Consider the following 70,656-nt stretch of genomic DNA (forward strand, 5'->3'; position numbering starts at 1 on the left):
CAGCATACCGCGGTCCCCGGCCACCATGCTTGCCTGTTCTCGATGCACGTGTCTGTCCCAGTGTCTCACCGCCCTCGGTTGGCCGCCCCCACGTGGCCTCACCGATCTCCCCGCCCGCGCGAGTGAGTTCGCGAGGATTAGCTGGAGGAGCATGGCGGGCTCGCGGGAAGTGCGGAAGGGAGGGTGGCGGCGGCGTTGGTGAGGCTGATGGGCCTTCGAGAAGGAGAGCAGTGCGACCCGAGACAGAGGGATGGAGTGGTTGATTTCGGTAAAGTTCAAGGGCTTTTCTGAAAAAAACCCTGAGAGGAGGCCTGGACTACGGGTTGATTCGACTAAAGCTCGAGGTTTTTTTTTTACAAAAAGACCGGGGCTCGCTCGATCTGGGCCGTCCACGCGCCCGATCCGATGGCCGGGAGCGGGCGACGTGGCCATGCTCCCTGGCCCTCTTTTGGGTGCAGGATTCATATAAGAAGATTAGGGCTTGGGAGAGCTCGGTCAAATTGTGGTGCCTCGCTCATCTCAAAATAAAATACTTCATTTATTTTAAATTATAAGTTGTTTTGGCTTTTTAGTTCTTAGCTTTTACTATATATCTAGATATACCCTATGTCTACATACATAGCAAAAGCTATGAATCTAAAAAAAAGCCGAAACTACTTGTAATTTGAAATGTAGGGAGTATCATCCTAGGTTAGACTAAGTTAAGCTTTTTAAGCTTATAAACTAGGTTTATAAAGAACATTATCAACATTTGTATCTCTGAACATGGTTACTATTTCATCGTATACTTATTATGCATCATAAATATTAGTATGTTGTTGTATATATATTGTCAAACTTAATATGTATTGACTCCTAAAAAACGAGAATGATATTTTTTTTTGGATGGATGAAGTAGGGTTCTATGAACTACATGTTGTTGCTCCAACTTAGAATTTCATTTTTAAAGTACTCCCTCGATTCAAATTATAAGATGTTTTCATTTTTTAGATACGTAATTTTTCTAGAGAATTGCTCCGGTAATTCTCTTTCTAAAAAGTGCACACATCTCAGCGGCCAATTTAATAAATTAATACTTTTTATTATTTGCAACTGGGTTCCGCATGGGCCCAGCCCATCCAAGCCCAATCCTGATCCTGAGGTGAAGTCACGTTTGTCGAGGTCTCCATCTTCGGACGCCGTTTCCCTCGCGCCAGAACTCAAACGCGTCTGCTCCCTCCTCCGATCCCTGCAGAAGAAGCCTAGGAGCTCGCTCCTCCGGTCCCTTGCGGCGGCGGGCGGACCGAGCCAAGTGCGGCACCTCCTTCCCCCTCCTCCCCCGATCCCATTTGCTGGCAGCCGGCAAGGAGGTTTGGTGGCGACGTCGTCGCCGGGGAGGAAAAAGAAGTCCCCGCGAGCCGCCGGGCCACCGGCCGGGAGGCGCCTCCGCACCTGTCCGCGCCCCCCTGGCGCCAACGAGCCGCCGGCGCCCCTGTGAGCCGGGAGCCGCCAGATCCAGCACCGAGCAGTGAATATTTGGGCCTTGGCACTGAAGGAGGGGACATCTTCGCTAGCTCTTGTACCGCAGAGAAGAAGACACTCGTTCTGCAGATTGCTGCTGCTATCTGAAGCCTCGTGCTCTTCGCTTCACTTCTCTGTTGAGCCGTTGTCAGAATGTCCACTGCCAAATTGATGTCTGCCTTCTTGTTGGAAACATGTGTCTGCTTGTTCCTGCGTCCGTAGGTAAAGTATTGCAGGCATAGGAAATTCTCCAGCCTTGAGAGCAATGCCTTCTCAAGCCTGTACGACATCTTCTCTGACTCGGTATGGCTGCGAATGTCTCGTTTTTTGAGATTCAGATGAGAGACATTGGCATTAACATTCTCATTAGAAACTAATATTCCTTGGCTTCTTGCCTGAATGGTTTCAGCAACCTGTGTTCTGACTGAGTGCAAAGCGTCGTTGGTCTTATCTGCACGGCCCACCTCCAGTGATTTATTCCAAAGTGCTCTATGTTTAGGAGATGCAGCTCTAGTCCCTGTATGGACTTCTTGAAAAATATAGTTTATCATGATATAACAAAGAGTGGGTCACAGAGTCTGTTTTGCTTAAGATCTGTCGAAAGAATTGGTTTAAGGCTATTGACATCTGGCAGCTATTCTTTAGTAATTATTCAGAGAAAGGTATAACTAGCTGAGTGCATGCAGCTTAACGATACGAGACTTTTCTGATATATCAGCCAATCTCAGTGTATAGCAATTTAACAATAATATTGTACCAAGAGCTGATCACCAAGTTGTCATAAATTGATTACTTACTGTAATTTTTGAATCTTGCATTGCACATTTGGACCTGAAGATTTAACTAGCAATACTCTTCTACGTTGCAGCAGCATCCTGGTGTAAGTACCTCAGTTGGGGACGCCTTGCATCCATGTATTTTGCAATGACCGGTATAATATTCAGAACATCGCAAACATTAATATGGTTGCCTTTGTATACAGCTGCTAGACGCTATCTTAAAGACATGCAAGCTTGTATATCTTAGTACCAAGTGAACCAACAGCTGCCTTGCTGATCTTATGCAATGCAAGTGGTAGTTGTTTCTATCTGCAATGATGGCCAGAAATCTGAAACCAGGTGCAGGACAAAAGATATTATGTACAGATGGCATTGCGCTCACGTGCTTGTTGGTTAGAGAATAGGAAGCAGCCTAGGCCATAGAATAGAATGGCCAGAAATCTGCTTGTAAAATATTTTTTTTTTATTTTTTCCACTTTATATTCATGATCCTGATCCACAAATTTGGAGGTGGTGTTCTAAGCAATTGTTGAGTATGTGAGTAATGAATTCCATCACAGTTAAGTGCTGAATCGCACCCTTGTTTTTTCAAGCATTGTGGACTTATGTCAAAATAGTGCATTGGTTCTCGTGGACTCTACGTCTCTGCCACATTTGTGTAGGAAGCAAATTATAGACTTCTGAAACTAATTCCTTCCGGACGACAGCAAATACTTATAAACAAGTTGCAAGTTGTAAACTTTTGTGCAGCCGTTATTTAGTATGTTCATCTTGACCTGCTGACTGTTGGTTGATTTCCATTTAGATTTGTTCATGTTTATCTCTATAATTTCACTGGGGTGGTGTGCTGTCTTCAGTATCCTTGTGTGAGCGGCCAGCGGCGAGCACTTCACTCTTCTTATAAATTTGACACCGAATCGGACGCAGCCGCCGAACCTGCCGGCTCCCGGCTCACAGCGGCACGGGCGGGCGCCTCCCCCGGCAGGTGTGCCCTGCGCCGCGGGAATCTGCTGGCTGCCAGCAGATGGGATCGGAGGAGGAGGGTGACGGAGGTGCCACACTTGGCTTGGTCCGCCGCTGCTCGGGAATGGCCGCCGCAAGGGACCGGAGGAGGGAGCAGACGCGAGGGAAACGGCGGCGTGAATTCGGAGAGCCGGACAAACGTGACTTCACCTTTGGATCAGGCCTGGCCTCGGGCTGGGCTTGACGGGCTGGGCCCATGCGGGACCCAGTTGCAAAATAATAAAAATATTAATTCATTAAATTTATTGCTTTGAGATGTGTGCAGTCTTGAGGAGGAGTACCGGAGTAGTTTCTATTTTTCAATACACTTAAATATATACTATATCTAAGACGTACCCAGTGCAGAAAGCTCCCGCTCTGTGGATCTGGGAAAGAGTGTCAGTGGCAAGCCTTACCTTCGCCTGTGCAATACGAGGAGACCACGACTCAAACCCGAGACCTTCCAACGATAAGGCTCTACCGCTTGCACCAAGCCCGTTCTTCATACTATGTCTAACTATATAATAAAATTTAGAAAATCTATATTTTCTTATAATTTGAAAGAAAGGAGTAGAAAAGAGGAAAAAATTACTTGCAGGTCACTAGCAGCACACAATCTCTTTACTATGCAGCACATAAACGATATAGGCGCAAAACTTCCAGAAAATACCTCTCCTCTTGTAAATTTCCCATTGGACCCCTGTGGCTATAAATAAATAGGGGCTATATCTTCTGACCCATCAAGAAGTAGCGCGTCAACATTCCGTAGAAACCCAGGGGAGAAACTGCAAAAACAAACTTGCCCAAATGGCAGAAAAGGTAGTCCTACCTCCAAAAAAGAGAGTGCGGTTCAGGTTCACGTCCAACCCCAGCGCGGGAAGCAGCGCAGGTGGCGGAGGCGGAGGCGGCGACGGCGACAGCGCAGCAGCACCGGCCCCCGCACTGCGACGTGAGCCCTCTTCTTCGCCGCCACGTTCACCGTCGCAACCCAAACAGCTCACGTACAACCCCGGCGAGGGAAGCAGCGGAGGTGGCGGGGGCGGTGGCGCGGCGGGACAGGAACTCTCTTATTCGCCGCCGCCGCTTTCACCGTCGTCCCCCGGTGACGAAGTCCCCGGCGAGGCGGGACGGGAACTCTCTTATTCGCCGCCGTCGCTTTCATCGTCGTCCTCCGATGACGAGGTTAGGCTTTGTTCCAGCTTCATGCGGGTGTCTTGGGGAGTTGGGGTTCGGTGCGTTGGCATGCTCTTGAGTTGCTGCGCTTGGTTTCTTGGGGATTCTTTGTTCTGATAGGGGGAGAGGGATTCCTCAATTGGGCTGGTTGTAGGCTAATTTTGGTTTGAACATGTTCCCAATTTGATTGGCGGGTTCTTGATTTTTGGGGAACACAGAAAAGAATGAAGTGACGGATAAAAAAAAGCAATGCCGGTTCTTGAATTATCGCGGAATCGTGTGCTACGGCAACATTGAATGGGGGTTTCTTGCGAAATGCTTATCCCGTTTAGATGACTGTGTCGTAATTTGGGGTTCCTTCAGGGATTTGATCCAATTGCAGGCTGGCTTGCTTTTCTTTTTCCCTTGGCATTTCCTGAAAAGAAAACTCGCTCTATGTTGAGCACATTACTTAGATTTTTTTTCGTGCGTTCTTGGGTGTAAATGGACATCTCGTGATGCCAGAGAGTATGACGTGATGTGCATATCTTGTGGAAAGTATTTTTTTTTAGATTATGTGGCCGTCAGTTGACCAGAACAAAATAGGTGGATTTATTGGGATTGTCATTGGGTTCTCCCTGCTTCCATTTGGAAAATATGAATTACCTGATGATTGTAACTCACTAGGATTCTAAGGACTCGGATGATGAAAAGCCGAACGAATTTCAAACAAAAAATGGATGGGGTTCTCTGTTCATGAGTGATCCTCAAGTTCTTTTTATGTACTCGAGTGATCCACAAAACCCCCCTCATTATATTGGCCGGCAAAATTGTGAGCCGCTCACCAGACAGAAGTTTCTTTCACTGCACCACAATTGGCAACAGCTGCTAGATGGCAAGAAGACATACCTCCGTCCTCCAAAGAACAGCCGTGTTGCCAAGGACAATTATGACGACAGCGTCTTTGTAACCCCAGAACCTCCTGAGTTGGCACTACATCGTCAGGTATAAATATTTTAGCCTCATAAGCTACTTAACTGCATTTACTTGTTTATTCCTTAGTCATGAATTGTTTCTCCTTCATAGGGAAGTTGCTTTTTTTTGGTGCTCAATGAAATGGTCTGACATCTGTAATTTCGTACCATTATCAATTATCACTAAGTATTTATACCATTGTAAAATTTTCTCCATTCAACACCTGTGATGCTCTGATCATACCCTGTCCATTGTGTTTCTAGATAAGCTTTGCTCTTTAATGGCAATAAAATATGTGATGATGATATACACTAAACTTTCTTTGAATTGTTTGAAGATTGATGTATTTTGAAACTGATAGATAATGTCTGGGCTTTGTTAGCTTATATCATAGAGAATCAACATGGATAGTTACCCATTCCTTGAGTGTGTCCTAAGTCTTTTGGCTTAAATAGTCCAGTTATGATTTCTTAAATACATGAAGGATATGGCCGAAGCGTCTCTCGCTGTCCTGGATGTTTCTGTTCCATGATCTAAAAAAACTGTTACCCCAAAAACAGATTTAGTCTTTCCTCCTAAAACAATTCTTATTTTCATGTCCTGGAAAAATGTAACTTAAATATTGCCATCAACAGATACAATGCGCCATGCAGTAAACAGAAGTGTTTGTACAGTAAAAGTATCACGAATGTCAACCGTAAGTTCAGTGTGTTTTAAACGATGTTGAAAGGTTGGCTAGTTGGCTACCAGAGATCTTACAGATTCATGATTTTGCTGCAAGCAATAGCTAGCTAGCCTTTACGTGCAAAGGCATTTTGTCATATGGTTCTCAAGCATTTCCTGTAAAAAGAAGTGAACTCTTGTGCTCCAAGCATTGCCTCAGCATGACTTATCTGGATAATTCTAAGTTTTATAATCTTATGAATTAACTATTATGCCTAGTGTGATGCTAACTTTTACAATCATAGGGGCCACTATCGTATTTGGTTGGTGCAGCTGCTGAAATACCTACCGCCCAGCAGCAGTACAAGGTTTGTTTGTACACTGTAAATTTGACTCTAGAAGCACTGCCATTATTAAGAGCTTTGTGCATACCTGAAAATCATTCTTTGTGCAGATACTTAGTGAACATTATGTGTGCTTCAGACCAATGCGAAGCGATGGGTCACAGTTTTACAGAGCTTTCCTTTTCTCTTACTTGGTAACGATCTCAGTTATCTTGTTCATGATGATGTTGTTGCTTTCTTCTTCTGCACAAAATCTTAACATGCTAGTGTTGTAATCAGGAAAACCTTGGGAAAATGCAATGTAGTCAAGCTGAGGTCACTCGCTTAATGGAATGCGTGGCAAGGTCCAGAGAGAATTTCTGTCGTTTACAATGGAATAATGCGTACTTCTCAAATCCGGAAGCATTTTTCTCAAGTGTTGTTTCTGTAAGTATTATTCCAGCTTGCAAAAGCATGAATTTGTATTGCCTGATCGTTTTATCCTAATTTTTTCCTAGTAATTTGTTCAGTCGGCTATGCACAAAACAATCATGCAGGACTTCTTGTTCCTTGCGAAGAATAATGCGGAACATCTATTAGTTGCCAAAATACTTATTGTGCCCCATGGCCTGAATCATAGAGATTACGTAATGTGTATTTGTTCAAGGAATCTTAAGTACTTCTGGGGATAAGACTCTCTCTTTTATGGCCGGGGCTAGGGGTTTTCTGCTGCTTGCTTTGGCTTCATCGTAGTTTTCTGGTATTCGATTTTTATTGTTCTTTTGTTCCAGTGGGGTGTGTGTAACTTCATAGGTTGTGTGTTTTAATACAAATTTCTCTTCTTAATGCAATGGTACACTGACTCTCCTGCATATTAAAAATGTAATGTGTACAGAATTTACAGTTCTATAGAGACAGTAAAAACAGTAGTACAGCATAATTTACAGTAGTACGGTATAATTTACATTTTGCAGTTATAGAAACATGTGCTCTCATTCCCTATACATGGGAAACGAGGTAACTTTGTTTTAAAACAATAACAAGATGGAGTGCACAGACACATATATGATATGGAGTACATGAACAAAACAACTTAAGAGCTCATGAGTAATCACATATATCACATTCATACTTCTGCACTAAAAACTCCACTGTACTATCTGGTATGCATTTTTTTTCCATCTTTCTTGCATCTTCACATCTAAGAGATAAATGGTTTATGAAATGGTACTTCTTTTTTATATAAAAAAGAATGGCACTGAATACCTCATTATGCATCACTTAGGAGTGTCTTTTCCTGAGATTATACTTCAAAGTAATTATATTAATCACTACAAATGTCTTTATGTTCTTTCAGGAGTTTGAGCACTTGGTCAATTCAGTTGCAAATGGGTATGTTTAGTTCCTTACTTCAGTGATCCAATTCTTTCAGTAATCAATTCTTTCCATTACACTTATGTTTATGGAAAATTCTATTTTATTTTTTTCCTTTCTAGGCTAAATTCTGATGAGCTTTACGCGATAAGCCTACAGGAGATTTCGTCATCTAGGAGTGAGGATACGATGCTTTTTGGGATGTGTTGTTTGTTTATTTGTTCTCTATTTAACATTTTTCTTTGGTTAGTTCTTTCTTTGCTCAGATTGCTGACAGAGGTTCATATCCGTACACATGAAGCGGACTACAACAGATTATTGAGTATACCATCATTTCAAGTAATTGATTGTTTTCCTTTTATGCTTCTGTAACAATTATATATCATTAACGATGTGCTTGCTTTCCAAGTTAGCCTTCTCTCAATGGAAATATGCAAACCGTAGAAATGAAATGCGAGCAACTTTTTTTGGTTAATAAGGAAGAACCAAGCTAACCAATACTATGCCATTTACAAATTGCTCTTACCATTCTGCATTTGTGGCTTTGTAACAGTTTTGCATACAATATGTGCGTCCATTTGGCGCTGGCATCGAAATTCTACAAACAAGGGCTCTATCACAGGCTCTTGGCATCCCAGTGCACGTAGCATTTGTGGACGGTGCTATGAAAGATGGAACTGTGCAAGTGCAGTGCCTTGACTTCGTTCCTCAATCAGAATCAGGAGTAAGCAGAACATCAGGATCTCTCAGTTCAATCAGACAGTACTATCTATCCAGTGCAACTGATAAACAGCCAGTCTTGCCAGCTGGAAACTTATTTTCGTCTGATCGCATGCCTCTAGTGACCATATTCATGACGGCTGCCCACACTATTGCCATTCTTTATCGCAAGTGAACAGATTCGGAGTATGCGGCAGCCTCTGGTTGATGGTTCTAACAGGAACTGTTTGGGTGATAACATGGATCTCTATTGATAGTCTACTCTAGTATTGGTGTTTGATTGTGCATCTGCTTCCAAATTGTATCTGGTTACACTTTGTTGCCCAAGACAAAAAAATACTCCATTTGCTGGGATGTGCTCATGCACACAGTTTATGAAATAAATTTGGACTTGGCATAACATGCGAGGCACTGTTTCTCTTGTTGCTGGATACTTAAGCGCACTGGAACCAGTGGGAAGAACACCTTACACTAGGAGCAGTGGAATAGATCAGTTAGCTTTTTTGGTTTACTCTTGTTATGGATGTTGTTCCCAGTTGCTTAAGCAGTTGGATGGATGATTCACATTTGGTAAGAGCATATGAAGGACTAGTTGTTTTCTGATACAGCAATATGTGGATTGGATCGTACATCTTCAAGGAACAATAATACTGTAATTTTCAGCATGAAGGAATTGTTTTGTGAGTCCCTGTTGCTGCAGGCTTTCCTTTGGTCATTGATTGGTAATGCTTGCTAAAAGTTGGATGTGTTCTAGAAGTAACTTTAAATCGATAATGATGTGGAGTTTGTAAAATTCTTTGAAGAGACTTCTTGTAGAGAACTAGGATTAACATTGACAGCAGACTTAATCAAATGAAAATGTAGTACACGAGCAGTCATTCTTTTGGAATAAGAATACCCATGTGACTGAATGGCGTACTCAATCAGTCTTGTGTATTGCTGCAGCTTGCATAGTACAAATAGGGTTGTTGAGTAGAAGTTTTAAAGCCTGGTTGTTGAGTAGAAATTTTACAGCCATCTGGGAGATTAAACTGGAAATACAGATTTGCTTCAAGTGGAAGGCTATGGACATACATCGCCGCCTTTACTTGACATGATGAGTGGTTCATGACATTCCAACACAGATATAAAAAATGGAAACCTCTGCAATTCAATTTGGCTATTTTTGGCTCATTGCTGAACAGCGGCAGTTAATCCCAACAGCACAAGTTAATTTGTCCATTATGTTCACTGTAATGTTTGGTGCTGGCTTCCCGGTCATTGGAGTTGTGATCTGCAGAGAACAGATACAGCAGAGAGGGAGGGATAGACAAATAGGAAGGTAGCTTAGAGAACAAGATCAGATAGGTAGGAGAATAATTCTCATTCTCCACTTGTCTTAGGTTCTAATCAGTTATCCTCTCCCTCACACTGACCAACACGTAGTGTATGCTGACTTTGTTTCCCAGCCTCAAGTTGTATGCCAGATATGCTACAGAGGTGCCTGATGACTGTGCACGTGCCTGTTGTAGCTTGTGTGGTAGGGCACTGCTTAACGACATTTGTAGTCCTTCCATATCTATCTCTGGCTGAAATGGAGTCCATTTGACAAGCATTTGAGCAGCAGCAGAAGCACTGCCTTTTTACCAGTCCTGTGTCCTAACCAAAATGGACTCTGGCAACAACGGCATATTGTCCAGAACTCTAGATCAGGCAGCTCAGGGTCAGCGAACACTGGTGTGTATAAATGGGTATAATGTAAGGTCATTATTTGTGACTTGTGAGGCATTAAACACAAGGTGAATCTTGCATTGTTCTGGTAGAGCTAAGCAATATGTTGTTGAATCCTTGCACTTTAGTACTCCTAAACTTGGGGTTAGGTAGGAGGAGAAAGCTTCCAAAGCCATGTTCTGAGAAAGCTTCCTTCCAACCCATGTACCGTGACGCCGGCGAGAGGACGTCCACTGCCCTGCACAGCCCCAAAGAAGAAGAGCAGAATCCCTAGGTCTTCTAAAATTGGGGGAAAATGCGAGATCAATGGAGGGGTGTCGAGCAGAGGAGGAACTGAGGTACCTCCGTACCTGTAGTACCAGCGAAGGAAGCTTGGGTTGGAAGGAAGCTTTCTCAGATGAGAAATCGATTCCAATGGAGGTGGCAGCACATTTTCTGTCTAGTTCAGGGTTCCTATAGGAAAAGGTACTAAGGCAGTGCGGGGAGGTAAATGCAAAACGTGTCAAAAGACTGTCCTGTTCGCTTCGTTGAATGAGTGATTTGTTATGAGAGAAAAATATTATACTATGGCTGATAAGTTCAAGTGAATAGGGCCTCTGTACGCCGCATGTCAAGGACGTCAGGTCCGAGACTAGCAGGACTCCGGCTACGGAGTTTGTAGCCGCGACCCGTGGTAGCTGGGTGAGGTTTTGCCCCTCAGCTCCAGTCGGTTTAGAGGAGGAAGAAGAGAGATTAGGTAATGATTCTTTCTTGATTATTATTCATCATGATTATTCTCATATATAGGTCATTCAGCACTATAAATTGGAGCTGATTGCTCCTAAATCTAAGGTCTTGATCGGCTATTATTTTCATCTAGCCACTTACCATTTCTTCCTGATCTGCATGCCTGGAGATCACGCCCATATCTTCAGCTAGCGTGCCTGCCTGCATGGCGACCGCGCCTAGATCCTCAGTGGCTCTGCGACCATCTCGGGCGCGCCGTTTCCTTGTATAGGCGTGGCCCCACATGACATCTCTCCCCCCCTCGACTAGCAGCTCGTCCTCGAGCTGGAACGCAGGGTACTTGTGGAGGAAGGAGTCCACATCTTCCCAGGTTGCAGAGGCCGCGGTTTCTCCCTTCCATTGGATGAGCACCTGTCGAACGCCGTGAGGCAGGCGGATGCGCACTGCCCGTTCGGGCTCTGGAACAGCGGCGCCATTGTGGGTGACCGGGAGAGGTGGCGGTGTAGCCGGCGGATCACCGATGAACTTCTTGAGGAGGCCGATATGGAAGACGTCATGCAGCCTAGTGTGCGGAGGCAAGGCGAGGCGCACGGCAACCTCATTGATGAGCTTGGTGACACGGTACGGCCCGAAGAAGCGAGGCTTCAGCTTTCCTGTGGTCGCCTGGGGCAGTGAGGCGGTCGGGCGATGGCGTAGATGGAGTAGAACCCAATCGCCCACCGCGTAGGAGACTTGCTAGTGCAGCTTGTCGTAGTGCAGCTTCTGGACCGCCTGGGCTTGTTCAAGCCGGTAGTGGATGTCCTCCAAAAACTCGTCACGGTCTGCCATGCTCTTGGCGACGGCAGCGACACGAGTCTCGCCCGGCTCATAGGACCGAATGGTAGGCGGGTTCCGGCCGTAGACCACCCAGAACGGCGTGTCGCGGAGCGAAGTTTGATAGGCCGTGTTGTAGATATATTCCGCCCACGGCAGCCAACGAAGCCACTGATGGGGTCGGTCGCCGGTGAAGTAGCGTAGGTACATGACAATGACGTGGTTGGCTGCCTCCGTCTGGCCATCCGATTGCGGATGAAAAGCCGTTGTCATGTGCAGCTTGGTGCCCATGAGGCGCATCAGCTCCCTCCAGAACTTGGAAGTGAACACCGGATCACGGTCGGACACCATCGACTGAGGCATGCCGTGGAGTCGAACAATGTCGGTGAAGAAAGCCTGGGCCACGGACTCTACAGAATACGGATGAGCCAGGGGAATGAAATGTCAATACTTGCTGAAACGATCCACCACTGTCAGTATGACAGATTTTCCCCCGACGCGTGGCAACGCCTCCACGAAGTCCAGACCGATGTCGGTCCAGACCACCTGCGGGACCAGCAGCGGCATGAGTAGGCCAGCCGGATGAAGATGTTTCGATTTGTATCGCTAGCAGGTGGAGCAAGCTCGGACGTAGTCCTAGACCAAGCGGCGCATGTTGGGGAAGTGGAAGTCGCGGTAGAGGCGGTGCACGGTGCGCTGCACACCCTCGTGGCCGTCCTCGTGCACGGCGGTCATGATTTTCGGCAGTAGTGGTGACGCCGGCGGAACGTAGAGGCGAGAATCATAGGCCACCATGCCGTTCATGAGGGACCATGGCGTCGCCCGGGTGCCTGCAGTGATCTCGTCCCTAATGGCGATGAGGGCTGGATCGGTGTCCTGAGCCTGGCGGAGGCGCTCGATGTAGTTGAACCTTGGCGTGGAGATGGCAAGGACATCACCCTCTTCAGTGTCACGGCGCAAGAGGGCGTCGGCCACCGTGTTCGTAGCGCCGGGCTTGTACTCAACGGTGAAGTCGAACCCGAGGAGCTTGCCGACCCAATGATGTTGTGGGATCATCGCGAGGCACTGGTCGAGGAGAAATTTGAGGCTGTAGTGGTCCGTGCGCACCATGAAGCGACGTCCCCAAAGATATGGACGCCAATGACGGATGGCGTGGACGAGGCCGATCAGTTCCTGTTCATAGGCGGCGAGGGAACGGTGTCGTGGTGCGACGGGTCGACTGAAGTAGGCGATCGGGTGTTTCTCCTGGATGAGCACTGCCTTGAACCCATGGGTCGATGCATCGCACTCGACGACGAACGGCTTGTCGAAGTCCAGCAAGGATAGAACTGGAGCCGAGGTGACCGCGACTCTGAGGGCCTAGAATGTCGCGGTGGCGTCAGGGGTCAAGCAGAACCCTTCCTTCTTTAACAGCGCCGTGAGGGGAGCCGCAATGGTGCCGTAGTTGTGGATGAACTTGCGGTAGTACCCCGCCATGCCAAGGAAGCCACGTACTGCACGCGCTGAGTGAGGCTGGGGACAGTCATGGACCGCCTGCACCTTGGCGGGATCCATGGCGACACCAGCCTTGGTGATGACGTGCCTCAGGTAGGAGATGGAGGCGACCCCAAAAGCGCACTTAGAACGCTTGACGAAGAGCCGGTGCTGCTGCAGCACGGTGAGGACAGCACGGAAGTGTCGAAGATGATCCGCCCAAGATGAGCTGTAGATGAGGATGTCATAAAAAACACGAGCACAAACCAACGAAGGAAAGGGCATAGGACATCGTTCATCAGTGCTTGGAATGTGGCCGGAGCGTTGCACAGCCCGAACGGCATCACCAGAAACTCGTATAGCCCGTCGTGTGTGCGGAACGCCATCTTGGCGATGTCGGCGGGGCACATGCGGACCTGGTGGTAGCCCGAGTGAAGGTCCAGCTTGGTGAAGAACATGGCACCGTGGAGTTCGTCCAGCAACTCATCAACCACCGGGATGGGAAAAGCATCCTTGACGGTGATCGCGTTCAAGGCGTGGTAATCGACGTAGGAACGCCACGACCCGTCGGCCTTCTTGACGAGGAGGACCGGGGAAGAGAAGGCCGAAGAGCTCCGGCGTATGAGCCCCTGGTCTAGCATGGTGGCGTATTGCCGCTCAAGCTCGTCCTTGTGCGTCGCCGGGTACCGGTAGGGGCGGACGGCCACGGGCTGCGATCCTAGCAGGAGGATGATGCTGTGGTCTCGGCTGCGAGGAGGAGGCAGCCCGTGGGGCTCGACGAAGACATCGGAGAAGGAGTCGAGGAGCTCATCCAGCAAGGTGGCGCTGGCAGTAGTTGCACGGAGGCTGGGTGCGGCAGGGCCTGCCATCCCGTGCCAGCAGACGTCACGCGCGTTCCGCTTGAATGTCATCGTCCGGGCGTGGAAATCCCAAAGGATCGGCCCCAGCGACACGAGCCATTGCGTGCCGAGGACCACGTTGTAGCCGCGCGAGAGGCATGACGAATAGGTCTGCGGCGAAGGTGTCGCCGCTAATGGTGAGCGTGGCCTGGCAGATGACGCCCAGGTAGGAGACGCGCTCGCCGTTGGCCACCGTGGCCGTCAGGTGAGGACGGTGCTGCAGAGGAAGTCCTGTGCGCTGTGCGGCTGCCTCGGAGATGAAATTGTGGGTCGATCCGGAGTCGAGGAGCGCGATGAGGGACGTGTCACCCAGCGCGACTTGGATTTGCATCGTGTCGCTGAAGTGGACGCCGACGATGGCGTGGAGCAAGAAGTGGGGACTCGTCTCGGTGTCGCCTTCTTCAACGTCCTCGTCGTCCTCCACAACGCCCTCCAGCAAGAAAAGGCGCTTGCAGACTCGGTTGTGGCCCCAGCCAAACTTCTCGTCGCAATTGTAGCAGAGGCCCAAGCGACGACGTTCCTCCTGCTCGGCCTGGGTGAGGCGCTTGACCGGCCGGCCCTCCACGGTGACTGTGGCCGGGGCGGTTGAGTTGGTCACGGGCGGCGCCGACAGAGCAAGACGCGATGCAGGCGCTGGTAAGAGGCCTCGGGGCGCCGCATGAGGTGGAGGCGTCGCGTACTGCTCCCATAGTTCGAGCTTGCGCGCCAGGCTCATAGCTCCGCGCGAGGGACTGCGGATTATGCACCTCGACGTCAAAGTTGAGCGGCGGTTGGAGGCCTGCGGTGAAGAGCTGTACCGTTGTTCCTCGTCTAGGCGGCCCGCGCGAGGGAGGAGCGCTTGGAAGCGATCCTAGTACTCCACGATGGTGCCCGTACGCTTGCACGCCACCAATTCGCCGAGCGGGTTTGAGCGCAGAGGAGGTCCGAAGCGCAGGTGCAGCAGGTCCTTGAAATGGCGTCATGACAGAATTCCCTCGTCCGGCTGTATATGGATGTACCACATCTGGGCACCTTCCTCCAAATTGTAGGAGGCCATCCAAACCTTCTTCTCCTCCATGATGCGCTGCTGGTGGAAGTAGGATTCGCAGCGGTTAATGAAGATGAGCGGATCGGATTTGCCGTCATACCGCGGAAAATCCAATTTTCTAGAACCGTGGCGGCCGGTCCTGGTGGTGCTCCCCTGTGGCGGACTTGTTGCCGGAGGAAGATGACGTCGGCTGGGCAGCGTTCAGGCGTTGGATCTCCTGAGAGTTGGCATCGACTGATGCCTGCAGAGACTTGAGGGTGGCGGCCAGGGCGTCCAGAGTAGCCTGTAGAGCGGCCTCCCGGTCTCCCATGACAGTAGTTTGGTGAGGGGTGGGCGGGGCAGATGTAGCTCAGAGCGGCGGCGGAGGCGAGGATGATCGGCGAGGCGAGGAAAGCCTGGATCGTGATACCAGGTTGTCAAGGACGTCAGGTCCGAGACTAGCAGGACCCCGGCTACGGAGTTCGTAGCCGCGACCCGTGGTAGCTGGGCGAGGTTTTGCCCCTCAGCTCCAGTCAGTTTAGAGGAAGAAGAGAGATTAGGTAATGATTCTTTCTTGATTATTATTCATCCTGATTATTCTCATATATAGGCCATTCGGCACTACAAATTGGAGCTAATTGCTCCTAAATCTAAGGTCTTGATCGGCTATTATTTTCATCTAGCCACTTGCCATTTCTTCCTGATCTGCATGCCTGGAGATCACGCCCATATCTTCAGCTGGCGTGCCTGCCTGCATGGCGACCGTGCCCAGATCCTCAGTGGGCTCTGCGACCATCCGGGCGCGCCGTTTCCTTGTATAGGCATGGCCCCACATGACACCGCACATCTGGTATCGAACGATACACTATCTAAGTTTGCATGCCACCTGTTACTGAGTTTGCACCAGATATTTTCCCCTCGAAATGAGCCAAAGTACTTTAAAGGGTGTTTCGGGCATGGTTGATGATTGAGCATAACCAACCTGAAATTTGTTGGAGAATGACGCTTATAATTTGCATCTTCATTTTGGTCTGAACCCAACTCAGTTCTTTCTTGAGATGAAGAATTAGCCGCCCTTCCTAGAGCAGAATGTTAGCATCAGAACTATTGGACTAATGCAGTTGAGGCATAGTCCTAACGTTAGAATCAGTGCCATATAACACGTTAAATGGTGTGCGGCCTGATGAAGTTTGATATGTGATAAACTCAGCTAGGTTCCACTTGAGCCAAACAAGCATGCAAAATTCAAGAAGAAACTTCTCCAGACAGTGATTCAGCCGAGGATTAATAAGCTGGATTTAGATGCAATCTAATATCCAACAATCTGAATAATTCTTGCACGAAAGAGCGTGTGAAAAATATTGTGATGTGAGTCACACAATGTGGCTTGACTAGCAGTCAGTGGTGCAGTGAAGGGATGCTGTAGAGCTAAGAGAAGGGCGCACTTTGTGAATCCGTTCAACAGTCTCTAGAAATAGAGCGGTGCCGTAGCAAACCTGCTTTCTTCCTCGAGCGGCACCCAGCAGATCCAGCCGGCCCCCCTCCCTGCCACCTCCGGCGAGCTCGCCGGAGCGGGCTGGGAGTGGGGCCCCCCTCTAGTAGATAGTTCCTAGTATCTAGTAGTTGCCGTATGAGTGTCTCCCTCGTGAGGAAGTCCTGTCTTGGAGCAGCAGCTACCGTCGCCATCGTCGTGCTCTTCCTCGTGCAAAGGCAATCCGAATGTTCTTCCTCGTGCAAAGGCCTGACTGGTAAGTGGTGCAGAAACATCAGATGTTGAGGTAGGTTAGTCTTCAATAAGTTGCCTAGATCCGAATGTTCTTGTATGGGAGAACCATGTAACACTGATAAAACTTTAGCTCCAGGGACTGCTTGTTCAGCAAGAGTACTGTGTAGTTTGAACTTTTGAAGCATTAGTGGAATAAGAATATAATTGAGGACTTATTGAAGCCATTTGGGCTGTCAAAATTGAGACAGCGTGTAGTACACTAGTTACAACTCTTTTTTTTTTTTAGTTCTAGGGACATACACCACAGTCCATTCTATCGTATTACACAGGAACAAAGATTAACATTTACAGTTCCAAGATTTCTCAAGCCGAAAGTAAAACTAATAAGAAAGCCAAAGTCAGACACAGCTACTAGTTCAAAGATGTTCCCTCAGCACAGACAACTAACATACTAAAGGATATGGATAGCCAGACTCGCAAAGCCATATCCTCTGTTCTGGCCTGGGAGCAGCTGAGAGCGCCAGTTTCAGTGGCTTCCGGTCCACAGATCAGGAGTATATGGAGCTTCTCTGTTGCAAGATCAATACACCCTTACTCTAATGTACCTTCCAGACTGCAGTCGAAGTCAGCAAGGTTTGTTCATCATCAATTTTCAGACAACGTGTCAGGCTTGACAGCCACTGTACCCCAAGCTTCATTACCAGTGTACCATTTGTAAGCTACTAATCTGACTTCAGATATATCTTCAATTTGTTGTGGCCACATGCCTTGTAAGTGGTAACCTGGTCAGCTGGTTCTTATAAATAAATTTGATCCGGTTATTCTGCTAATCACAGCTCAGATTATTTACTCATGTTCTTTGGTCTGTACATTCTATCTACTACATGATTATAATCAGAGTTTGAGATATGAGCTGCAAAATTCTGAACACAATTTTCCTTTTATCTGGAAGCCGAAGATGTACATGGTTATAATCAGAGTTTGAGATCAGAGTGAGGATTCACATGCAGCGGAAATGTATAGTTCCTGGGGCCAAAGACGCAGAGCATTCATACAAGTGAACGGGACTAAAATGGTCAAACAAAAAACCAGTACTCTCCTCAAATCTGAAATCTTCTTCAATTCGCTATGCTCGATTCATATACTGCCCAGTTCTTGAATCAACCAGAATATCATCACCTACGTTCACAAAAGAGGGCACGGTGACAACAGCTCCAGTTTCCAGGGTTGCAGGCTTTGTTCCTCCTACAAAATACAGTAACAGTATGATCCCGACTTCCTTTTATTTTTTCAATAAAGACTAGAGCTAAGCAAATACTCCTAAATCGGTGATCGTTGAGAAGACAGGTACATGGACATTGGACTTGATAAATAGTCTCCACAACGTATGCTGGTACAGTACTACAGTGTTGCATATCCTTGAGCAAATTGTAGACAAAGGGATGCAATGCCTTTAGATAAAAGAAGGAAGGGAAATACGAAGGGTGAGGAATGCTTGTCAGTCACCTAGAACTTTCCATGGCGCGCCGTCGACCTCGACGTTGGTGCCGACCCTGATGTCATTGCTGGAGAGCGCATAAACCCCTGCAAGCAAAGAAATGAGCCGGCCACCACCAAAGGCACTGAAGCAAGACATTGGGCTCCCACACTCAACCTGTAGCGGAAGAAATTGGGAGCGGAAGGAAGAAAGGAGGCCGACGAGGAGAGAAGGAGGAGAGGAGTTACTTACTGGTGAAGGAGCGGGAGCGGAGGGGGCGGGAGGGAAGGGGAAGGCGATGGAGGTGGAGGGAGGCGGTGGCTGTCTCGACGCCGTGGTGGTGGTAGGTGGGGCCGGCGGCGAGGTGGCGGAGCGCGGCCATTCCTTCCTTGCTGCGTCCTCTGCAGCCTGGGCGTGAGCTGCTGCTTGCGTTGCGATAAGGAGGTGTGGAAGACGGAACAAGTGTTCGCAGGCAGATGGAGGATTGGGCTAGGCCAGCCTGTGACGAGCCCGGTATACACTTGTAGCCCATCATCGTAGAGGCCCAAAGTTGTGTTGGGGCTCATTTGGATTTATCCTTGTTAAATACCATATCATTTCTACTCAACCATATTTCCCAAGAAAAGTGCGGTAGCTCCTACCAAAATTTGGTTTCTGAGTTTAGGACTTAGTCCATACAACCAAGAACCAAACAAATTGGCAAAGCTAGCCAGTAGGTGGTTGAATTCCAAAAGTGAGGTTTACAGTATTCCAAACAAAATTAAGCTTGCAAAGTGACAGTCAAAGCACACCTGTTGGATAGTTTCAACTAAACTAACGAGGCAACATTTCACTTACCATGAATTTATAGTTCATTTAAGAAGGATAATTCGTAACTTAAATCGATGGACTTGCCGTTTTGGCGGCCGTCGCGACCAGTCCATGCATGGCCCCTGCTGCCCGGTCGCCGATTCCACGTCCACGGACTTCACCGCACGTGGCCACCAGCCCACCACACAACACGATCAGGCTAGGGCTAGGCAAGTCCTCGGCCGAGCCTGCGTCCGCGTATGCAGTATGCACACGCTGCGACTCGGAAGCATTCCCAGTCCCAGTCCATGGTCTCGAAAGCAGCCATTTGATTTTGACGAAAAAAAGAAGAAGAAGATAAAAGGTGGTTACCACTTTCTTCCACGTGGATGGACTCGCGGGAAACCCTGGTTCAGAAATTCCACCACGTGTGCCCGTGCCAATTGACTTGACGACTCCGTGCCAATTGTACTGTATGATATGATCTCTTTCTCCTTTGACAATTCTGTTATCCCGGCGACCTTGAGATCAAGGAGTGCTCCGGTGACGCAATTAGCGACTTTTACTAGTTGGTGGTCTGGCCTGATCTTGCCGGCCAATAAACCATCGATCTTAAGAGCCTGATTAGATCTCTACTAGTGCTAATAGTTAGCGGCTAAAGTTAGTATTAATAGACCCAAGCAGACCTACTAATAGACCAACTAATAATTATTATATTTTCGGAACAACATATTATAGGTGGATTCAAACAATTCCTATAAATAATTAGCTAGCTAATAGCTAGTACTCTCTTCGATCCAAACGGTAAGTCATCCTGGCTTCTCTAGATATATAATTTTATTATTATTATTATTATTATTATTATTATTATTATTATTATTATTATTATTATTATTATTATTATTATTATTATTATTATTATTATTATTATTATATATATATATATATATATATATATATATATATATATATAATGTATATGTGGTAGGTGCGTTAAAAACTACTCACTCCGGTTCTCTAAAACAAATCGTTTTGGATATTGACACGATCTTTAAGAAACGACTTTGACTGCAACTTTTTACTATAAAATATTTATAAAATATAGTTAATATATACTTTTATGAAACTACATTTCGAGACGAATCTACTTACATCACTTTCATATTTTCAAACTCAACCCAAAAGAAGTTATTTGTAGTCAAAGTTTAAAATATTTGACTTAAGACAACCTCAAAACGACTTGCTTTAAAGAACCGGAGGGAGTATATACCTAGAAGCTAGAATAACTTACAGTTTAGAGTAGCCATTGTAGTTAGCTAATTATTATTATCCTCTGTCCTACACTGCCATGATACCAGGCACGATGATATCAAAACCGCACAACATCTATATATATTCCATCCATACAATGATACAAACAAATAAATTAAGTGCAGGCAATGCTATGCAGTTGTTTTGTTCTACACTATTTTATTTATTATTCTAGCTAACTCTAGGATCATATTTTTGGCAGAAATAACAAATACTATTTGTTTGTTTTATTTCCCCGGCCGCCTTTTGAATACAAATAAATGAAAAGAGAGTGCCGGCTTCACCGGCCACTGATATATATTACCACATGTGTTTAGCTTTAGGTAGAGAAGAGGGGACGAGAGGTCGAAGACGACGTTATTTTTTTATAGCAGTCAATCACACACTGGGACTGGGGTGATTAGGACAGGCCGGCGTTTCAGTTTCAGTTCAACAAAGGGATCGGACCTGCTGACGGTACCTGCACCGCATGCTAGCTTTTGTCCCTGCCTGCCTAGTACATATACCACTGTGTAGTAACTAGTATACCAGTATATGTATGTATGTATGTATGCATGCCCTGTAGTGCTGGTGCAGCTACCAGTTACATATATCTACAGAATTGTCTAATGATCTCTCACCTGAATGTGTTGGTCCGTTCCATCATACTACCAACCAAGGGACGGAATCTGTGTATCTGTTGCCCTGTTCCATTCAAGTAACGTCATCATCTGCCCATCACTTGCCATTGGTTCTCTTCTCTCCGCTGCTACCTCCTCCTACTCCGCTACTTCGAAAAGGCTATTAAAAAAAGGCTACAATTTTAGAATATTGCTAAGTCAAACGATTTAAAATCTAATCAAAATTTTAAATAATAATAATATTTATCATGCTAAAAATTAGGCAAATTCACTTGAATACCGTAATTAGTTTAGTAATTAGAGGGGATACATTAAGGAAAATTGCAACCTTAGGGGTGGTGTTTGCCCCCCTTTCCTCTACCACTGATTAGATTCATCGCGAAATCTACTTTTATAGTATATTTATTTAGAGTAATATGAGGTTATGTTGATAATATTTACTATAAACTTAACAAACTTAGATAGTTTGACTTTCATGAGACCTTTTTTGTTTTTGAGACGGAGGTGTGGTAATAATAAAAAAAATAGAGCCCATGCATGCACCTTCCAGTCAAATGAATAGTCGCTCCATATTTCAAGAAAAAAACATTGGGTGGGGACTATCCCGACCAGCATCCATGGGTGTGCACTTACCGTGGATTCACGACACGTGTCGGTGCACAATCAAATCAAATGTATGGGATTATGGATGTCTGGTGGGGATATATAGTCCTCATCCAATTCTTTTTCCTTCAACAAACCTGTACGCATGCGCTTGTGTATATAGACATATAAGAGCTTGACTAATTTTAATTGGTTGTTGGGAAGACGAAATAAAAAAGGTTATGCCCCGTTCGCTTAGATGATAAGCTATGACTGAAAGTACTATTGTCTGATTTGTTGTATGAAAAAAATACTATTCGTCAACTGAAAAAATACGGCTTATAAGGCAAGCGACCAGGTAGTCGTTGTCGCTGCAAGTTGAACAGTTGTTGTTGGCTGGCCGCACCATACACCTACCACTCCCGTAGTCCCGTCCCGTCTGGCCTCTCCCGGTCCTATCCCTAGCGTTAGGGGAGTTCGTTGTCAATGGATGGAATTATTAGGTACCACCTCCCTTGCTCGTTTCCCTGCCTCTCCTCCTACCTAACCTGTCTCATCCTTGCAACTGGCTCAACTTGCAACAACAACGCACATATATACACGAGCACGTACTAGTATGTAGCTCCATCCCACACTCTTTTTATTGCATCCCCTCTCTTCCTTCCTGCAGCGTCACCACAAGAGCTCAACTCTTCTTCTTTGCTGTGTTCTTCTACTTCTATCTATCTACCTCAGTTCCTCACTCGCATCCCTGCTTGCCGTACGTCGTCCTCGCTCCACACCAAGCGAAGAGTAAGTACATCGTCGATCGTCTTTCCATTATTCCCGTTCTTGTTTCATCGTATAGCGAGACATCTCGTGTGACCAAGAGCAACGTTCGTACGTGCCTTACATGCGCAGTGGGCTCGGAGACGCAGACGATCACCTTTGAAGGCATCCCATTCCTGGCGGAGATCACCGCCGGCGGCAAGCCTCTCTCCCTCCTAGCCAACGGCATCACGGACATCGAGATCCACTTCCTGCAGATCAAGTACAACGCGATCGGAGTCTACCTCCACACCACCGACACCACCCTCCTAGGCCACCTCGGCGCGTGGAAGGGCAAGACGGCGGAGGAGCTCCTGGCCGACGCCGCCTTCTGGTCCGCCCTCGTCTCGTCCCCCGTCGAGAAGCTGCTCCGCGTGGTGGTCATCAAGGAGATCAAGGGCTCGCAGTACGGCGTGCAGCTGGAGAGCTCCGTCCGGGACCGCCTCGCCGCCGCCGACCTCTACGAGGACGAGGAAGAGGAGGCGCTCGAGAAGGTGGCCGAGTTCTTCCAGTCCAAGTACCTCAAGCCGGGCTCCGTCATCACGTTCCATTTTCCCGCAACTCCGGGGCCCGCCGAGATCACCTTCGTCACGGAGGGCAAGGGCGACGCCAGGATCACGGTGGAGAACGAGCACGTCGCCGGCATGATCCAGAAGTGGTACCTCGGCGGCGAGAACGCCGTGTCTCCCACCACCGTCCGCAGCCTCGCCGACCGTTTCGCCGCGCTACTCGCCGTCGCTGCGTGATGATATGATGCTCTGCCTTTTCCGATCCGGCCGGCTGATGGAAGTGCAGTGCGTTGAGTTCTTGAATGTCCGTCCTGTAGTACGTGGTGTCCCGTGTGTCGTTTGCAGCAAATTTGCAAGTAATAATTTTAATAACTAAGACTGGTTTTTGAACGATCTCAAATCCTTGGATGCTCTATACATCTGAATAAACGATCTTCATTATATTGCCTCTATATGCAATTTTAGCTCTCTTCTGTAAATATAGTCTTCAGGCATCAAATAAACAAGTTTAGAATTTAATCAATCCGTCCTCTCAAGAGTACGGCAATAGGCTACAGCACAAGACATGAGCAAATCTGGTCCAACCCAGGCCAAGCCCACTCCATGGCTGTAATAGGGCCAGGCTTGGACATTGGTAAGCCAAGCCCAAGTCCTTTTGCAATCATAGAGAAAGAGCGGGCCAACCAAAACTAGGCCTGGCTCGAAAAGGTAGGCCCAAACTTGGCCAATGGGTAATGTCCAGCGAGACTTTTGTCGGCTCGGCCCAGCGTGCAAAATGATTAAATCTATTTACAGTTTCTAGCCCAAAGCATGGTGAAAGCATATCGCTCAAAAGATAACTTTGGATGGTTTGATAAGGGTCATTTTGCAAAAAATTCCAATTGTTTGTAAGAATGCCACTGGAATTTCAGTTCTGATTATGTCTTTGTAATAATTTCCTAAAAGCAAACAGATTATTGCAATGATGGTTATTGAAAGCGGTAGCAAATTTTGCAAGAACTCCCTTTAACAAAGAGTCAAGGATGGGAAATATACATGGCAATTCCTATGAAAGCAACGCAATCAAACATAGGTGATGGATTGTACGGTGTTATTTTTTTTTCATTCCCCGACTGTAAAACCGTCAATGGAGTCGTTATCTACCATGTGTGAAACGCGTAGATATGGTGGCGTAATTAAAAAAAACTTTTCCAACATACCGCACAATGTGGACTGCAAATGCAAGGGATGATGAAGTGTAGTCGAGCTATGTCTTTTTCATGTGGATCTGCCATTGCTATATCATCTCTAGTGGATCAATAATTCAATAGTATTTTTTTTTGTTTTACCATGGACCAAATGTATCTAGTAGTAGGCAGAATTTAGGCTATCCTCCTCTTACTAAATTGAACGGGAAAATTTCTAAAATGATATTCCTATTTCACACGTGCCTCTACTCCCTCCATCCCAAAATAACAGCACATCTCTAGTGACGCCGGCGGACACGGAGAAAGCCGGTTGCTGCGGTCCCTGGCGTATGGGCCGATGCCGAAGATGGAGGCCATGGACGCGGGAGCGGCAGGGACGGGATGCCGCGGGTGACATGGGCACGACGGGGATGGGACCTCGTGGGCACAGCCAAGGGCTGAACGGTAACGGGCACGGTGGATCAGGTGGGATGGGGCATGGGCGCAGGTGCTATGTCTGGACGTGGACGTCCGTTCAGACGTTCGGACGCTAGCTGCTCCGGTGTATTTTAGAGGGAGTAGCTTTCAAGTTACGGTGGCCTGGCCTATATCCCCTGGGGACTTAGCTTATCAGCTGCTTCAGTTTCGTCCTCCTTGTATTTAAACTCTAACAACTTGAAAGCCAAGTAAATGTTAAATATCACCCGGATAGCACTCTTTAAAATTGTTTCTACAGTCCTAGAATAATAAGCGTATTCTGTATATGGAAAATTTATTGATTTTATTCAACAATTATTGAAATTATACACAAGTTTAGGACATAAAAATTGCACCAACACATTTATATTCAAAGTGCCTCTAAGATGATGCTGAGTTTTCAGTGACAACAATTGGCCCCGTTCGACTTGCTGAATCTTAGCTGAAACTGGCTGAAAAACACTGTTCTGGCTGAATTATTGTGAGAGAAAAATACTGTTTCGGCTGAAAAAACAAGCCGAATATAGGGTAAGCCGAACGGGGCCAATGACGAATTATAGGGTAAGTCGAATTATTATGAGAGAAAAATACTATTCCGACTAAAAAAATATTGTCGGAGAAATTAAGAGTCCAAATGTATGATTTCTCCCGTTGAAAATACACTTGTTATCTCAGGAAAGAGAGAGAGAGAGGATATTCTGAGAGCTCTCTTATTACAAAGTTAGGATAACTGTCATGCCTGCATCGCCCTATCTGGACAATCCAAGTGGACGACCTATCATACCACTCGTGTAAACCACATGTCAAAATCCTTATTGTGCTGAGCTAGCTATTTGACGTATGTATATCGTAATATAGCATTTGATTTCCATTTTAGAAAATGTTCAAATATACTAATCCATAATGATTGCAACGTTTAATAAACCTTATGCACAAAAAAATAGCACACTATAGTTTTTCAACTCAATGATCTAGTTTCTATTTCGAGGAGCACTTGGGTAGTGGGTTTCTCATAGGAATTTAAGTAGCTTTTATCGTTAGGTTACATAGAATTAAATTGCTGGGTTCATTTTTATGGCCCTATTTCCACTAGAAAATAAAATTTGGCCGAAACATTGTTTTATTTTTTCCGTGACAAATGTAACAAATGCTTGCACTTTATCCGTTTGTGTGCTCCTAAACAATGTGTATTTTTCCATGGAAGATGTAACCAAAAACTTGAAATATTTCTACATTATGAGAACCCAAACTTAAGATATTAAAAATAAATATTTGAAATATGGAGAAATCTTAATTGGTTCAGCTCCACACAAAGAAAAGAAATCGTGAAACGGTAATATTCTGTCCAGGACATCCGGCTGTCCAAACGGCCTCGTTGGTGGGCCGCGATGTCCACGCGGCTCTCTTATCCGCTCCCCTTAAGGCACCGTAATTTCTTAAAAAAACATTGCCACAACGCCGTGACTGCTCCGCGACCGCGCTCCGCCGTGCCTCCCGCCCGCCTTCGTCTCCGCCACCGCGCCCAGCCACATCTCGCGTTGCTCCGCGACCCGCAGCATGCCTCCATCCACTTCGCCCGTCACAGAAGGAGAGGTAGGGGAGGCCTGCCCCTGTGCCCCCATCCAACGTGCCCGTCAGCAGGAAGGGGAGGCCTACGTGCTGCTCTTAGGGTGTACGCTAGACCGTTGCTCTCGACGTCCCCTAGACCCGAGGCTGGCTACCGGGGAGTTCTCCACCAGGTAGGTTGTGTCCGTCGGCGACGCTGTGTTTCAAGTGTTTTCGACGTTTCAGACTTATGTTTCAAGTGTTTTATTTAAATGTTGCAAATAGATCTGGGATGCTGCATATGTTGCAAGGCTATGTTTCTAGTGTTTTAGGTGTTTAAGACGTATGTTTCAAGTATTTTATCTGGATGTTACGTATGTTACAATAGCTCTATACGCATGTTAAGCGTATGTTTTCAAGTGTTTCACATGTTTTAGACTCATGTTGTAAGAGTTTCATGTTGATGTTGCAAAAGTAGATCTCGATGTTGCATATGTTGCTATGACTATATACGCATGTTTCAAGCTTATGTTTCAAGTGTTTCACATGTTTCTGGCACATGTTGTAACATTTGGATGATGCAAAAGTAGATCTCGATGTTGCATATGTTGCTATGACTATACACGCATGTTTCAAGCGTATGTTTCAAGTGTTTCAGACGTATGTTGCAAATATTTCATCTGCCGCAGCCACCCTGCTGCTGCTGGAGGCGCGGCCGTGGGTCACCACGCCTGAGGCCAGCAGACGTCTTCACAGCATGCATTCGCAAGTGGGGTAGGTGACTGGGACCCACGCGGGGCCTGAGGATGGGTGCGGGGCGCGGGATGGACTGCTAGAGCGCGGGATGGGTGCGGGTGCGGCATCTGAACGTGGAGGCACTAACGCTGGATGGGATGCGGACTTGAGTTGTGGGATGCGGTGCAGGATAACACACGGGAGCTGCATCCTAACTCGCTTTCCGTCCGGAGGTCCGGGCGCTAGCCATTCCGATCATGAAAGGAAAATAAACAACAAATAACCGGACAAAGACACTGGACTTATGCGGTACAGAGCTGTACGTGTCTATTTTAAAATTTGAAACATAATTTATTCTTTGTTTCTAAATATAAAAAAGTTTTTGTAACTTGGACCCTTGATTTAAGAAAAACTATTTTGATTGATCTATATAAATGTTAGTACCATTATATTATCTGATATGTTACAAAAGATATTCTCACCATGATATAGAATTTTAGAAAGTACTTATAAAAAAACATGGGGCTTAAGCGTTTCTACCCTTGTTTTTAAGCGAAATGATAATTTTGCTCTTGTTTTTTTAACTTTGTGATTTTACCTGTAACACCCTAAAAATTTGACTTAGTTTAAAAATCACTAAAAATTTGAAAATTTTAAAACCTTGCATAGAAACCCACATATATATTTGGTTGACCTGAGTAGTAGTATAAATAAATCAACATTGGAAATAAATATTTGGAAACCTTGTGTGCTTGAGTGTTTGATTGCTTGTTGAACATATGGTGGTACCTTTATTTTCAAAAGTTATATTTAAATTTGAATTCAAACCATTTCAAATAGCTTAATAGGAAATAAGGAAAATAGAAAGAGGAAGGGAAATAGAAAAAGTGCCACTGGGCCTCTTCTCCATCACCCTCTCCTTTCGGCCCGTAGCGCAGCCCATCCCCTTCCCCTTCTCCCCTTCCCGCGTGGGCCGGCCTGTGGCCCAGCACCGCAGCGGTAGCAGCTCGCTTCCCCTTCTCCCTCTCCTTCTCGCCAACAAGTGGGACCCGGCCGTCAGCTTCTTCCTCCCGTAGAGCATGCGCCTGCGCCGCTGTACCGGCCCCACCGTGGCCCATCTCGACGCCAGGGAAGACGAGCGCATAGTCGCACGGTTGACGATGCCCCGAGAAGTCCCATCTCCCCCTCTCCCCCTTTCCTTCACTCTTAGCGCTCACAGCGCATCAACGCCGGCAAGGGAAGCCCCACCGACGTGACCAATCATGGCGCCGACCTAGCCGGAATACGAACGGACGCGGAGGCGTCCAACTCACCATTACCAAGCTCAAGCACGAGTGCGAGGTGGAAAATATCCACCGGCGGGTGAGGAAATATCTCGCCGCCGCTGCCGCCGACCTTGCCCGCCTACAAAAGGGCCTGACAGATGAGTCTCCACCTCAACCATCACCGCTCTGAGCTCTGTCGTAAGCCAGAACACACCATCTCTCCCTCTGTTTCCCCCTTCTCCCTCTCAGTAGAGCACTAGGTCCAATTCCCCCGATCTGGTTTCCGCCAACGCAATTGGAGCCCCTCTCTTGTTCTTCCCCACTCGCTGCGTCCCTGGCCAATTAGAGCAGCAAGTAAGTTTCTCTAGAGCCTCCTCCACCTACTGGTGTAGCTATTTTCCCTTCCCCGCCTCTGTATTGCGCTGTCCACGAGCGCCGAGCATCACCAAGCCGCCATGTCCACCGGCTAGCCATCGGCGAGGCTCGGCTGGCCCTCGTATCACCTCCACTGCACTTCCCACACCCCCACGCACACTCACATGTAGCTAGTTAGGTAGTTTAGGATTGATAGGAGCCCCTTCACCACTAGCAGCCACCGCACTGGCTTCGGCGACCCATCACCGCTGCCACGGGCGCTCGCTGTCACTGTTGACCCCACCATCGGCCGTGGCAAGCCACCCCGAGCGCCGTCCACCCCTTAGGCACCTTCCCCAGGGACCGACGCCGCCAGCGTAGCCCACTTCGACGAGCCCGAGCCCCTTTCCCCTGTCCCGGCCTGACACCAGCGGCCTTCGTCCTGCCGCCGTCTTCCTCCTCCCCTCCCTTCTCTCTCTGTTGGGTGGGACCGGGGCAAAATGGCGTCGCCGTTACCACCCGTCCCCATCCATCACCGTCCCCCTTCCCTTCTTCTCTCTGCCACATGGGCCATGGCCCTAATGCCACCAACGCCGTCTCGTGCTGACGTGGTAATGTGGCCCACCTATCATACACACACACACTCACGCACACCACACACAGTGCTGGGTATGCAATGGAAATTGCTAGGTGCACCCGGTTAGTGCACACAAAGTGTTAAAAACCTATTTTCCTAACTTAGAAAAATTCCTAGAAAATTTGTAAATAAACTAAATGCATTAAGAAATTTAATCATGGAACCTGTTGAATAACTATAGGATAAACTTCCATCTAGTTAAATAACTATAGGATAAACTTCTAAAATAGATAACTTTTTAAACCCGAACTCCTTTTTACATGGAACCTGTTGACGGTAGTTAACAACCATTATAAACCGTCAATAAAACATGTATAAGGGCACAATTGTGATCACCAACAAAGGTCTAGGGGTTTAAACTAACAAATTCCACGAGTTTTGGTGAATCTGTATTTTCTGCAGGGTTTATCCAGAAAACCATCAAGGCGGACCTACATGTCAGAATTAATCGTGCATATTAGCCTCCGCGTCGCAATGTCGGTTCTCCACCACCTCCTAGGTTGCATCTACGCCGTCCTTTAAGTCAGTTTGATCCAAGAGCTCACGTTGGATGCTTCGGCTTATATATATCAACCCCTACCCCCCTCCCTCAGCTGACCTCTAAAACCCTAATTCATATCTTTAGGATCAGAGCCAACAATCAAGAGAAGATTAGTCCTCCATAGGATCTAGTCTTATAAATAGAATAGTGAGATAGAGAGTGAGGGAAGAGTTTGGAGGAGGTGCCGGCCTGTTAGTGCTCTCTCTACGGCTTGTACCTTGACAGATCCAAGTTCTACTTGAGCTTGTCTTCGAGATCTCTCTGGTAATCAACTTCTAATTTAAGTAACTAATTGTTTATATTGTTCATCAGGATCACGACTCTCTTTTAAGTGCTTTAATCGATAGACGCTCTAGGTTAAAGTATTAATCGTAAGTGTAAGCGTGACGCTTAGACTTGAGTTAATCATGGAGGCCCCTTCCATTCTGGAAGGTGGTAGATCACGTGTGTGACATAAGTTCTATATAGTCTGTACTATATAGCTTCGTTGATTCTTTGTAGTCCACCTCCCTTCTGTAGGTGCACGTAGGATGTGGTTGCGAAGGAAAGCACCCTCTGCTGGTGTCTTTTTCTAGTAATGTTCCTAGTTAAATAGTAGAAGACATAGCTTACCCAAGTTAGAAGTAGAGAACCTCAGTTATCCTCTCTACGCTCCTATTTATCCTAACTTTGTTGCTATCCCTAGTTAAGTTAGACCGTAGTTAGTCTCACACGTTTCCCTGTTGATACGATACTTGGAATACCTCCGGGTGAAACCTAATTTTCGGATCTGCAATTTGACAATTTTGATACATAATTAGACAATTCAATCGGTGCAAAACTCAATAATTTTTAGAAAAATTCGACAACATTTCAACTAACAATCCATATAAACAAAAATTAATATCACACATAACCACGTCCATATAACATGTCATCATACAGTACCATATTAGATGCCAAATTAAATGTCAAACACCGACGTAATATTACCAGGACCAAGAAATGCAAGTAGCTTGTGCCACGATGCTGGACTCGACACAGTTGAGGAGGAAGAGCCAAAATCGAAGACTTCACTGCTCAAATTGAAAGCTCGTAGATGGAATCAAGGTCCTGTCCAGCCAAAACGAAATCCAATAGATAGAATCGAGGTCCTGGAGCGCGAGCAGCCAAATCGATTTGCTGCCACCATGCTCCAGACCCGTGCGCCCGGGTCCCACTACTACAGAAAACTTAACTGAGACGGGCATCCCATTCGCCTCCATGAAAAGGTCACGGTTAATCTGGCCTTAACGGAGGCGGTTGGTTGCCCGCCTCGGTAAATAAAATAAAAAACAAAAAAAATGAGAACCCATGAACAAGCCCAGCGAGCCCACCCACGGGCCCATCAAGCCCATCAATGGGTCCCCGCCGCCGTCGCTCGTCGGATCCGCCACCAGGAGGAGCGCCGCTGCCGGATCTGGCCTCACAGCCAATGGATCCGGCTTCCCCACCATCGGATCCGCTTGCCGATCCACCGCTTGGGGCGCCTACTTCAGAACCACTGTGCCCCTCCACCGGATCCGACATGAGGTCACACACCGCCGCGCTGGAGGAGGAGGCCACTCCCCACGCGGTGAAGGCCTGGATCTGGTCACCTATGCTCGTCGCTGCCTGGATCCGATCGAAGAAGAGTGTGGCAGACGGGGAGGACGACTAGGAGGTGGGCTCATTAGGGATGACACAGACGAGGATGGAGTCGACGAGGGGCATGAGCTCGTGGAAGCGACGGGAGACGTGGAAGCAGCGGCCGAGCCTACGCCGCCGCCAGAGCGTCGCGCCTCCTGCGCCCATCTCGGCCTAGGGTTTGCTGTGTGCGCCGCCGGAGCCTACCGTCCACCTCTGGGGTACGAGCAGGATGGGGAGGGCGTCGGGAGGGGAGGGGAGGGGTGGGGGTGCTCTGAGGGAGGGGATGGGAGAGCGTCGGGTTGGGGATGGGAGGGACCGAGGGAGTGCCGGGCTCGGGACGGGAGGGGATGGGAGAGAGAGACGGATAAGTGAGGGAGAAGTGAGTGAACCCTAACTCCCCTCCTGTATATATAAACCCAATAGTTGGATTGGATATGGGCTTTTTCTGGGCCTTGGGAGTATTAACCGAGGTGGACCTTATAAGAGGCCCGCCTCTGAGAATGGAGGTATTTTTGGAGGCAGGCCTACGTTAATAGATTTTAAGAGACGGTTATTTTTTAACCGCCTCGGTAAATCGATTTTGCGAGGCGGTTGATTGTGATCGCCTTGGTTAATAAAAAATGACCGCCTCAGTTAATCCGAGGCATTAACAGAGGTGGTTCAAATGCTTGCCCGCCTCCGAGCCCCTTTGTCAAACACCTCGGTTAAGTTTTATTGTAGTAGTGTCTAGGAGCACGTGAAGCCGTGGAAGGCGCTCAACGGCCGGTGTGCTCGCGCTCCGTGGCCTACGCGCCTCGCGGTTTGGCCTGCTCGCGTTGCCCCGCCGCGCCCGTGACACTGCAGCTACCGTGCCTCGCTCCTGGCCAGCTTAGGCCACCGCAGCTGCCGCGCGCCGTGGCCTCCACAGCCTACTCGCGCCGCGCCTAGCACGAGCGTGGTTGGGCCAACCATGTAGGCCCCAGCAGCCACGGGCGCAAGCCAAGGGGGAGGGGGCGGGGGGAGGAGGAGGGCGACGAGGAGGGGAGGGGTGGGGGCGCTCGGAGAGAGGGGACAGGAGAGTGTCGGGTTGGGGATGGGAGGGACCGAGGGAGCGCTAGGCTAGGGACGGGAGCGGGACGGGAGGGAGAGACGGCTAAGTGAGGGAGAAGTGAGTGAACCCTAACTCCCCTCCGGTATATATATAAACCCAATAGTTGGATTGGATATGGGCTTTTTCTGGGCCTTGGGAGTATTAACCGAGGTGGACCTTATAAGAGGCCCGCCTTCAAGAATGGAGGTATTTTTGGAGGCGGGCCTCCGTTAATAGATTTTAGGAATTGATTTTGCGAGGCGGTTGATTGTGATCGCCTTGGTTAATAAAAAATGACCGCCTCGGTTAATCTGAGGCATTAACAGAGGCGGTTCAAATGCTTGCCCGCCTCCGAGCCCCTTTGTCAAACACCTCGGTTAAGTTTTATTGTAGTAGTGTCCGGTAGCACGTGAAGCCGCGGAAGGCGCTCCACGGCCGGTGTGCTCGCGCTCCGCGGCCTACGCGCCTCGTGGTTGGCTGCCTCGCGCTGCTCCGCCCCGTGGCCGCCGCGCCCGCGTCGCCGCACCTGCCATGCCTCGCGGCTGGCCAGCTTACGCCACCGCAGCTGCCGCGCCCCACGGCCTACTCGTGTCGCGCCTAGCGCGAGCACGGCTGGCCCAACCGCGCGGGCCCCAGCAGCCATGGGCGCAAGCCGGGGGGAGGGGCGGGGGAGGAGGAGGGCGACGAGGACGGGAGGGCTGCCGTCGGGAGCCGCGCCGCCCAAACCCTAGCTCGCGCTGGGAAACCCGACGCGAATCTTTCCTCCCTGCGTGCCGCTTTGAGAGATTGAGAAAGAGGCAGGAGACCTTTTTGGGGGCATTGCTGTCTTTTGGTCTACCTGCCTTTTCTTTTCTTTTTTATTTTGCCCATTTAATCCAACCATTACCAATGGTGTTAGAAAGCAGGGGTAGACGGCGCCTTCATTTGAAAATAGTGAGGGTAAAATCGCAAAGCTTAAAAAAGGAGTAAAATCACCTTTGAGGTTTGGAATAGGGGTAGAAACACCGAAATCTCAAAAAACATAGTGGCAAAAGTACAGCAAAGTATCATCATGGTTGATCGCAAGGAGCAGCAGATTACAACCTGCACACGGCACTACGACAGGCAGTAGTAGGCAACTAGCCGACTATACACGTACCTATTTCGCACTCGAACACTTTATTATTAATTTATTATCAATTTATCATGCAAGAATTAACATGGCAGCAGTGCTAAGTGAACGAAGGAGACATCCACGCCGTTGTCTCCTCGCCGGCGGCAGTGGCACTGGCACCCTCGTCGTCGAGGAGCGAGTCCCGGCATATCGGGCAGGACGAGTGCGCGGACAGCCACGTATCGATGCAGCGGACGTGGAAGCCATGGCGGCACCTGGGGAGCAAGCGCACGGCGTCGCCGTCCGCGAACTCGCCGAGGCAGATGGCGCACTCGGCGCCTGCCTGGGCGCCCGCGGCCTCGGCCCCGCCGTACACCGCCACCGGCATCTTCCTGAGCACACTCTTCTTCAGCCCGGCGGGCGGATCGGCCACGGTGTGGGGGCCGCCGCGGCGGCCGCAGTAGTGGAGCGCGCACCGGAGTAGGGGGTGGAGACTGAGGGCGCCGACGAGCGCGCAGAGTACCGCGGCCAGGAAGAGGCTCGTGTGCGCGTCGAAGAAGCCCGTGGTGGTACTGCTGATCCTTCCTTCGGGCGTCAGCTGGCCCAGGCTCGCCGCCACGGTCAACCCCGACAATGTCGAGTCCAGCGGCGGCGGCGCCGTGGCCGGTGCCGCGGATCCTTGGTCGACGCCGCCGCCGGCGAGGCTGCTGTCGCTGAGCATGCGCATGCCGACGAGATCAAGCTCGAAATCGCTCTGCAGTCTGCACTGCACCTGAGGTGGTTGCACGGATGATTGATTGTATATATATTGTGTTTGATCATACGTATATTTTGGCATGGGATCGATCGAAATCGAATCGATTGCGACGAGGGAACGTACGACGTATCAGGGAGGAATCGGGCTTGAGAGTGAAAGCGCCGCAGTCCTTGCTGCTATTAGCTTTACTTGTGCCTTACGTGTAAGAGATGCTAAGGTAGTGTGGTCGGCAGGCACAGCTGACGACAGCAATGGGCTCCGGCCTGTACGTCGTTAGGCGTGTGCTCATTGTTGATGCCTTAATAATATCACCCTCGCTGTCCATTTTAGCTGGCAAATTGACTGAGAATCATGATGCAACCGGTTCATAACAATAACCGTCTCCAAATTTGGTGTCTAGATGTATAATGAATACATTGCGATGTCGAATGTGTTTTCTGCAAGGTTAGGCGCATGAGAGATATGCAAGCTTAATTAACTGGTTAAGCTTAATTAGCTCGGCAAGTATGAGAGGTTGAGGACTGCGAATTTAAGCTGGGGTTGTGTGCTCTTGTGAATAGGCAGTGTGGTACTAAGCAACATATAGTGTCATGCAGCAGCCAGTTGGCAAAACTTGTTGAGCTAGCAGTAGTGGCCGCGAGGAGAGAGTGGGCCTTTTCTGTGTTTTTACCACCTTGGGCCTTTATTGACTTATGTTGATGTTCTGGAGAATTTCCATTTGTTGCGTGAGAAGTGAAAAGTGGCAACATCTGAGAAGAACGGAAAAGCATCAATAGCTGGCAGAGATTTTACTTCATCTCCTTGAGAACAATAATGGAATGCAGCAGCAACCATTCATATATATACTACACTTGTACTCCACATAAAACCACACGGTATATATCAATCTAGGGGTTTTGCCAAACAAATACTTAAAAAGAAAACAAGGTAATTATTAAAATTTCTTTTGCAGACTTGGCTAAATGTCAATGGAGTTGGAGAATCTGAGTTTAAGTTCCACATTTGGTGCCTAGATGTAGAAGGAATAAATATATGATCGAATATGTTTTTCAGCAATGCAAGGTTAAGCATAGTGGGATTGAGAGAAAAAATTGGTGCGACTTGGTTGCACCAGCACAAAACCAGGTAGAAGAAAAAAGCGAAGAAACCAAGGTAATTAACTTTTTTTTGCACACTTGGCATACTGTATCCAAGTCAATGGAGTTGGAGTATCCGAGTTTCCAAATTTTGTTCCTAGATGTAGAAGAAAGTGCGAGACTTGCATTGGCTGCATAGGGACAAAAGTAGATACAAAATACAGCAAAAAGATAGTGAACTTGGAACGATCCAAAGATTGCGGCACTAAACCTAGGCTCACACACCACAATTGACATCCACACTACCTCTTTGCCCCGCTCGGGTTACAAGCAATCGCTACTTGCTCGATCAGTGAGCACTAGTAGAGAAACGGGCTTTACTCCCGGTTGGGAAACCCCTTCAATCCCGATTTTTCAACCGGGAACACGAATCCGGGACTAAAGGGCCCCTCCTTTAGTCCCGGTTTCTCGCCCGGGACTAAAGGTCCACCTTTAGTCCCGGTCGGTAAGACCAACCGGGGCTAAAGAGGCCTCCCGGCCCGGCTACGTGGACCGGACCTTTAGTCCCGGTTTACCAACCGGGACTAAAGATTTTCTTTTTTTTTTATTTCTATTTCTTTTGATGATTCGTTCGCATTCTACGCTGCTACCAGGGCTTTCTATTTTCTTTTTCTTTTTTTTGTTTCTATTTTCAATTGATGATTCATTTTGGCTTTCGAATACGCATTCTACGCTGCTAGAATATACGTAACATTTTGTACAAACTAAAGTATCAAGGATGTAGCGGTACGATCCTATAGAACAGATCCGGTTCAAGTAAAGTCGTGGTGCATGGCTCCAGAGCTGAGCTTTTAAGTTAGCTTTCACTCTTCTGAGCAAGCGAGGTGGTGCTAATAGGTGGGACTGGCCAGCAATTCCAGCATATTGCGTACTGGGCCGCTCCATTCTGGTCGAGCCGGCCCATTGAGACAGCAACCGGGACTAAAGCTAATGCAGCCTTTAGTCCCGGTTCTAACAGCGAACAGGGCGTTTAAAGCTTGTCGCCGAATAAACTCAAAAGTGCATGCATGTAGATGTACTAAAGCTAACAACAACCGGGACTAAAGCTAATGCAACCTTTAGTCCCAGTTCTAACAACGAATAGAGCCTTTAGTCCCGGATGGATGGACGGCAGGCATCACGTACAAGAGCACAACCGGGACTAAAGCTAATGTAGATGTACTGTTAGTTGCATGTAGAGGAAAGTAAAGTTAAGGCATCACGTACAAGAGCACAACCGGGACTAAAGCTAATGTAGATGTACTGTTAGTTGCATGTAGAGGAAAGTGCAGTTGAGGCATCACATACAAGAGCACAACCGGGACTAAAGCTAACATGCATTTCTAAAAGGAAAGTGCAGTTGAGGCCCACGCAACCCATCCACATGATCGGTTGGAGACCTTTAGTCCCGGTCGGAGACAGCAACCGGGACTAAAGGTCCATTTCTAGTCTCGGACGGAGCCTCCAGCCGAGAGTAGACTTTTACTCCCGGTTCGAGGGACCAACCGCGAGTAAAAGTTAACCTTTAGTCCCGGTTGGTAGCTTCAACGGGGACTAAAGGTCCCCTGCAGCAAAAGCCTGCCACAGTAGCCGTTGGGCAGGGACCTTTAGTCCCGGACGCGAAAAATACCGGGACTACAGCTAAATTTTGAAGTGGATCAAATGTCATTTCTCTACTAGTGGAGGGGATCGAGGACTGCCTATTTAAGGTGGGGTTGTACTATATGAGCAGGCAGTGTGGTACTAACCAACAACATATAGTTTCATCCATGCCAGGTGCTAGTTGGCAAAAGCCTGTTGTTGAGCTAGCTGTGGGCTGTGGCTGAAGGACGTGAGGAGAGAGTGGGTCTTTTCTGTTATTTTTGTCGCCTTGGGGCCTTTATTGACTTTTTGTTGATGTTCTGAATTTTTTTTGTGTGTTTCCTCTTACCTAAGAAGTGGAAAGGGGTAGCATCTGAGAAGAAAGGAAGAGCATTAGCAGCTGGCAGAGATTCTACATCATCTCCGTGACAACAATAATCAAATGCAGCAGCAACAATTCATTTTTATACTACACTTGTAAGTTGTAATCCATACAAACCACTTTTGTTCAAAAGAATCCACATAAACCATAGGGTACAGATCCTGGGCCGGTCATCTACACAGAGGGCCTGGAAAAAGCTCCTAAGTTTATAGTATAGAACTAAGAGTGTCTACTCCGACGGTTTCTTCCTGGCATCTACAAAGAGGAAGGACAACTGAGATCACAAGATCTTATAGCGTGTTTGGCAACATCAAGATTATTGATTATAGAGGTAGATTATATAGTATAGGGGTTGTCAAACAAATACTTAAAAAGAAAACAAGGTAATTATAATTTCCTTTTCAGACTTGGCTAACGGTCAATGGAGTTGGAGTATCTGAGTTTCCAAATTTGGTGCCTAGATGTAGAGAAGGAATAAATATACAATGGAATATGTTTTCTGCAATGCAAGGTTTAGCATAAGTGTGACTGAGAAAAAAATTCGGTCGGTGAGGTTTGGTTGCATGGGCACAAAACTAGATAGAAGAACAAAGCAAAGAAACCAAGGTAATTAAAATTTCTTTAGCAAACTTGGCTAGCGGTACACAAATCAATGGAGTTAGAGTATCCAAATTTGTGCCTAGATGTATAGTAGAAGGAATAAATATATGAACAAATATATATATATTTTTTGCAATGCAAGGTTAAACAGTTGGGACTGGGAAAAAAATTTCAGCCTAGATGTAGAAGGAATAAATATATGACCGAATATGTTTTTTTTGCAATGCAAGGTTAAGCAAGTGGGACTAAAAAACAATTTCAGCGAGACTTGGTTGCATGGGTACAAAATTGAAAAAAGGACTGCCAATTTAAGCTGGGGTTGTGCTCTGTGAATAGAAGGTGTGGGACTAAGCAACAACAAATGGTGTCATGCATGCTAGCTGCCAGTTTGGCAAATGTTGTTGTTGAGCTAGCTGTGGGCTGAGGAGAGAGTGGGCTTTTTCTATGATTTTATCGCCTTGGGCCTTTGTTGGCTTGTGTTGATGGGTGTGCTTTCTTAAAAACCTTCAAGTTTTGCGTGAGAAGTGAAAAGTGGCACCATCTGAGAAGGAAGGAAGAGCATCAACTGGAAGAGCCAAGAGGTCAACTTGAGACAGAATTATTTGTTACTTGAGGATGTAGAACTTTATAGTGGTCAGCTTCGTGTAAGTAAAATCTTCCTGCAATCTCTTACATTGCTAAAAGAATTACTCATATACATTCTTAAAAATATCACTGTGTGTGTTACATTATTGAACTCTTGTAGTGACACCACCAGACAAATTTCAGAGGAACAAGTACACTTCCTCCCAGTTCAGTGATCAAACATTAGTGGAGATTGCATAGAAAACGAAATGGAATTTCATAGGTTAGCAACATCAAGTAACACTCAAGATCCCTTTTTAGCACTATATACTTCCGTACTGAGTACTATGCGCTTGTCCATATTATAGGTCATATTTGTTTTGCTCTAAATCAAACTTCTCCACATTTGACCCAATTATAGACAAAATATTGTATTGTCAATGCATATTCTAAGATTGATTTAATGGAACTAATTTGATGAGATACATTTGAATTTGGCTTAAGTCAAAACTAAAACAACCTATAATTAAAAATGGAGCAAGAACATTTATGTTCAAAACTTGGTACTAACATGAATCTTAACATGGAGAAAGATATATTTTTTCTGTTGATACATGAAAAAGATAAGAGATATATGTTTTTTTTTAAATGCAAGGTTAAGTAGGTGGGACTGAGAAAACAATTTCGATGAGGCTTGGTTGCACGGGAACAAAACTAGATAGAATAGAAGAAAAATGAAAAACAATTATGGTTTGCCAAACTTGGGCAACAATATCCAAATCAATGGAGTTGGAGTATCCGAATTTCTAAATTTGGTGCCTAGATGTATATATAGAAGGAATAAATATACGAACAAATATGTTTTTTTTTGCAATGCAAGGTTAAATAGGTGGGACTGAGAAAGCAATTTCAGCCTAGATGTAGAAGGAACAAATATATGACTGAATATGTATTTTTTTTTGCAATGCAAGGTTAAGCTGGTGGGACTGAGAAAACAATTTCGGCGAGGCTTGATTGCACGTGCACAAAACTGGATAGAATAGAAGAAAAATGCAAAAAAATGATTGTTTACCAAAGATGGCACATGAACCTTAAGTGGGCCTAGAGCCAACTAAACCCTAATTAAAGCATAATTTTAACTTAAATTATTAACATATTTTTTAAAGAAGGCTAACAATGGCTAACATTCATTGTAATATGTCTACGTCAATTCGCAAGACAATAATGTGTTAATAATTCATATCTTTCCATGTCATAAAAAGATCATTTCATTTCTATTCATTCGTGTCGATGAAGATGTAGATAAAAAATAATAATCTTGATTCATAGAGAACCAACAACAGGAAGGACAATATTAAATTGTGGCTAAATAATGGTAGGATCTTGTGCCCCACTCAATGGAAGCAAGTTGGTCCAAATATTTGAGCTAGTTTTTTTTAATGGCTAAATAACATGCATGGACATAGATGCAAACCAAACCCTAATAAAGCCATAATCAAGTGCAAACTCCAAAAAGGACAGCTTTGGCATAATCTTACCTTCTAGAGCCAACTCCCCACTGTCTTTGTATTTTTAGGTGCTTCTTGAGATTTTTCACCTTTTCCTTCTTCGGGTAAATGATTTTGCCTGAAGGAGGAAAAATGGGGCTCTATATAGATTCTATATTACTGTCCCAAGACATTTCATATTTTCCAAGGGCCGTGGTAAGGTAGTCCGCCTCTAGAATGGAAGTTATTGCCCAACACGGTTACCCTTAAGAACCGCCCTCAAATTGATTTCCAGGGATGGTCCGTTTACTAGGCGTCCATTCTCCATTTAATTAAATGGGGTGGCAGAACTTCCAAACCCCTATGGAAAAAAATATCTAGACACCTCCATAACATTCATTTCTATATAAAGTAGTGTGCTATCTTTCTGGGTGAAGATCATGTGTTTTGGACAAGTATTGAATGTCATGAAAGAAAAGTATCTTATATTGTGAATTAGTGCCAATGTCCACGACAAAGCCATCTCAAAAAAAAATTGTCCCTAACTAGGACAAGGAGCACTGAGAGCTCATGAACCTCCACTGGAAATCTATTTTTAGGGACAAATCCATTAAGAAAACTGTGTCCCTAGAAATGTAACCAGGCCATTTTCAGAGGTGGTTTTATTTAGAGAAACACCTCTGAAAATGCCATTTTCAAGATCAGTGTTATTAAGAGAACCAGCCTTAGAAATTTGATGTTTCTAAGGGCGGTCCTGTTTAGTATATATTCCTCCTTTGATTTGATGCAGTAGCAAAAAATATACAACTGTACACATTGTTGTCTAAATAATATTATTGTCGTCACTAACTACTTTTTAACAGACAGATTGATCGAGTCATGACGAAAGCTTGTCAGTATCCGCCTCTCAATTTGGTGCCTAGATGTAGAATGGATTAATTACAATTTCTAATATGTTTTTTGTAAGGTTAAGCATGTGAAAGTGAGAAATTCCGATAAGGCTTGGTTGCAAAGGGACAAAAGTAGATAGAAAAAAAGCAAGGAAAGGGACAAAACTATATAGAAAAAGTAACAATAACCCTACAACGCTAAGCAGGTGAAAGTGAGAAATTTCGACAAGGCTTGTTTTCAATGGGATAAAAGTAGATGGAGGTTGCAAATGGATAAAAGTAGATAGAAAAAAACAAAAAGGTGGGGTTACAAGCAATTGCTACTTAGCGAGTGAAGGGTTGAGGACTGACTATTTAAGGTGGGGTTGTGTTATGTAAACAAGCAGTGTGGTATTAAGCAGCAACATATATTCTCATGCATGCTATCTGCTAGTGGCAAAGCTTGTTGTCGAACTCCAAAAAAGGACAGTTTTGGCATAATCTTACCTTCTAGAGCCAACTCCCCACTGTCTTTGTATTTTTAGGTGCTTCTTGAGATTTTTCACCTTTTCCTTCTTCGGTAAATGATTTTGCCTGAAGGAGGAAAAATGGGGCTCTATATAGATTCTATATTACTGACTGTCCCATGACATTTCATATTTCCAAGGGCCGTGGTAAGGTAGTCCGCCTCTAGAATGGAACTTATTGCCCAACACGGTTACCCTTACGAACCGCCCTCAAATTGATTTCCAGGGATGGTCCATTTACTAGGTGTCCATTCTCCATTTAATTAAATGGGGTGGCAGAACTTCCAAACCCCTATGGAAAAAAATATCTAGACACCTCCATAACGTTCATTTCTATATAAAGTAGTGTGCTATCTTTCTGGGTGAAGATCATGTGTTTTGGACAAGTATTGAATGTCATGAAAGAAAAGTATCATCCTTTGTCTTCCTCGCCCAGTGCCAGTGATGTGGTTTCAACGAGATCCACGGAGGGCTGGGGAGCGAGCGTGACGGCGGCAGTTCGGCGCGGAGGCTACTGGAGGTGTTGCGCGGCGTGATTGTTGCGAGGCTGGCTCGGCAGGGGGTGGGGACGTTAGTGGGTTGGGCGACTGGGGCTTCTTCTGATCCCAGCCCTCTTCTCCCTGCCATCTGCCTTTCCCCTTCCCCGGGCTGGTTTTCATGGTGGAGCTGGCCGGTTCTGCCTGCTGCTGGCCGGCATTGCCGGTTGCGGTGGGGGGAGGACTCTCCTGTGGGTTCCCCCGACACTTCTCCTGGTCAGCGTCCCTAGGGGCAGCGTCTAGGCGCCGCACCCTGGGGTTGGGCCTCTGGCGGTGATGGTGTGGAGGTGGTTTGAGGTGGGAGCGAAAGCGTGGACGACGACGTCTGCGGACGTCGTTCCCTTCTTGAAGACGTCCTTTCCTACCTCTTCTCCTACCGTACTGGATGTTGTAGGTGAAAACCTTCCTTGGCGGGCTACCATGTCGGCGCGTTTAGCGTCGTTTCCTCCTTGGAGGCATGGATAGGCATTCCAGTTTCACGATTGATCCTTGCTGTTTGGTGTTGCTCGGCAGGACGTCGTCTTCTTCGGTCCTTGTTAGTTGATATTTGAGTTGTTTAGTTGGGTCGTTCTGACCAAGTTGGATGAGGTAGTGGTGTGAGTTGTGATAGTTGCCCAGTTGTTGTACCAAAGTTGCTAGGACGAGTGGTGCACTCTCCTGAGTTGTATGGTTTTTGGACCCAGTTTCCGCTCAAAAAACTGGGTGGGCATTTGCCTTTTTTTCTTTCATCGTCTAATAGAAATCGCGGCAAAGCTTTTGCCGTCCTTTCGAAAAAAATATTGTGAATTAGTGCCAATGTCCATGACAGAGCCATCTCAAAAAAAAATTGTCCCTAACTAGGACAAGGAACACTGAGAGCTCATGAACCTCCACTGGAAATCTATTTTTAGGGACAAATCCATTAAGAAAACTGTGTCCCTAGAAATGTAACCAGGCCATTTTCAGAGGTGGTTTTATTTAGAGAAACACCTCTGAAAATGCCATTTTCAAGATCAGTGTTATTAAGAGAACCGGCCTTAGAATTTTGATGTTTCTAAGGGCGGTCCTGTTTAGTATATATTCCTCCTTTGATTTGATGCAGTAGCAAAAAATATACAACTGTATACATTGTTGTCTAAATAATATTATTGTCGTCACTACCTACTTTTTAACAGACAGATTGATCGAGTCATGACGAAAGCTTGTCAATATCCGCCTCTAAATTTGGTGCCTAGATGTAGAATGGATTAATTACAATTTCTAATATGTTTTTTTGTAAGGTTAAGCATGTGAAAGTGAGAAATTCCGATAAGGCTTGGTTGCAAAGGGACAAAAGTAGATAGAAAAAAGCAACGAAAGGGACAAAACTATAAAGAAAAAGTAACAATAACCCTACAACGCTAAGCAGGTGAAAGTGAGAAATTTCGACAAGGCTTGGTTTCAATGGGATAAAAGTAGATGGAGGTTGCAAAGGGATAAAAGTAGATAGAAAAAAACAAAAAGGTGGGGTTACAAGCAATTGCTACTTAGCGACTGAAGGGTTGAGGACTGACTATTTAAGGTGGGGTTGTGTTATGTAAACAAGCAGTGTGGTATTAAGCAGCAACATATATTCTCATGCATGCTAGGTGCTAGTTAGGGATGAAAACGGATCGGATACGGACTGATATCACCGATATTACATTTGTTTTCATATTTCTGTCCGGATTCGGATTCGAATACGGATAGTGTCACTTATGTCGGATAGGATACGATTGGATATCGACATCATAAATATGCGATTTGAGTATTCAGATATGGATACGGTATCGGATGTTGGATATCCGGACTCGGATACGGACATATCTCAACCCCTCTAAACGGATTCGGTTTCGAATACGGTCGGAAAATATCTGTACCGTTTTCATCCCTAGTGCTAGTGGCAAAGCTTGTTGTCGACTGTGGCTGAAGGACATGAGGAGATAGTGGGCCTTTTTGTGATTTTGTCGCCCTGGGCCTTCATTTAGAACACATATTGCCACTGCAAATGCTTCTGGGCCGCTTTCTTGGGAATAAAAATCACTCAATTGCGGCCATGAGCGATCTAGACATGACCCAGTGAATCCAGGTTGTTGGTGAGCTTGCAGTAAAAACAGAAAATAATTTGGAGGCAAGAATGAAAGAAATATATTGATGGATTGATGGGTCATCACCTTATTCCGCATAAGTTTATAGTTAGTAGTAGCGTAAGGAATAGAGTCCATCTAATTTGAGGCACGCCACCTCGTCAAGAATGGTCTAATTCCTCAAACGAAACACCCTAGAAGGGTTTGTCTATTCCGTATTGGGGGTGAAAACATTCCCCTTCACACCTGGTTTTTCTCTTTCTTTTCCTTTCTTCTTCCTACTAAAAAGTATGCATAGAAGGGAATAAGCACACATAGAAGGGAAAATTCGGGTGAAAATCTTGTCTCCCACACAGCTCAATTTTAATTACTGTCAATTTATGCTAGAATTTACAGACTTGTACTAGATTTATGGTGATTACTTTGGTGTAGTTTTTTTAGCAGAGTTGGTGTAAATAAAATTCGGATATGAGGAAGGAGTATTTTATCTGATTTTTACAACACCTTTAATCTCATCGTGGAACTCCTCTAAAACACCAGAATTTTTCTTATAATAACATGATTTTTCTTTATGAAAATAGGTTATAGCCGTGTAGGATGGACCTTTTCCTGGGGCATGATATAGCAAAACTATTTAGAATTTCTTACCAACTTAGATAATTTCAATTTTGTATGTAAATAGGGTATAGGGAAAGAGGTGGACATCTTTATTAAATTAAACAAAAAAAAAAGAATCAAGACTAGCGGTCCATGTTCATATCCTGACTAATGTGGTATATATTCTGCGCCGAGGAATGGCCATCATGAATAATGGGAAAAAATCTGCAAAAATCATTGAAGCAAGCACACAACAAATCGAAGTGACAAAGACGTTGGCACATTCTCACCCTGCTCGATCCCTGCTATTTCACAAAATGTCAATCCTATCTTACATGTGTAATTAAGACCTGATTTCAAAAAAAAAAAAAAGACCAAGACCTGAAAAAACATAGCAAAACATTTTAGGAACAAAGTGACGTGTTTTGCACTGCATGCAGCCCCTACGAAAATATAATACAAGAAACTGAAGCCATAATAAACGACCCTAGCCTTTCAGCGCGGCACTCTGTCTCTAGTCTCTTCCCCTGCCGCCACCGTTGTTGCCTCGCCGTCGCCGTCGTCGTCGCCGGCGTGACACAACCCTACTGGATCAGGAGCGAGTCCCGGCACGTCGGGCAAGACGGGTGCGTGGCCAGCCACGGATCGATGCAGTGCACGTGGAAGCCGTGGCGGCACCTCGGGAGCACGCACACCTTGTCGCCGTCGTCAAACTCGCCGAGGCAAATGACACAGTCGTCGGTCGCCGACGCGCCGGGCTTGGCCTCGTACACCACCACGGGTATCCTCCCCAGCTCTCTCTTCTTCTTCTCCCCGGCATCAGTGGTTGGCGGACCACCGGCAGCCGTGGCGGCGACGGTGACGGCGGCGGCAGCAGCAGCATGTGGTGGTGATGGTGGTGCAGGTGCATCCTCGGTGCAGCCGCCGTCGAGCACGAAGCTCAGAAGGATGGGAAAAGATGAAGCAGAGGAACGCGGCAATGAGCCAGCCGGTGTTGATCGTAGTGTCGACGTGAATCTCGCCGACCATCCTCGCCGCGGCCGCTGGCGTGAGGAGCGGCGGTGGCGCGGGCGACGATGCATCGACGGCCACGGTGGGGCTACCGTTGAGCATGCGCATGTCCGGCGATGGAGCGCGCGCTTCTGTCTGTGTGATGGACGGTGGCGGGTGGTCTCGTTAGAACTCGCTCTTTCTGCACCTGAGGTTGCACCAACGGATCATATTTGTGAGGAGGAAGAGGAACAGAGCAGAGGATGTTTCTTTTCTTTTGGGGCTGTCTACCTGGCATCCGCATGTTCTAAGATGTTATCGGAACACGCAGAAACACACGGAAACTAGGCTAGAAAAAAAATCGTGTGTTGGACAGCGATTTACCACACGAATTAAGAACCACAGGATATCAAAACAACGGCGGACAGATGTTCTGTTCCGTTCAAGACTGGAGGCCCGTTCGATAGGAAGTCCAATGATACAAGCCTAAAGCATATGCGGCCTGCTCTCTTTTTTTTTCTTTTAAAAAAACAAAGCAAAAATACTATTAGGCTTGCTTGTATATATTCAGTCCGATTAATATAAAACGTGACATTTCTTTCACAACAACGTTCATGCTTATCGCAAAAAATAAAGAACGTTCATGCTTCACAATTAGTTGAATAAATAACAAAGAGTATTGAAATTTAATAATTAGAAACAATCCTGTGTAGGAAAAACATGTCTAATAAAAAAAAGAAATACACCGCAACCTTAATCAGTATGCATGTCTAATGTGACCCTAATTAGTATAAACAATTACAGTCCTAATCAGTATGGTTCATGCAGCCTTAATCAAATTCATGCTATGTCAGTACGCATGAGTATATATGACCCATGCTTTGTGAATTCTAAGAGAAAACACTGTTACACTTATCAATATCGATGCTTAAACAATAATCAGTATGGATGTTGCAAGCTTCATCGATATGTCTTGTGAACTCTAATTTATATATGGATGGTGTAACCCTAATCACACTGATGGAGAGAAGGCTTCTACTCCCGGTTGGGATCCCCTTTTAATCCCGGTTTCCCAACCGGGAGTAAGAATCCGGGACTAAAGGGTCCCTCAATAACCGGGAGTAAAGCCCCCTCCTCAGTTAAAAAAATAAACGAATTCCTTGAGACCTCGCTTGCGCTGTGTGAGATTCGAACACAAGACATCTCTCATCACACGTAGATTCCTTACCAACTCAACTACACACCACATGTGACATAGTCCTCCCCGCTCCTACTTTTAAATTGACTCGTGAGGGACCTTTAGTCCCGGGTGGGAGACCTTTAGTCCCGGTTCGTAATATCAACCCGGACTAAAAGGTCACCCTTTAGTCCCGGTTGGTGTTACCAACCGGGACTAAAGGTTGGAGGACTTTTAGTCCCGGTTGGTGGCTCCAACCGGGAGTAAAGGTCCACCTTTAGTCCCGGTTGTTGTCTCCAACCGGGACTAAAGATCCCCTGCCACTGTGCCGAGCGCAGTAGCCGTTGGGCAGGGACCTTTAGTACCGGTTGGAGACACCAACCGGGACTAAAGGTCTCTCTAGTCCCGGGCGCAAAAAATGCCGGGACTAGAGCCCATTTTGACCTCGGATGAAAGGTCTGTTCTCTACTAGTGTCAGTATAGATGTCGCACCCTTAATTAATATGCATTGCATGCTATGACCTTAATCAATATAGAACAATTAGTATGAATGATGCGACCTAACCAGTATATTAGCTGCCACCACTAATCATTAGTTATGCATGTCGCAATCGTAATTAGGAATCAGGAACTCCTACATTGCTAAACAAGCTGTCAACTTAGGGGTGAGGCCCAAATTATAAAAAACAACCACGCAACAACAATAAAACAACATAACCAAAACTGCATGTCATGGACGTAATTAGAAAGCAACAAAACCACATACTCCCATATTACAAACATATATAAAAAAAAGAAAAGGTTGCGAATTGAGGGAGGGCTAATTATAAAAATAACCCTACAATATAGCTGGCCATTCGGGCCGCCCGGCCCGGCCCGGTAGGGCACGACACGGTAGAGCATGACGGGCCGTCGGGCCGTGCCGCCCTAGTCCACCGTGCCTCGCCGACGGCCCAGGCACGGCCCGTCGGGCCACTTTCTGTGTCGGGCCGACCCGGAAAGCACGTCCTTTTTAACAGGCCAGACCGCCCCGAGGCCCGCATCAGCAGGGGAAGGGAGAGAGGGTAGGCTAGGCGCTGCGGCCAAGGCGGCCCGGGAGGAGAGCGCGGCGGAGGCCCTGACGGCGAGCAGCCAGAGATCGTGGCGTTGGGGCGGAGCTCGTGGCCGGATCTGGCGTCGGGGCGGAGCTTGGGGCCAGCGCGCTCGTTTCCTCAGCGACTGAAGTGGGACTGCGGGAGGCGATGGCGGCGCTCGACATTGGATCCCACGAGAAGAGAAGGGGATGGAGGGGATTCGGCGAGCCGCGGGGAAGCAGGAGCTCGAGCACGCCGCGCTCGCACCCAAGGCGCGGCCTCGTGGAGGGACGGGAGGAGAGGAGCCCGAGGCAGGTCACGGATGGCCGCCATGGCGTTCTGCAGCTTGTGCGCGAGGAGGAGGGGTGCGGGTGCGCGACGGCGTGGGGGAGAGGAGGGGTGCGGGTGCGGCCATGCGAGACAGAGAGAAGGGGAATGCTGCGCGGGGAGGGGGAGGGGGAGGGGGAGGGGGAGGGGAAGGGAGTTAGGGACTTAGGGTTCGGGGGACGGTGGGCCGGCTAGCTGGGCCGCGGGGAGGGGAAGTGGAGTGAGGAGGGGGAGGGTGGCCGGGCTGCTGCTGGGCCGGCTGACGCAGGCGGGGCCGTGCCGTGCCAGCCCACGGGCCTGAGCAGCGGCCCAGGCACGGCCTGCTCCCTCGGGCCGGGCCAGCCCGGGCCCGCATGTCACCGGGTCGTGCCATGCTCATGTCGGGCTAAAAAAGCGGGCTTCGTGCCGTGCCGTGCCGTCGTGCCTCGGGCTGCATGGCCAACTATACCCTACAACAACAACAAAACAAGATAGCAAAAGAAATAATTAAAAAAACTTAACAATTCTAGAACAAAACATTGTCAAAATACTTGAATCAACAAAAAACACAAAAAGCTACCAATTGGGGGACAAAACATTGTCAAAATACTTGAATCAACACAAAAACACAACAAGCTACCAACTGGTGGACAAAACATTGTCAAAATACTTGTATCAACACAAAATTATAAAAAACAACCTTAAAACAACAACAAAACAACAAAGTCCAAAATGCTTATCGTGTTCATAATCAGGAAGAAACAAAAACACAAATAACTGTATGTATTGCAAACATATAAAAGAAAAGACTACTAATTGAGGGAGGCCAAATTATAAAAAAAAAACAACCCCACAACAACAACAAAATAATATAGCATAAAATGCCTATCGCGGTCGTAATCATAAAGAAACAAAAACACAAACACTTGTATTGAATGAACCCTAAAGCAAAGGTTGGTAATGCTTGTCATGGAGCTTAATCTGCATGACAAGAAACAATACAAGTGTTTGTGTAAAAATACTTGTCAACAAGCTCTCAACTGGGGGCCAAAACATTGTGGTGGAGAACACCAAACAGCCAAATAGGGAGCAAATCATATTTGAAACAAATATATTTATGCAACACTATTTAAATATTAATGAGGACCTAAATACAAATGCATCTCTAATTAACAATTTTGGAAAACAATAAATACAAATTGTCTTTGTAGGTTAACACATGATTTTAGGTTAACCTTTTTTAATCTGTACGGTCCCTATAAACAGATCGGCAGTCAGCAACAAGTCGTACGCACATGTCCAGGAAAACCACCTGCAAGTTTGTCATCTGGGCCCAGTAGAAATCGCTAGTCACGTCACTAGCTTTTTTTAGTTTTTCACACTTGAAAATACTCCCACACGCTCCCGTCTGCCCTCCTCGAGATGTCGCTCCTGCACTCCCCAGTCAGGTCGACAGAGTAGACAACAGAACAAAAAGCGATTCAGATAGCCTTAATGCCACGCACAGTAAACAACCAACGTGCATCTGAATGTGTAGACATTCAGATGTTTTAGCCCCATCTGTCAACTGAATTTTTTCATGCACTTGCACCGACGGATCGTATTTGTGAGCAGGAAGAGGAACAGTGTACACGTAGAGGATCGGATGTTTCTTTTTCTTTTCTTTTTGTTTCTTTTTCATGGGAATCGACTGAAACGCGTTGCAGGCGTCTGTGTGCTTCTGCAGGGTCCATATCTATGTGTGTCACGTCTTGGCTTTGCTTGCATGGCATGCAGCTGCGAAAGTGAACATCGAAACCGTTTCCAGCTGCAGCCTATATCGATCTCTCGTATTAGGAGGAGCTTTGTGCCTTCCGTGTAAGCAACGCAAAGCTAGAGTGGTAAGCAGTCACACCACTGCTACTGCCTAAGCTAGTAGCTACTACTGTCCTTGGTTGTAGTTGCCCATGGACCTGCAAGAAACAAGGCATTGGATCCAACATTCGTGCTACTGAAAGAGAGGGCCAAAACGCCCAACAAAATATTATGTAAGCAATTGCAAACACTTTCCTACTCACTCATACAATTCTTCCTACATCTTTTGATTCCTCTCAATCTTTTGATGCGCGCTTGCAGCAATATTATGCATGCTGTGCTACCATCTATTGCCATCACAGAGTTTAACTGCATGTTTGCCTCTCGCAAGAGTTGGAGAATTTGCAGCTTACTACAAGCTCACATGCATGCAAGTTGTAAGGAATATGACTTATAGTAAGGGCCATTATTAGTGATTTTGGTTCTTAATTGACAACATGATCAAATAGACTAATGTGGTTTGCTAGTGTACAAGGGTTTAGTTCATTTGGATGTAAGGATAGATTGGACTTAGGCAATATAAAGATGAAGTGATCAACACCTCAAGCAAGACTTTAGAATGGCTAAATAATGGTAGGATCTTGTGCCCCACTAAATGGAAGCAAGTTGGTCCAAATATTTGGGCTAATAATATCATTTCTAAATGGCTAAATAACATGCATGGAGGGAGATGCAAACCAAACCCAAATAAAACCATAAATTGAGTGCAAACTCCAAAGCGGACATAATCTTACCTTCTAGAGCCAACTCCCAATGAAAATCAAGGGCAAAACGTCCCCACTCTCTCTTTGATATATTTTTAGGTGCTTCTTGAGATTTTCGCCTTTTCCTTCTTCGAGTAAATGATTTTTTTCGAAGGAGGAAGAATGGGGCTCTATATAGAGTCTATATTACTAATTGCCCTAAGACATCTCCTATTTCCAAGGGCCGTGGTAAGGCAGTCCGCCTCTAGAACAGAGGTTACTGCCTGACATGGTTAGCCTTACGAACCTCCGTAAAAAATATTTCTAGGGATGGATCGTTTACTAGGCATCAATTCTCCATTTAAAGGGGGTGGCTGTCACTTCCAAACCGCTTTGAAAAAAATCTAGATGCCTCCATGAAATGAAATTCATTTTTATATGCAGTAGTATGCTATCTTTCTAGGTGAAGATCATGTAATTTGGAGTAGTATTGAATGTCGTGGCAGAAAAGTAGCTTATATTCTGAATTACTACCAATGAGCCATCTAAAAAAAATTGTCACCGCTACACAAATATTGTTTACAGCCGGCACCAATTTTCTTACATCGACGAATCACATAAGAAATTGCCCCCTGACTAGGACAAGGAGCATTGTAGCTCATGAACCTCCCCTGGAAATCCATTTTTAGGGATGGTTCCATTAAGAAAACTGCCCATGTGTCGTTTTATTAAGAGAAACGCATCTAGAAATGCCATTTCCAGGGTCAGTCTTATTAAGAGAACAACCCTTAGAAATTGGATGCTGTTTCTAATGGCGGTCCTCTTCAATATATAATCCTCCTTTGATTTGATGTATTAGCAAAAATATACAACTCTACACATTGTTGTCATCTCAATGATAGAGTTGTCGTCACTATCCAATTTTTAACAGATTGATCAAGAGTCATGGCGATAGATTGTCACTACCGGTAAGTGAGAAATTCAAAAAGGCTTGGTTGCAAAGGGACAAAAGTAGATAGAAAAAAAAACCAAAGGGACAAGACCAGATAGAGATACTAACAATAACCGCCTCTAAATTGGGTGCCTAGATATTGAATGAATATAGTATGATATCTAATATGTTTTCTGCAATGTTAAGCACGTGAAAATGAGAAATTTCGACAAAGCTTGGTTGCAAAGGGGTAAAAGTAGATAGAAAAAAGCAAAAAGATGGTGGTCTACCCGAGAGGGCATATGGGCCCTAGTGGACTAGAGTGCGGTGGCTTGTTACCACTACACAACTTGGAATGGGCAGGCCACCAGACCCAAATGTTAAGCACGTGAAAATGAGAAATTTCGACAAAGCTCGGTTGCAAAGGGATAAAAGTAGATAGAAAAAAGCAAAAAGATGATAGTCTACCAGAGAGGGCATATGGGCCCTAGTGGACTAGAGTGCGGTGGCTTGCTACCACTACATAACTTGGAATGGGCAGGCCACCAGACCCAAGCCTATCCACCACAATCGGCATCCACAGCACCTTAATACCTCGCATGGGTTACAACTAGGGATGAAAACGGTACGGATATTTTCCGACCGTATTCGAAACCGAATCTGTTTAGAGGGGTTGAGATCTGTCCGTATCCGAGTCCGGATATCCAACATCCGATACCGTATCCGTATCCGAATACTTAAATTGCATATTTATGATATTGATATCCAATCGTATCCTATCCAACATAGTTGACACTATCCGTATTCGAATCCGAATCTGGACATAAATATGAAAACAAATGTAATATCGGTGATATCCGTCCGTATCCGATCCGTTTTCATCCCTGGTTACAACCAATCGCTACTTGCTCAGTGAGCGAGGGGTTGAGGATTGACTATTTAAGGTGGGGTTGTGCTCTATTAACAAGCAGTGTGGTACTATAAGCACCAACTATATATGTCCATGCAGCCCGCAGTCTGACGGCACGGCCTGAAGCACGGTTTTTTGGCCTGGCTCAAGCACGGCACGACCCGGTATTGTGTGGGCCCGGGCCGGCATGGCCCGATGCACAGGGCCGTGCCTGGGCCGCACCTAGGCACGCGGCTAGCACGGCACGACCTGCAAAATAGATTCGGCCTGGTGACAACCTGATGTTTTTTTCCTAAGGCAGGCTTTCTACTTCCTAACAAGCCAACATGATCGGTTCTAAGGCCCAATGCCATATGACCCAATACATATACAGCTTCCTCATACAGCAGCCACAAATTGATGCCTCGCTTGTGCGTTGACGCCGCTTCGCCTCTCCTTCTCGAGTCGCGACTCTGCAGCTTCCTACCTCGCCTCCTCCGTCGCACCATCGACCACCGTCCCGCCACCTCTACCTCGCCTCGTCGGCCGCAAGCTCCTCCCCGAGGTCCGCGCGACGCCCTATTGCTCGCCGCCATGGCGCCATCTCCAGCAGTCTGCCCTCCCCGCTCGTCTCCTTCCCTCCTTCCCTTCTCCCCGTGAATCTCCGACAAGGGCGACGCCGCAGCCCCGCCGTTGGAGCGCGCTGCGCGCGGATCTGATGCCCACCGCCACCGACGCGGCCTCGACCTCGAGCGCCACTATCCTCTCTTCCCCTGCTCAATCGGGCCTCGGGCTAGCCTGGACTCCTTGACAGGCCGTGCTTTTCGGGCCAGCTCGGCCCGAAAATCGGCGTAGCAGGTCGTGTCTGGGCCGCTGGACAGGCACAAGGCCTGCTTGGGCACGGCCCGGGAGGCACGACGTGCTGCCCGACCCCCACCGGGCCATGCTTTCACTGGGCCCGGGCCGTGTCGTGCCAGGCCGGCCGATGGACATCTATAGCACCAACATACACTGCGGTGCATGCCAGCTGCCTCTTGGCAAAGCTTGTTGCCGAATGAGCTAGCTGTGAACTGTGGGTGAAGGTGAGGAGAGAGTGAGCCTTTTCTGTAAATGCTTTTGGGCCGCCTTGGGCCTTCGTTTGGAACGCATATTGCCATAGCAAATGCTTTTGGGCCGCTTTCTCAGAAAAAAAGTCGCTACGGCCATGAGCGGTGTAGACATGACCTAGTGAATCCAGGTTGTTCATGAGCTTGCAATAAAAACAGAAAATAATTTGGGGGCAAGAATGAAAGACAATGATGGATAAGGCTATATGCTCCAAATTAAAGGCTCAAGGGTTTGTCTATTCTGTATTTGGGTGAAAACATTCCCCTTCACACCTGATTTTTTTCTTCTTTCTTTTCCTTTTATTCTTCCTATACTAAATAGTATGTATAGAAGGGAATAAGCGTGCATAGAAGGGAAGATTCGGGTGAAAGTCTTATCTCCCATAGCTCAATTTTAATTACATTCAATTTATGCTAGAATTTATGATCAACTTGTACTAGAGTTATTTTGATTATTTTCATATAGTTTTTTAGCAGAGTTGGTGTAAATAAAATTCGGACATGAGAAAGGAATACCTTATCCGATTTGTACTACATATATGAAACTCCATAAAGCTCCTAGGATCCGCGCGTTGAGAGCGCTCTGGTTACTGTTCACCAATCGTGTGCAGCCACCTGGCCTCGTGCGTGTGTAGTCCTCGATTTGGTCTCGCGTCGTTTAATTGGCCCGGCCCTCCTGCTGACCCTCGCTCTCTCCGTCCGTCAAAATAAAAAAGAAATCTCTTCCTTATCTTCGGACACGGCACCGCTGCCCCACGGAGTCGCACGCCGTTCCTCGGCAGCGCCGCTGGGATCGGCAGCGGGTTCTCCTCGGCTCCTTCGCCCGCCTCCTCGGCGCCGCCGTCGTCGTCATTGCCGGGGGCTCTCCTCGGCTCCTTCGTATGTGTTCTTCGCCGCGCTTCTGAGGTGCTCCACTTAGCTTTACTCGCTGTTCCTCCTGCGCGTCCTATCTGCTCCTTCGCCCATCTCCTCCGCGCCGCCGTCGCCATTGCCAGGGTCTTCTCTGTTATCCTTCTCCTATGTCTGTGTTTCGTTCATACGATGATCTTCGCTGTTGTTCGCTGCTGCTGGTCCTTCAAGCAAGATACAAGCGCCCTCTCTTTCTCCTCCATCTGATTGTTGTGTGTGGCGCGCGGGTGCAGGGGCCCCTAGTGCTCTGGTGCAGTAAGCCGTACACATATTCTCTTCCTCCATTGTCACTCTTGCCACAGTACTTCTAATTACATCTGGTAATTTGATCTGTAATTTTATCCATGCTCATCCTAACTGCTATTTGATTTGGATCCCTCTCTGGAAGGGAATGAAAAAAAAGGTCAAACTAGCTAATCATACGATCAGTTTTTTCCATTGCCTTTTTCCTCTGGAATTCAGGATACTTGGTTAGCTAGCACTTCAGTATATGATATTGCCGTATTTATTTTGCCTGCAGAAATATTGTTCATTTATATCCTATATAAGGTGTTATCTTCACAGGAATTCACTTTCAGAAAAGAAATTTGGTTTATTTATATAGCTCCAGCGTTTTTAAGAATAAATAATTCATGTTAATATATATTCTGAGTTCAGACTGTAAAAGATCGCCTAATCATCATTTGCCTTGCACAGGTTAGGGATGACATGGGAGATAACTGAAATATATTATGTCCAGCTAACTAGATATGGCCTGCAAAAGATCGCCTAACCATCGTTGCTTTTTACAGGTTAGGGATGACATGGGTGATAACTGAAACATATTATGTCCAAATCGATGTTCCATCGAACAAACTTGGACCGGCCTTCCATAGGTTAAGGACGAGATGGGGGACTGTTATATTCTTAGGTGCTTTATATTACAATTTGTGAACGTCATCTGCATCAAACAATGCTGTTGCTGCTGATCATGTACATCCTAGAGGTAATTTCAGTTCCCCACTGATTTTCTTTTGGAAAAAAAAAGATTCAGTGCGTTTTTGGTGTTCTGATATTTAATATTTCAGTTTAGAGTGAAGAGCTTTTAAATCAGATTGTCTTTTGCGTTGAAGTATATTTATTTTAGACTAACCAATTTTTGGTTTGCTTTTATTTGGCCAGATTAAGCTTGTGCTTTCGCGACTAAAGATACGCTTATGACATTCCCATGCCTTTTCCTGTCTAAATTATCCTCTGGCTATATCTATCAAAATCTCTTTTGGTTGACAAAGGGGTTCAACTATGACAGCAGGTACCTATAACTGTTTCCCTATTGTTACTTGAGCTTTATTTTTTTTACCGTGATAGCTATATTGTAGTTCCGAGATAAGACTACTCTGTAGACAGTTTTCAAATTATTTCAGGGTGAGGCTACTTACTATTTACAGATAGCCAGACATAGAAAAGGAGGGTCGGAGAAGCAGCGCAAGCTCACTCTGGTTATAAATAGTTGGAACTTATGATACATCTCCTACCATAAACAAATCTTGACGAATATGAGACCCATGGGAAGGCCTCTGTTTTAACCCACAGTAGTAAACCGCTCATATGTTAATACTTATTTTCATGTTGAGTGTTTCGAGGAGCTTCCTCTTGGATTGTGGCCAGGAGTTTTTGTTATGTGCATGAAGGTTTTACAGAGTTGCCAGTCCAAATGTCTAATCAAATTTGTCTAACTTATTTTAGTTTTATACCAATTAAACTATTAAGATCCATTTGTAGTGGCTAAAAGATTACTCATTTGGTCAGTGCTTCACATAACAATTGAGTGAAGATATATTCTTGATAATTTATGGCTCATAATAGTTTAATCTGTTAACTCTCCGTGTTCACATGGTTTCATGCTAATCTTTATGGGGATGATGTCATTAACGCACGTGCTTTTCTCAATGTGTGGCATGTATGGTTTGTTGATATCATGTGCTATTGTGTTCCTGCAAGTAGATGTTTCTTCGATATACTGTGTGCTTGGTCACAACAGGAAGCTGCTGCAGAATCGGACTTGGGTCAGGTACATCCCACTGTGAGACTGATGGTCTATCATCCGATCCCACACATTCCCTACGACTGCCTACTAATAATCATATATGAATACCTCACGCGTATGGTCTCTTCCTGTGCCTGCGTCAAATCAAAGTAAATAAAAAAAAGGAGAAAAACCGCTCTCCTACCACGGCATCGCGCCTCGCCGCCTCCGTCCGCGCTTCTTCCTCTTCCTCTTCCTCTTCCTCAATCATGTGATTCTAAAATGTGAGTTTACACTACTGTTGTTTATTCCTCTTGCTATTATCACTTCTGATAAAATATGCGTCGAGCATCTTTGGCTGATGTGCCGGGATGTTCCCTATATGGCGATTTCTTTTATGTTTGTGCTTACCGGACACTAGAGTGATGACTTCGATCAAAACTTGCATGCCTACAATATAAGCCGTCCTGTATTTGAATTGCACTGCACTAAATGCTGGGAATCTATTTTTCTTTTTTCTTCTTGGCCCGTGGGAGGGGGGAATGTTAAAGGAAAGTTGTTCACCTGATGAATCTTTTCTACATTATATCTTTTTGAGCTAATCGTTTTGTTAAGCCTCTTCTCCCATAAAAAGGTAAACACACGTCTTGCAGTGGTATTCTTTCATAAAAATCGTGTAGCAGAGAGATCAGTAGTGTTGCGGTTCTGTTTCTGCTCTAAAAGTTAATTGTAATGTTGAAGCCTTACAATACTGAGTTGCTAAATGCAAGCCATGACGCATCGAGCACACACCACTCAGAATAGCAATGACTGCTTCCTTGCCTGGGAGCTGTCAGCTGTGAGCTTCTTACTGCAAGTGGAGATCCAACATCCAACAGGTCAGTGGCACATTTGTTATTATCATTACATGGACAAGGTGTTCAGAAAACCTCAGAATGATGTTATTGATCAGGCCAAAAAGCAGTTGTTCAAAGAAAATGAACTTGCCCAAAGTTTCAAACCTATAGTACAGTCAAATACTATGAAATAATGTGCTTTAGGCGACCTTTATATTCATGGTGCTAGCATAATTTGCATATAAAATTAACACTAAATTATATTCATGCTCGACAGTCTTTTTGGTTAGTGATATCATGATTTTATTATGATAAAAAATACCATATATTCCTGATGGCTTTAAACTCTTTTGCAAACCTCTGTTTTATCAGTTTTATGTATGAAACCTGGAGTAGAACCACTCTACATTATGTCCAGAAAGCTACCAGATCCTGTCATACTTCAGATAACTTCATCTACAATCTGTCATTTTCCTCTACAACATGACTCTTTTGACTTCTATATATTTTTAGTGGGGACTAACTATTTACTTGCTTATAATACAATAATAGCTGGAGCACCAAATCTGGAAGAGGTCAGTTCACTTTTTTTTTATGATCCCTTGTGAATATTGAAACCACCTCTTCACAATTTTGAAACATGTGAATCTTCAAAGCTTGAGACCACCTCTTTTTTGTTGCATAAAAGCTAAGGTAATTTCCAATGTTCAAATGGAACTACACTCCATCTGTTCTGACAAACCCCAATCTGTATAATGTTTATTCATTTGATATATGTTCTCTATTTTTATTTCAGGTTACAGGTGAAAGGGAAAGTTAGGCAATTTGGCTTGCGAAAGTGAATCGGTGCTTATGTCACGATGTATGACCCTTAGCGGGTTCGGCCAGAACTGTTTTTTATTTTTAAATCGTGTGTCCTGTGTCCATGTATTTTTAAAATAATCAATACATAGTTGGGCAAATTTGGATTTTTTTTTTGCAAAGAACGTTATATGCTCCCTTTATGAATTCAGTCAGTATTTGCATATGTATACTTTTCTAAGTTCCTTTGTATCCCATGTGTATTCGCTTCATCATCATAGCTAAACATTATATATAATACGGAAAGATCTAAATGGATCACCAAAACAATACATATACCACATTGAAAGGGAAATACCACGTCAACATACTCCGGAAAGGCAAGCCACGCTATCCTCACGCATCGACGATGCTCGAATACAAGTCACAACTCACAAAGATCAAAGTGATGTAACCTTAGCAAGAGCGGTATCACAGGTTCACAGCAAGAAAAACAGAGATGTGCACATCACCTGCGTGCGCAGCGAAGCGCGCAACCCGGCCTAGTCTTTAATCTGAACGTGGAACTCCTCTAAAACACCTGAATTTTTCTTCTAATGACGTGCTCATGAAAATCGGGTGTAGGACGGACCTTTTCCCGGGGAGTGATATAGCAAAACTATTTTGAATTTCTTACTAAGATAATTTCAATCTGTAACTAGGGTCTAGGGAAAGAGGTGGACATTTTTATGAAATTAAACAAAAAAGAATCAAGACTACTTGTCAATGCTCATCCTGAGAAGAGAAGGGATATCAATTAAGACCTTGTTTGGACGTAGTTAGATTTGCATCGACCCACATGTGTTAGGATGGATTGGAGTGGAACTTAAACTAAATTCTACCTCAATCCACTACAACACATGTGGATTGAAGTGAATCTGATAACATCTAAACAAGGCCTAATGTCGAATTCTGCGCCGAGGAATGGCCATCATAGGTAAGGGGAGAAATCTTCAAAAATCAAGGAAACAAACAGATAACAAATCGAAGTGACAAAGACGTAACTAGATTGCACCCACCAGCTCCTTGCCGTTTCACAAAAAATGTCAATCCTGTATCTTACATGTGCAATAAGACCTAAAAAAACATAGCAAAACATTTTAGGAAGGAAAAAGTCCAAACTACTCCTTCCAAATTTGGCATATGTCCGGGTAACCCCAAAGCTAACATTTGATTCAATTTACACTCTCCAACTATTTTAGTTGGTCTAGTTTACCCCTTAATAGGATGATTTGTTATTTTTGTTTCTCCATGTATAAGTTGAGTTTTAATATAAAACAATATGTGAGGTGATAGATGACATCATAAGTTATGTTAGAAAAATATATCTTAATTTTTCACCACAATTTTGATAGCTTAGGAAATTTAGTAATAAATTAACGCTAGAGATACAATGTCATAGAAAATATAATGATGAAAAATTCATAATGTGTCTTTCCAACACAAAATATGATATCCTCTATCAACTCACAAAATTTGAAATTAAAACACAATTTGCACATAGAGAAACAAAAATGAAAAATCTTTTTAAGGTGTAAATTGGACCAATTGAAATAGTTGGAGGAGGTAAATTGGACTAAAATGTTAGCTTAGGGATTATCTAGACATAGACCAAATTTGAGAGGAGTAATTTGGATTTTTTTCCACTGTAGCCCCTACGAAAAAACAAGAAACTGCAAACCATAGACGACCCTTTGCGCTTGGCACTATGTCTCTTCCCCTGCCACCGTTGTTGCCTCGCCGTCGCCGTCGCCGTCGCCGTCGCCGTCGCTGGCGTGCCGACCCTGCTGGATCAGGAGCGAGTTTCTGCACGTCGGGCAAGACGGGTGCGTGGCCAGCCACTGATCGATGCACTGCACGTGGAAGCCGTGGTGGCACCTCGGGAGCACGCGCACCCTCTCGCCGTCGTCGAACTCGCCGAGGCAACTCGCACAGTCGGTCGCCGACGCGCCCGGCTTGGCCTCGTACACCACCACGGGTATCCTCCTCAGCTCCCTCTTCTTCAGCCCGGTACCAGTGGCTGGACCACCGGCAGCCGTAGCGGTGGCGGCGGCAGGTGCAGGTGGTGCCACGGTGAGGGCGGTGCGGCCGAAGTCGAGCACGAGGCAGTAATGAATGAGGGAGTTCAGGCCGAGCGCGCAGACGAGGACGCAGAGCAGCGCGGCGAGGATGATGACCATGTCGGTGTCGAAGCCAGCGTCGCTCCCAGCTGCTCCGGCCGCTGGCTGCAGCTGGGCCTCGCCGACCATCCCCGCCGCCGCCGCTGGCGTGACGAGCAGCGGCGGCGCCGATAATGCGGCGCCGACGGTGGGGCGGCTGTCGTTGAGCACGCGCATGGCGATGATATCGCGCGCGCCTCGGTGTGATGCACGGTGGTGTGTCTCGCTAGGAGTCCCTCTGCACCTGAGGTTTTGCACGGATCATACTGAAACACGTTACGTTGCAGGCGTCTGTCTGCTATTGCAGCAGGGGTCATCTATGCGTGTCACGTCGTTTTGCCTTGCATCGCATGCAGCCGCGAAAGTGACATCGAAAGCGTCTGTAGTTGCATCTCTCTCGCGCGCGCGCATTGGTGTTGGTTCCACGGACTAAATTTTAGTCCCTGTCACATCGAATGTTTGACACTAATTTAAAGTATTAAATATAGACTAATTACAAAACTAACTGCACAGATTGAGACTAATTTGCGAGACGAATATATTAAGCCTAATTAGGTCATGATTTAACAATGTGGTGCTACAGTAATATATGCTAATGATGGATTAATTAGGCTTAATAGATTTATTTCGTAAATTAGTCTCCATCTGTGTAATTAGTTTTATAATTAACTCATATTTAGTCTACCTAATTAGTATCTAAACGTCCTAAACTTTAGTGTGTGTGCCTTCCGTGTAAGCAACGTACGCTAAGGAAGCGTGGTCGGCAGTCACACCACTGGCTACTGTCGTTGTTTGCACTACTTGCCCAACAAAAGGCTATTGGATCGATCGTTCGTGCTACTGAAAGAGAGGGCACCTCTTCCCCAAAACACCCAACAAAACACGGAAGCAGTTGCAAACACTTTCTTAGCTACTCATACAATTCCTCCATCGTTCTCTCTTAATCTTTTGATACACTTCCAACAATCTATATGTCTTATAAAGCTAATCCCCACTACAAGTATCTCAACATGCAAGATATCCACATCATCCTCTACTAACTATCCACATCATCTCTCACTAATTACCATGTCATTCCACTAATTTCTAACCTTTTAATTGCAAGCTATGCACATGCATCATCTCCACTCAATTTCATTCCAAATTCTTTGCAATTCTAGCGGCAACGAGAGGGCATCTTCTAGATATTATATATATGCAGGTATTGATGGCTAGATATGGGCTAGGCCTAACAGATGACACACCACGACCTGATTCAGCATGGCTTGATGGCTAGTGCTGCGCTTAATTGGGCTGCAACCTCGGCCCATAGTGCCGGCACGAGCATAGCCCATTTTATTTTGCATACCATTCCATCAAATAGAAGCCCTAGATATATAAGAATCACTCTCTATCCTAGTCATCTATCTTTCTTTGTTTCTTCCCCTTTCCATTCCCTCAGCCGCCACCATCCAGGAAACATGCAGCTCGCATGGCGGCCAGCTCGCGCGACAACCAGCGTCGGAGGCTAGCTCACGTAGCGGCCCTAGCAGTGGACCGGTGGCCTAGCTAGCTCGCTTAGAGGTGGCGACGCGGCATTCCCGTTAGCTTCGTCGAAGGTGGCGGCTGACCTTTATTTCAATCTCCTCTCTTCATCCATTCTCTGATTTGTGATTTGTGATTGTATCTGATTGATTTGTGACATGTACATGAATTTCATGATGGATCTGTGAATATGTAAAAGATTTTGTAGCCTTATGTTTTTATTGATTCATTCTGACATGTTTTGATTTAACGGGTCAGCACGATCCATTGGGCTTAATGGGCCTACACAACATGCTTAATTGTACCTAATGCCGTGCTACGGCCCCGTGTTGAGTTTGTCGGGCGGCATGACACGTGCATGGCTCATTAAGTCATCCATGCCTATGGGGCTCAGGTCTAAATGGGCTCGGGCCGTGTTGCCCATTTGGCCATATATATGTAGGCATGCATGATGCGCTGCCTTCTATTCCCTCACAGTTTAACATCATGTTTGCCTCTTGTGCATAATAGTATTTCTGTCCAACGCACAAGAGTTTTGCAACCTAGTTCCAATCCTACACTAGCATGATAATTCTACTAATGTAAAGACATGAATATAATTGCACAAATGTAAATGCTTAACATAAAGAGAGGGATAGGCATGGCGATATTTTTCCAAGGTATAGGAGAGTTAGCACTCCTCACTGGTCCTCGTTGGAGCACCCATGCAAGGGCATAGCTCCACCGTGATCCATGCAAGGACCAAGTGCTCTCTACACACTGATTCTTTGTCACTTTGGCACAGTGAATCACCCACAATCAACCGCTCACAACATCACTTGGGCCTCCCACAATCACCTTCCAATCACTTGACCCAAGAGTAACAAGCACAAACTCTCACTTGACCACAGGAGGAGCATGGATCACCCACAATCTTGGTGATCTTGTTGTCTAGATGATGTCGATCACCAAGAGTAACAAGCACAAATTCTCACTTGACCAAGCCTAATGAGAAGAGTGGATGCACACTTGCTACTCTCCAAGCATTAATGGAGTCCTTATTCTTGAATTAGCAAATCCAAATCACTCCAATAGGCCAAGCCTCTCTCTTGGACACACAAGGGTGTAGGTGAAACTTCATAATGCCAAGAGAGCCTCAATGCACGAGATGGAGGGGTATTTATAGCCCCAAGGCAAGGAACTATCCCTTGCCCCTCCACTCATAAAAAATGTGAGTACCGGACTTGTCTGGTGCATTCATGGTCTTGGCACTGGACATGTCTGGTAGTCCGACATGTCCGGTGCACCTGTTCGGTGCACACCAGATAGCACCAATGGGTGCTGACGCCAAGTCCCATTTGCAACCCTCTCTAGTACAATGGTGTTGTGTGCTGGTCCGGTGCACCATTGGACACGTCAAGTGAGTGCAACTGCACTATGCCCGACCATACCCATTCCTAGAGCAGGCTGTTCGGTGCACCATGTCCTATGAACACCAAACACCAATGTGCTAGTGCCGATTTTTCCTGCCTAAAACATTTTTGAAGATGCTCAAAGCTGTACCGAACACCAAAAATGGACTGGTTTGACAGGTTGGCATCACCAAATAAATGTAGAAAAACCCAACGATCTGTTTAAATGCATAGTAATACGTTTGAAGCAAATCTTTAAAAGAACTTATTAATCAGAGCATTGTGACAACCGCAATCATTTTTACCACAACACTAAGAACCACCTAGTCCACACCCCATACAAGAACATAAAAAATTGTAGCATATAGGAAACTAAGCTTAGACTCTACAAGGTAGCCTACTACTGAACAAAATAGACCATGTCCAATGAATAATGATCGACCGAAGGTCATTCCTACCATGCCTCACGATCAAGCACAACGTCCAAGCAACCATCCACATGAGCATCCCTAGGGGGCAGGACCTCTAGCATGCTGGACTCCCCTTTACTTGCTCTAGTCATGCTTCTCGTTACTGCTGAAGCCGATAAGGCAGGGCTGCTTGCAGTTGATGCACGTGGGGAACTCCTTCTTGCTTACCATGCAGTAGCTCCAGCACCATCTACAGCCACCAAGCACCAGCACCAAGATTTCATCCGAGGAAATGTCTAATGACACACATGAGCTAGATGACGACAATTCGTTGTCATTGCCACGGTCAACCTCTATCCTCCCTGTGGGTAGTGCAAGGCGTAGTTGTAGGTCCATCTGTGTGCTCCTCGCACTTTTGCCACCGGGGCCGCCATTGTTATCGTTCCTCCACCAGCTCATGGCTGAGCACACACAACAAGACCAAGATTGATATATAGGCACGATTAGATATATCATGTTTGGTGAAACAAGACATGCAACTATGCATGAGAAAGAACACAAATAGATATTTATCACATTAAGCTATGGAAGATCATATGTTAATTGATTACCTGAAGATTTAAAAGATGAAAGACTTGTGCCTTGCCCCTTTGATACTTTTTTCGTTGTGGGGCTTTGAGGGGTGCTAGGGCATCTTATATAGAGGGTCAAGGAGGAAGTCGTCAATGAAGTTATTCACTAGCATTTAATATGCTCATCATCAAAATCAATGTCTGCTTGGGGGTGGTTGCATCTCTTGGTTGGAAGTTTGGTAAGGTATCATCTTAATTGTAGTCAAAGAAATATTTTATATTATCAGCCTTCGGTAGACATTGTAGACCACCATTATTATTTTTAGTCAAAGTTAGACTAGTTTGGCTGCATAATTTTCGGGATCCCAATACATTTTGTCGTATATAGCTACTCCATTTGAAGTAGTAGACAGAAAAATCTTAGCTATAAAGAAATCAATGGCTGATGAGATTTTTTTTATGAAGGAAAACCCTTCTTTTATAAAACAACACAAAATATTAAGTGTGCTGGGGATTGGATGCCAGCTTACAGGCAAGCGCCAACTACTACTCAATAACTCCACAGCACTACACAAGCCAGAAAGATCCTACCAAATCCAACCACACTTGCAACACAAACAGCTAGTGAGAGAAAACAAGCAGCACCCAGCTGAAAACAAATAGAGCCAACTAAGCTAACAACAGTAAGCCTGCACATATAACTGATAGAGTCTACAGCTCTAAGCCAAGATAAAACTACGCTCCCAGTCAAATGAGTCCTTCAACTTCTAAATTCTCTCGAATCCCCATAGGGATGAATTTCTAGGCTAGGTTATTAAAGAAACAAAAAAAAAATAATGGGTAAGGGGCTCCCCTGCTGATGATTCAAAAACTTCTAAATTCTCAGTTTGCAGCTAGAAATCCTATAGCCACGTCTTCATTATCCTGAGCATGTCTTCTAGGAACTTGGCATCTTTCCCCTTCAAAAGTATACACCATTTCCATAACATAACAGAGCAAAAAACTTGTCTAATTCTTCATTCGATGACCCCAAAAAGACTTTCTATATACTCATTTTATTTCGGTTATTCTATAACATAAAAGATGAATAGCTTAATATGATAGCTATGAGAATGCAAAGCAATCCATCGATCAAAGACTTCCTGAATATGTGTTAGGCATTTATCCCAGCCCAAAGCCTCTTCCAAACACATTCAAACAGTTTTAGCTAGGATACAGTTGAACAATATGTGTTCATTAGTTTCTGGAACCCCACATAAACAACAATTTCTATCACCTTTCCACTTCTTTTTATTCAGATTTACCCCAGTTTGTAGCTTATATTGAATGAGCATCCACATGTAAACTCGGATTTTCATTGGAGCTTTGTTTTTTCTAGAGTTTGATCATCTTCTTGTTCACAACACCTCTAAACATTCGATTCCTATACATAGATTTGGTTCAGTATACCCCAGACTTCTCATAGACCCCTTCCAGAACTGAGACCCATTGCAAAAAGCTCAAACTATGAGAAATGTTTCCTTCTAAGATACTTCCTCTTCAAAAGGTTATAACAGATCCATTCATCATTAGCTTTGAGCATCCTCCACACCCTTGCAATCCGGTGCACCACCAGACATGTTCGGTCCTCCGGTGACTGCATAAACCCCAAAAAATCTTCCATATTAAACACCTTTGAGTTTGGTTTAGATTCCAATCATCTTTGGGCTTCATCTGATCTACCTAGCACTAGTTTTCACAATTGTGCACCACATCCACTCACTATACTCAACTAGGTTGAGCTACCCGTTCATACACCATTATAGTATAGCCAAAGAAAAAACAAAAATCCTATCACTACTTTAAGTATCCCTCGGAACCATCGACACTTAGAACTAGTCGATCCTTAATCTTTGCGCTCATCCTTTGAAAAGCAAAATGAATACCATTAATAAGTGGCATGAAAACCAATGATTGCCCATCAACCAATCATCATTGTGACCTCACTAAAGTAATATCACTGCAAAACACATGTAATTCACAATGATTCTGTCGTCATCAATCACAAAAACCGAATTAGTGGCCTAGATGCTTTCATTGTGCTCGGTTTGAGATCCATCGATCCGGAGTGGAGAAGGGGTACTCAATAGTGGGTACCTGAGTCTTGATGACTCAAGGGAAGAAGACCGAGTCTAAGTGACTCTCGGTGCTCCAACATAGATGAGAGGGTTGTAACAAGAACAACATACAATATTCAGTGTTGTCTCTCTTTTCATTTCTTTTGTTCTTGAATTACTCTCGTTTCTTAGCTTAGCACTATACTTTGCTCCTGTTTGTGTGCATGAATTTGTGTGACAACTTGGTTTTATTGCCCTTGCTAGAGTACGTGTACTTGACTATAGGTTTACTTTCCGTAATTAAGGATCTTTTTCTTAGTATAAACTTTCCTAAGGACATTAGCTTGATGGCCCTAAGGACTCATCAATAGTGTGGTCTTTTTGGTCCTAGGATCTAATCGTGCAAGTGGGTGAGTAGAATGGCATAGGATAGGCTATTTGCATTTAAATTTTTAGAGCTGGTAGCTTGGCCTAGTATTGAGTCGATCTAGAGTGTTCTGGATGCGCACATTTGAGATGATATTGCTAGTGTAATGACATAGTGTGCATTATATTGTGTCCATAAGCATTATCATCATTAACATTGTATCATGAAAATTGATATATGCAAAATTTATGTGTTTTTACATGTGTGTAGTTGAAACTAGCAATTTTGTGCATTAACGAATGGTCTGGTTGAGCAGTCAGACAGTCCTACAGATGTTTTGTTGCTCAGTCAGAGTCGTGCTTTGGTAAGGACACCAACACCTGTAGTTTTGTCAGGTGTCCACCTACGTCACACCTTGAGCCCGGCCCATTTGCCAGGGCATGTGGCACCAGCACACAACTCCAGTATACATGACAAGCACTCGTTCTCTCTCACTCCCTGCCTTACATACCACCACACCTCTCTCTCTCTCTCTCTAGCTAGGAGGAGAACCCAAGGAGGGAAGAGAAAGGAAGGAGAAATAGGGGTGGAAGCCGAGGAGGAGACCCGAGACCTACAACAACCTCTCCATTGCTAGGTTGGAGCTAGGAGAGATCCCACCTCGAGAGCTGGATGAAGAAGAGGATAAGGTGAGAGAGAGAGAGGAAATAAAACAAAACAGAAAGAAAAAAAAGGAAAGAAAGAAGAAAGAGAAAGATATTAGGGATATTTCACTCTTTTATCTAGCTATTAGGAGAACAGGCCCGGCCCTGGGGCGGGGCGGGAGGGACAACCGTCCCAGGTCCACTGAGCCAATGGGCCTCTCCCCAAGTATACAAGCAGTACTAAGCACAAGCCCAAACATACGGCAAAACACCGGTGATCACGCATTCACCGCGTGAGTCGCGACGCTGCGGCTTCCTTTCCTCTTCTTCGAGTTTGAAGTTGGACTTCCGCGATTTCTGCGCTTCCTTTCTCCGCGAGCCAGCGTCGAGTGTCCCAGCGACGACAGGGGCCTGCCCAACAAGTCGCCGCTTGCCGGCACCTCCGTGCAGCTGCGCACCGCAGTCCGAAGACGTGACGTGATCTCTTGTCTCGTCCAATTCTATCACCATCAGGCAGGCAGCAGGCGGCAGCAAGCTAGCAATAATCAGGTACGTGATTGTGATCTCTTATCTGTCCAATTCCCTATTTTATAAAACTGCAATTAATAATTGTTTCTCTAAATAGCTCATCTGACATTAATTTAAATGATCTAATTTATGAGCTAAGGGTTATGCAATCCGCTTTGTCATATAGACAAATGACAGCTTTGGAGATTTTTGAGTTTGTTACATAAGGTGATTGTTATCCTAGTACTTCCATTATTGCTTATCGCATCTTGTTTACTACGCCAGTGACTATGGCATCAACTGGAAAAAAAACCTCCTCAAATTTAAAATCGTTGAAGAACTATTTGAGATCTACAATATCACATGAGAGGTTAAATGAATTGGCAATATTATGCATTGAGAAGCGATTGTTGGATGAGATTGATATTGACACTATCATTGATGACTTCGCATCGAGGAATGTTAGAGATTTGAGGTAATTTAATATGTATATACAAATTATTTCATATGAATATTGTTTTTGCATTCAGTTAACCGCTTATTAGTAACATTTTATATATGTGTATATACTCACAATGAGTAGTACTAGTAATATTATCATGTTTATATAAAAAGATCTAAACTTTTAGTTTCGTTCTAGGTCCAAATAAACTCAGGACCGGCCCTGTAGGAGAAGACAAACGTTTTACTAAAAAAAAGATTTAGATTCAATAGCAGAACTACTCGTGAAGCCAAAGAAAAAGAACTGCTCCACCAGTCAAACAGAGGTGCTCAGGGCGCGCGGGTTCAGCGTCATCTGGCGGCGATGGATGACCACACTACTCAGCACAGCGTCATCAAGAATCCAGCTGAACGGGCGTCAAGGAGATCCAATCCAACACCGCCGGGGAGTGCGTCAAGGGGACTCCCTCTCACCAATGCTCTTCGTCATTACAATGGATGTGCTACACAGGCTGTTCATCAAGGCAAGTGAAGACGGCGTGCTCAGGCAGATGGAACCGGCAGAAATCAAATACCAATGCAGCTTCTTTGCCGACGACGTCATATTATCATCCGACCAACACGTCAAGAGGCCACAGCAGTCAGAGCAATCCTACAGATCTTTGGACAGGCATCAGGACTGCACACGAACCTGGCCAATTGCTCGATCACACCCATCTTTGGTGGTGAGGACACGCTCCCAGACATCGTCAACATTCTGGGCTGCCAAGTTCAGGACTTCCCAATCAGGTACTTGGGCTTGTCGCTTACCACAAAGAAGATTCCAAGAGCGGGATTCCAATCCATGGTGGAGACAGTCGCCCTCAAACTGCCACCAAGCCACGGCACGCTGATGGCCAGGAGCGGGAGACTCGTTTGGATAAAATCAGTCCTCCGAGCAGTCTCAATATACACGCTGATGGCAGAAAACTTGCCGCCATGGGTGCGCAAGGAGATAGATGGAATATGCCACAAATTCCTCTGGGCAGGGCATGATGAATCGGTCAGGGGAAAGTGCCTAGTGGCCTGGCCAACAGTTTGCAGGCCAACCGAGCATGGCGGACTCGGCATCAGCGACCTCAAACTAGCCGGCTTTGCACTGCAAACAAGATGGCTTTGGTTACAGAAGGTTGATCAGGACCGGGCATAGAGTCAGTTACCAATCAGCACGGCGCCGGAGGTGCAAGCATTCTTCAAAGCCTCACGTTCACGGCGCTCGGTGACGGATGACAAGCTTTGTTCTGGGAAGACAGATGGCTGGATGGGGACGCCATAGCCGACCAGGCACCCTACCTGATCCAGCATGTGCCAGGCAGAATCAGGAATTCCTTGACAGTAAGAGAAGGCCTGATCAACAGAACGTGGGTTCGCGGCATCACAGGAGCCCTCTCAGTCTCGGCCATCGCTGGATACCTGGAGCTCTGGGACCGGATGCAGTACTTCCAACTGACTGATCAGGGCGATGGACAGCAGACGGGAAGTACACGGCCAAATCAGCCTACGCAATGCTACACGCCGGATCAACAAAATTCCAAGGACACAGGCTAATCTGGAAAACGTGGGCTGCTTTAAGGGTCAAGATCTTCCTGTGGCTCGCGTTCCGCCGGAGACATTGGACGGCCGACCGAAGGAGATGGCACGGACTGGACGCGAGGGACTCCTGCTACCTCAGCGACCAAGAACAAGAGTCAATCGATCACATCCTAGCCACATGCCCGTTCACCAATGAGCTCTGGCACCGCATCGTCCAAGCACTCGGTCGACAAACGCCACAACCTCAACCCACAGTCCGGCGCTGGTGGCGACGCCTACGCACACTCTGGAACAGCGAGCGTCGGGATGGCTTGGACAGTCTGTTCGCCCTGTTAGTTGATCTCCACCAATAGGCCCAACGGCCTATTGGGCCCTATCTCTGCTCCCTGATCGGGGGAGCCCAACCCTAACTCGGTTGGAGGGCCCCTGTCGCACGGCACACATAAAAGGAATGTGGGGGTGAGAGCTCGGACTACGAGGTTGACCGGAGCCGCCACACCCACCGAAAGAGAAACCCTAATCCGATCCTAAAGCGTGCTGCCAGCGACGGGATGGCCCACCGACTCCGCCGTCTCCCCTGCAGGTCACCGCCAGCGCTACTGGACTTCTCGCCGGCGCTGGACGTCTTCTACACCGCGGCACCGGCTGCGGTGTATCTACCAAAAGGGCGAGGAGCCTACCCTGATGCTACGGGTTACACAGAGGTACGAATCTACGTTTTAACACGCCCTTGTCTCCTGGTAGGTTTGGAAAGAGCGCAACACCCGTTGCTTCAGACAAGCACCATCTTCCATGAACGAGCTGCTTCAG

The 70,656-nt window shown here is 46.1% G+C and overlaps 6 protein-coding genes and 1 long non-coding RNA gene across 8 annotated transcripts; 3 read left to right on the plus strand and 4 right to left on the minus strand.

Moving 5' to 3' along the window:
- Positions 1 to 4,088: 4,088 nt before the first annotated feature.
- Positions 4,089 to 10,189, plus strand: LOC136509281 (uncharacterized). 2 transcript variants are annotated; one of them, XM_066504093.1, is made up of 9 exons: positions 4,089 to 4,463; positions 5,121 to 5,438; positions 6,377 to 6,439; positions 6,526 to 6,609; positions 6,695 to 6,841; positions 7,752 to 7,786; positions 7,891 to 7,946; positions 8,019 to 8,107; positions 8,322 to 10,189. In XM_066504093.1, the coding sequence occupies exons 1-9, from the start codon at positions 4,089 to 4,091 to the stop codon at positions 8,661 to 8,663; spliced, it is 1,509 nt and encodes a 502-aa protein (XP_066360190.1). In that variant the 3' UTR covers positions 8,664 to 10,189. The 2 variants fall into 2 exon arrangements, with proteins under 2 accessions (XP_066360190.1, XP_066360189.1); XM_066504092.1 differs by having other exon boundaries at positions 7,891 to 8,107.
- Positions 10,190 to 16,557: 6,368 nt separating this feature from the next.
- On the minus strand, positions 16,558 to 18,835 carry LOC136509113 (uncharacterized). Its single transcript, XM_066503921.1, has 3 exons — positions 18,571 to 18,835; positions 18,348 to 18,425; positions 16,558 to 18,086 (listed from the first exon to the last, which is right to left on the minus strand). The coding sequence occupies exons 1-3, from the start codon at positions 18,698 to 18,700 to the stop codon at positions 17,968 to 17,970; spliced, it is 327 nt and encodes a 108-aa protein (XP_066360018.1). The 5' UTR covers positions 18,701 to 18,835; the 3' UTR covers positions 16,558 to 17,967.
- Positions 18,836 to 22,239: 3,404 nt separating this feature from the next.
- Positions 22,240 to 23,377, plus strand: LOC136508473 (chalcone isomerase-like protein 2). Its single transcript, XM_066503152.1, has 2 exons — positions 22,240 to 22,412; positions 22,521 to 23,377. Coding segments are annotated over exons 1-2 (654 nt in total). The 5' UTR covers positions 22,240 to 22,411; the 3' UTR covers positions 23,174 to 23,377.
- Positions 23,378 to 33,362: 9,985 nt separating this feature from the next.
- Positions 33,363 to 34,254, minus strand: LOC136509574 (RING-H2 finger protein ATL74-like). The gene has a single exon (XM_066504333.1). It carries the CDS (start codon positions 34,190 to 34,192, stop codon positions 33,584 to 33,586), a length of 609 nt encoding a protein of 202 aa, XP_066360430.1. The 5' UTR covers positions 34,193 to 34,254; the 3' UTR covers positions 33,363 to 33,583.
- Positions 34,255 to 45,148: 10,894 nt separating this feature from the next.
- On the minus strand, positions 45,149 to 45,646 carry LOC136506985 (RING-H2 finger protein ATL74-like). Its single transcript, XM_066501852.1, has one exon. The coding sequence runs from the start codon at positions 45,644 to 45,646 to the stop codon at positions 45,149 to 45,151; it is 498 nt and encodes a 165-aa protein (XP_066357949.1).
- An 8,569-nt stretch (positions 45,647 to 54,215) lies between these two features.
- On the plus strand, positions 54,216 to 58,665 carry LOC136508778 (uncharacterized). The gene is made up of 3 exons (XR_010772117.1): positions 54,216 to 54,479; positions 55,274 to 55,467; positions 55,644 to 58,665. It is a non-coding gene; the product is annotated as an uncharacterized lncRNA (long non-coding RNA).
- Positions 58,666 to 59,584: 919 nt separating this feature from the next.
- LOC136508776 (RING-H2 finger protein ATL74-like) lies at positions 59,585 to 60,570 on the minus strand. Its single transcript, XM_066503555.1, has one exon. The coding sequence runs from the start codon at positions 60,497 to 60,499 to the stop codon at positions 59,870 to 59,872; it is 630 nt and encodes a 209-aa protein (XP_066359652.1). The 5' UTR covers positions 60,500 to 60,570; the 3' UTR covers positions 59,585 to 59,869.
- Between the last annotated feature and the right edge of the window lie 10,086 nt (positions 60,571 to 70,656).

Source organism: Miscanthus floridulus, chromosome 15, assembly GCF_019320115.1.
Source record: "Miscanthus floridulus cultivar M001 chromosome 15, ASM1932011v1, whole genome shotgun sequence".
Lineage (NCBI taxonomy): Eukaryota > Viridiplantae > Streptophyta > Magnoliopsida > Poales > Poaceae > Miscanthus > Miscanthus floridulus.

Bases quoted from the DNA above. Each gene is read 5' to 3' on its own strand.
- LOC136509281 (XM_066504092.1), top strand. From the start codon at position 4,089: ATGGCAGAAAAGGTAGTCCTACCTCCAAAAAAGAGAGTGCGGTTCAGG. The intron at 6,842-7,751 runs GTAAGTATTATT...ATGTTCTTTCAG, and splicing joins TTTTCTCAAGTGTTGTTTCT to GAGTTTGAGCACTTGGTCAA. The intron at 8,108-8,321 runs GTAATTGATTGT...GCTTTGTAACAG, and splicing joins TGAGTATACCATCATTTCAA to TTTTGCATACAATATGTGCG.
- LOC136509113 (XM_066503921.1), bottom strand. From the start codon at position 18,700: ATGGCCGCGCTCCGCCACCTCGCCGCCGGCCCCACCTACCACCACCAC. The intron at 18,426-18,570 runs GTAAGTAACTCC...CTTTGCTTGCAG, and splicing joins CCGCTCCCGCTCCTTCACCA to GGGTTTATGCGCTCTCCAGC. The intron at 18,087-18,347 runs GTGACTGACAAG...TGTATTTTGTAG, and splicing joins CGCGCCATGGAAAGTTCTAG to GAGGAACAAAGCCTGCAACC.
- LOC136509574 (XM_066504333.1), bottom strand. From the start codon at position 34,192: ATGCGCATGCTCAGCGACAGCAGCCTCGCCGGCGGCGGCGTCGACCAA.
- LOC136506985 (XM_066501852.1), bottom strand. From the start codon at position 45,646: ATGCATCGTCGCCCGCGCCACCGCCGCTCCTCACGCCAGCGGCCGCGG.
- LOC136508776 (XM_066503555.1), bottom strand. From the start codon at position 60,499: ATGCGCGTGCTCAACGACAGCCGCCCCACCGTCGGCGCCGCATTATCG.